The sequence below is a fragment of the Rattus norvegicus genome, chromosome 3, assembly GCF_036323735.1.
Source record: "Rattus norvegicus strain BN/NHsdMcwi chromosome 3, GRCr8, whole genome shotgun sequence".
Classification (NCBI taxonomy): domain Eukaryota; kingdom Metazoa; phylum Chordata; class Mammalia; order Rodentia; family Muridae; genus Rattus; species Rattus norvegicus.
This window is the reverse complement of record NC_086021.1, coordinates 126,189,793-126,250,835: the sequence shown is the minus strand read 5'-3', so window position 1 is coordinate 126,250,835 and position 61,043 is coordinate 126,189,793. Positions and strand designations below refer to the sequence as shown.

General features: G+C 48.5%; 3 protein-coding genes across 10 annotated transcripts; 1 reads left to right on the top strand and 2 right to left on the bottom strand.

The window, feature by feature from the left end:
- Positions 1-19,111: 19,111 nt before the first annotated feature.
- Disp2 (dispatched RND transporter family member 2) lies at positions 19,112-34,642 on the bottom strand. 2 transcript variants are annotated; one of them, XM_006234756.5, is made up of 8 exons: positions 34,408-34,642; positions 27,827-28,156; positions 27,432-27,461; positions 27,168-27,291; positions 26,783-26,898; positions 26,490-26,617; positions 26,055-26,152; positions 19,112-24,608 (listed from the first exon to the last, which is right to left on the bottom strand). In XM_006234756.5, exons 2-8 carry the CDS (start codon positions 28,138-28,140, stop codon positions 21,378-21,380), a joined length of 4,041 nt encoding a protein of 1,346 aa, XP_006234818.1. In that variant the 5' UTR covers positions 28,141-28,156; positions 34,408-34,642; the 3' UTR covers positions 19,112-21,377. The 2 variants fall into 2 exon arrangements, with proteins under 2 accessions (XP_006234818.1, NP_001101229.2); NM_001107759.2 differs by having other exon boundaries at positions 34,393-34,618.
- A 1,444-nt stretch (positions 34,643-36,086) lies between these two features.
- Positions 36,087-39,341, bottom strand: Phgr1 (proline, histidine and glycine rich 1). Its single transcript, NM_001305384.1, has 3 exons — positions 39,294-39,341; positions 38,283-38,290; positions 36,087-36,481 (listed from the first exon to the last, which is right to left on the bottom strand). Exons 1-3 carry the CDS (start codon positions 39,301-39,303, stop codon positions 36,203-36,205), a joined length of 297 nt encoding a protein of 98 aa, NP_001292313.1. The 5' UTR covers positions 39,304-39,341; the 3' UTR covers positions 36,087-36,202.
- A 12,563-nt stretch (positions 39,342-51,904) lies between these two features.
- Ccdc9b (coiled-coil domain containing 9B) lies at positions 51,905-60,797 on the top strand. Of its 7 annotated transcripts, none has more exons than XR_010065344.1 (12): positions 51,908-52,039; positions 52,243-52,368; positions 53,125-53,238; positions 53,508-53,615; positions 54,097-54,249; positions 54,332-54,460; positions 55,093-55,292; positions 55,555-55,610; positions 56,177-56,230; positions 56,317-56,439; positions 56,939-56,978; positions 57,061-57,157. XR_010065344.1 is itself a non-coding variant. In XM_056985387.2 (12 exons), exons 2-12 carry the CDS (start codon positions 52,357-52,359, stop codon positions 57,601-57,603), a joined length of 1,500 nt encoding a protein of 499 aa, XP_056841367.1. In that variant the 5' UTR covers positions 51,908-52,039; positions 52,243-52,356; the 3' UTR covers positions 57,604-60,797. The 7 variants fall into 7 exon arrangements, 5 of the variants coding, with proteins under 5 accessions (XP_063141375.1, XP_056841369.1, XP_056841367.1 ...); XM_056985387.2 differs by having other exon boundaries at positions 56,317-56,407; positions 57,061-60,797; XM_063285305.1 differs by lacking the exons at positions 54,097-54,249; positions 54,332-54,460 and having other exon boundaries at positions 51,905-52,039; positions 56,317-56,407; positions 57,061-60,797.
- Positions 60,798-61,043: the final 246 nt, after the last annotated feature.

Sequence of the window (61,043 nt, the reverse complement as noted above, 5' to 3'; positions counted from 1 at the left end):
TACACTTACAATTTATTATATTTATAATAATCCTCAATCAGCACTAGAGCTGGGCAGATATCTGCCCCCTATGCTATTAGAATCTACTTTCCTATCAATTACCCTGAGTAATCACTCACTATGTTCCATCGGGGCTGCTCTTAACTCCTATAGGCCAGATCTCGTGACCATGATTTTAAGACACTTATTGAAGTGGAACCTTAAGGGTTCTTTGGAAATTCAGTTGCGTTGGATGGTGTTTGCTGAGGCAAACACGTGAAGGAGTATTTTCCTGAAGTGGACACAGGTGAAAGACTGAGGCAGACTCATGAAGGAACATTTCGATGAAGTAGTCATAGGAGGAAGGATGTTCTGCTAATGCAAGCATGTGAAAGGACATGTCATGGAGGATTCTTTGCTAACTACACGCATGTATTGGTCTGCCTTATACTGTGTAGTTGAGCTGCATTTGTTGGGACTCCATAGAGAGAAACACATGAAAAAACTTCTGGTGATGTGCAGCAGTTTCTTGCCACTTCCACGAACTTGGTCTAATTGGCAGAGTGACGTAAGCTGAGACAGGTGCATAAGCTGAGGCAAGACACGTGGGGGGCACGTGATGTTTGAAGGGCATAACTAGGACTCGACAGACAGTGATGGAGGCTGAGCTAGGCTTGCTTATAGAGCCAGCTGTGCAAGCTTGTGGGTCTCACTGCTTTGCTCAGAGAGCTGAGCACTCCTGGTATACCTCCAGATCCCTCCTGCTGACCCGAGCCTAGGCTGAGGCCTGGCTGTCTCTGATAGAGCCACTGCTGCTGATTCCTGTTTGCTCTCCCGACTCTACTGAACTAGACTAGTGGCGTATCTGTGAAGTGTTTGTGAGCGGGCAGAGCTGCCACTGACCTATGGACTGAACTGCCAATTTTCTGAAAACACAGATGTGAGTTGCTCCAAAGAATCTTTCTAAACAGGATACATCCCTGATCTTTTCTTTCCCACTACCTCTAGTGAGTGGTGAGCTATGAGGAAGGTTAAAGCATTACCATCAATAAAAATAGGATTTATAAAAATTAAAGGTACAGCTTACACCGTAGCATCTTCTCCTCTCTCCACCTTCTTCCCTCTCGTCACCTGACCCCAAGCCCAGGAACCTTAATCCCCGCCCATGTCTCTTTGCCCAGTTCTTGGCTATCTGAATCTTTATTTACCAATCAGGGATAACTTGGGGGCAAGGTCATATAGCATCACCTGGATCTATGTGTGGTCTCCAGGAACAACCAGTATAAACGTAGTCGATCAATTAAAACTTATCCCCAACTAGCTTACAAATAAGTGAGACTCAGACTGTGGTTTTGGCTTTGACTCTACTGTTCTAACTCTCAGCCTGGCTATCTCCCCAGCCGTGTACCCCAGATGACCATGTGCTCATGGTTCATCTCCCCTCAAGGTGACTTCCTTCTCTTCTCTCATTCTTCCTTTCCCGTCTCCTCATCTCTCCTCTTTCTTCTCCACCCCCAGCCAGGTAACTCCTAACCCACCTACCTCTAATCCCTCCAGAAATTGATAGCCAATTCTATTTAACCAGTAGGGGTTTTTTTTTGTTTTTTTTTGTTTGTTTGTTTTGTTTTTTTTGGTTCTTTTTTTCGGAGCTGGGGATCGAACCCAGGGCCTTGCGCTTCCTAGGCAAGCGCTCTACCACTGAGCTAAATCCCCAACCCCTAACCAGTAGTTTTAAATCAAGGAAGAAGGTTTGCACAATAAATGCTTGTAAATATGAGAATTTGCTCATATGCCTAGACCTTCTGGTACAGAATTTAGCATTACAATACATAGCAACAGACCAAACCTCAACAAAATCAATGCCAAAGCCTCTTTCCACTGTCTTGGGTCATATTTATATTCTTTCTAACCATCATCTGTCCTCTCATGTGTCTGCTTCAGCAAGACATCCTTTCACCTGTGTCTGCTTCAGCAAAACATCATCTGACATAGATGAGTCTCCAAAGAAACAAGAAATTTCCACTTCAGAAAATGGTATTTAAAGATGTCAATTTAAGTTTCTTTTTGGACAAGGAGACAGGCCTACTCCTAGGAGTGCTTCTATTTCTACTTCAAAGAAGACGATGAGCATCAGAAAACCTCCTTACTTAGTTTGCTTCCAATGCAGTAAGCTTTGTTTATCTGTAGACAGTAGCCAAGATCCTCAGGGGTCTTCCCCTGTCATATGTGATCCATGTCACTCTGGAAGGGGCCCAAGGCCTTTTCTCCTTTCCTGTCAACACAAATACAGAGCCTCTTTCCCAAAACAACATGTCCTTGGCCCAGTAACCAGAAATCATTAAAGGTATAGCTTGACCTCTCTCCCAGAGGAATTTTAATATTGTAAATACCCCCAAATTTACAATCTTCTTTATTTTGTAATTAAAACAACTCAAATCAATTAAAACAATCCAAACAAATATTATTTATTGAGATAGTGGTCTTCTACTATCTCCTATTTTTTTGTTATTGTTGTTGGGATTTTTTTTGTTTTGCTTTGTTTTCTACACAATTAATTTTAATAGTGAGACCAAGGTCTAGATTTCTATTGTCTGAAATAGGTTAGGCTCCCCACCCCCTGTAGGGCCCTTCAGTGTTTGGACACACAGATTTCCAATTTGGGAGGCTGAATTAAAACAAAGCATTAGAAACAATTCCTAACAGGGAGAATGAATAGAAGACAAAATAAGTCTTTGGATATAAATGGTTCACGTGTGAATCTTGTAATTTTTTTCTACCAGAGCCAATTCTCCATCAACATCAGTTAATAATTTTCTTGAACTCTTTAAATCTTTATAAGGTTTGAAATAAATTGCTTAGCTCTTGAGTAGTTGTTCTAATTGTAAGCCTTAGCCAATTAATATCTCCCAACAAGCTTTGAAAAACACTAAGAGTTTGTAATTGGTCTCTCCTGATTTGTATTTTCTGTGGTCAAATCTTTTGTAGAACATTATCTTATATCTTTGACAATTAATAGATATTTGAAGTTTTTTCAGGAACAATTTGTAATCTCCAGCAAGGCAAAATTCTTTTTACTTCATCAAACAATTTTCCTAAGGTATTTGTATCTTAATCAGCCACAAAAATATGATCCCTATGATGGCAAGTTATGGATTGGGGAAACTGCTTAAGAATTATATTTAATGGCAGTTAGGCAAAATATTGACATAAGGTAGAACTGTTTAACATTCCTTGTTGCAAGACCCTCCCATGTTACCTTTTAAACAGGCTTGCAGTTATTATAAATAGGCATTGAGCAAGCAAACCTATCCCTGTCGTGCTCACACAAAGGGATTGTGAAAAAGCAGTCTCTTAAATCAATCATTATAATAGGCCAGGCCATTAGGTAACAAGGAAGGCAATTGGCTTCCATGCTCTAAAGAGACCATTGGCTGAATGTTTTTATTGATTGTTCCAAGATCTGTTAACATCCTCTATTTTCCAACTTTCTTTTTAATTGAAGAATTCCAAGGGCGTGTGGACTCTTCTATGTGTTCAGCCCCCAGCTGCTCTTGGACTAACTTTTCTAGTGTCAGTAACTTTCTGTGCACCATAGGCCATTGTTCTCTCCAAATAGGCTTGTCAGTTTGCCACTTTAGTGTTAGCAGCTGATGGTCTATCATTAGTGGCTTCTCAATGTAAAGCTGAAGAGTCTGCTGTACTCTGCTTATAGATAGCCTTGTCAGTCTGTAACTGTCTTCAATATCATTTAAAAATTAAATTTCCATATTAGGAACCTCTCCTTTTTATACAGCCTGTTTCTTTTTAAAGATTTTTTTTTAATTTTATGTATATGAGTACACCGTAGCTCATCTTCAGATTGTAGCTGTCTTCAGACACCCCGGAAGAGGGCATCAGATCTCATTACAGATGACTGTGAGCCACCATGTGGTTGCTGGGAATTGAAGTCAGCATCTGGAAGAGCAGTCAGTGCTCTTGACTGCTCAGCCTGTTTCTAAAGTTGGAGGAATGACAATCTGTGCCTCCCACTGTTGCAATAGATTTCTTCTTCATAGATTTATGGCTATATTAATCACATATGGCCTTCATTTTCCTAGTTGACCTTTCTGGTCCTATGCATTTAATCTATTTTAGGTTTTGTTTTACCTGAGGCAATGTCCCAATTCCTAGGAACTGTATTGATACCCTTTGAAGTGGCAAAGTTTGACTACAGGAGTCTTGTGAAGTTATTGTTATTTCTCATTTATTCACTAAGCCTTCAACCTCAATTCCATGTAGCTGTAATTGTAACTTTGGTCTCTTATCATTTGTAGTAGTTTGTCAAATTATCTGGGGTTTTTTTGTTTGTTTGTTTGTTTGTTTGTTTGTTTTTGTATCTTTAGAATCTCTTAGCATAGGAGCTGTTCTATCTCTATAAAATGGTTATTTACATTTTGAGCAGTTCTGTTTGTCCTATCCAGCTTTGATTTTTTTTCTAGCTCTTTTTCAGAACAGTCTTTTCTTCGTGGACAGGAAACAGATGACTGGCCCATGGTTGTTTTTTGTTGGGCCTCGAGCAAGTCACCTTAGTCTGTTTTCCAATGTTACAGAATTGCCTCAAATATCTTTGGATGACCTACACTCATGAGCCACATAATAAGGCTCTTCCACGTCTTCTACATTTTACAGGAAGCTTTCTTCCTGAATTATTATTATAGAATTTATCCTTGTGATCTTTTTGTCTACAGTCCTTTAGGGAATGCCCTGATTTTTTACAGCCACAGAAATTGGCATTTTGTGTTTTTATATCTTCTGTAATTATTTGTCCAACCATAACTGAATTGTGAGCATTAGATTCTGTATCCACAGTAGTTTCAATCTATTCATAAAGAGGTGCTGATCTGGCCTTTAAAGGGTCTAATGGCCTTTTTGCATTCAGGATTAGCATTTTCTTTTTCTTTTTCTTTTTTTTTTTTTTTGGTTCTTTTTTTCGGAGCTGGGGACCGAACCCAGGGCCTTGTGCTTCCTAGAGGATTAGCATTTTCTTTTTTTTTTGTTTGGTTCTTTTTTTTTTGGGAGCTGGGGACCGAACCCAGGGCCTTGCGCTTCCTAGGCAAGCGCTCTACCACTGAGCTAAATCCCCAACCCCAGGATTAGCATTTTCAAGAGCTAGAGATTCAATTAAACTTTCTCTAGCAGTGGGATCTGCTATTGCTCTATTTAGAGCTGAAGCCAACTTTGTAAAAAGTCAGTGAAAGATTCATTTGAACCCTGGGTTTTCTTTGTAAATGATTCAGATCATTCCTGTTGTTCAACCTTATCTCAAGCATTTAAAGCTATTACACGACATTGTTCTAGGACCTATGGCATCACGAAGGGTAATCTGTATTCCCAATTCGGAATTCCGACCTTCACCTAGTAATTGATCCTTGACAATATCAATGCCTCTAGTCTAATCTCGTTGCTCCATAACTGAAGTCTCACCTTTCCACCATGTTAGCCATTGTAGTTGAGGGCCAGCCTCTAAGATGGCTGTCATCAAACCTCTCCAATCTTTTGGAATTGTATGATTTTGTGGCCCAGTTATTAAATATCTATTTTAGATACAGAAAATGTAAGCCATGGGTCATTATTCTTCCTTAAATCCCTTAAATTCCTAGGCCTCTATAGGCTGCCACCTGAATTCTTGATAACTTTGTGAATTTATCCCATCACCATCTAATTCCCTTAGCATAGCTGATTTTAGGTTTTGTAACAGATATAGATTGTCTTTTTGCAGTCTTGTCACAAGGTGGTGGTGGAGGCTTTGGAAAGTTCTTCATGATTCAAAGGATTGTCTAAATTTTGTTCTATTGTTTGTAACATAGCAAAGACTTTTCAGTCCTTTCCTTATCAAAGTTTGCTTTCTTCAGATCGCTCTTAAAAAAGAATACATAAACTTGCAATCATTATTGAAAAAATAATTATTTGTATGCTGATAAGTAAATAAAATTAAACTGGATCCAAATATCCTTTGTCCATTTTTTTTTAAGATTTATTCATTTATTATATATAAGTACACTGTAGCTGTCTTCAGATACACCAGAAGAGGGCATCAGGTCTCTTTACAGATGGTTGTGAGCCACCATGTGGTTGCTGGGAATTGAACTCATGACCTCTGGAAGAGCAGTCGGTGCTCTTAACTGCTGAGTCATCTCTCCAGCCCCCTCCTTTGTCCATTTTTAACACAGAAAACATTTTCTTTTTCATTTTATTTTGCTCTCTCTTTTAAGGACTCCCCAAGTCTCCTTGAAAGTCTGGTGGCTTTGTTCAGCTGTCTTTTCATGTTTGTCGCTGGCAACTGTCAAGTCTCTGCACTTCAGCTAGCTCTTTGTGCTGCTGGCTCTGCTTCCTTCGGATTGGTCCCTTTCTCCAACCAACTCTGGGTGTCTGCAGGATTTCACCTACCAGCCCATGGGCTCTGCAACAATGGGCTGGGCCTGGCTCTGACTTCTGCCCACTCTAAGAAGGTGGCTATGGCTGCATCATGTCTGCTAATGCCTGTTCTGGCACCAGTCCTCAGCTCATGGAATAATATGACACCTAAGCCTCTTTGCTCCTTGGGAGCTTTTAGGCAACTACTCCTCTTGGCCATGTAGTGCAGGCTGCCTCAGCTCTGGAACCCTGTGGGCCTCAGCTCTTGAGGGCAGAGAGACCCAGATCAGCATTGCTCAGTCCCTCTGGTTTGCCTGGGAAGTGAACTAAGGCTCTGGTTTGCTCTCTCTTTGAGGACCACTTTCTGTCTGGCAGGAAACTGCTCTGGGAACTGTTTGTTCCCCACCTTTCCACTCTGGGCTTTTCCTAGGCTCTAGGCTTAGATTTTTATGAGCCCTTTTGTTGGTTACCATTTGTAACCATCTGGGCTTTTCTATGCCTAAGCCTTGAGCTAGGCTTGCTTTCCAAGTAGCTCTTAACTTATTTTAACCCATTTATATTAATCTATGTTCTGCCACATAGCTGGTTACTTCTCCTCAGTTGCATATGTCTGACTTCCTCTGAGTCAGGGTGGGGAGATTCCTCACACCTGAGTCTTCCCCAGAGTTCCTCTCTCCTGGAACTCCCACCTTCCATATCCTGCCTTTGATATAGGCCATCAGCTTTATATTTTATCCAATCATAGGGTGTCTTCATACAGTGCATATAAACATTATCCTGACATCTTTTATTTTGTGATGACTGTTTTGTCTGTGTCAGAGGCCAGATGAGAGCATTTGAATCCCTTGAAACTGGGGTTACAGAGAGTTCTCAGCCACCAGGTAGATTCTGGGAATTGAATCCTGGCCCTGTACAAGAGCAGCAACTGTTCTTACCTGCTGGGCCAGCTCTCCAGCCCATTGTTAGCAATTAAACAAGATAATGGCAATAAAACTGGGGATGTGACTCAGTGGAGTGCTTGCCAAGTACACAGGAATACGCAAACCTCAGGTTTGGTCCCCAGAACTGCATAAAGGTAGGTAAGATGCCCACACCTGTCATACCAGCCTCAGGCGATAAAGGAGGGGAAGAGCTCAAGGTAAGTCTCAGTTTCAAGTCAGCTTGAGGCTAGCCTGGGCTATGTAAGACCCTGTTTCACTTTTTTATTTTCACAAAAATATATCAATGATGCATGTATTTTATATTGTATTAGGTATTATAAGCAACCTCAAGAAAATTTAAAGTATAGGAGGATATGTATCAATTATATGCAAATACTCCATCATTTTACACAAGGGATTGAGTATCCTGGGTTTTGGCCCTGTGGAGTTCTGTGACCAGCCAACTGCAGGTACTTTGGGGTGAACTGAAGGGACTCTTGGGAGTTATTGGTATACAAATGTATTAGAGTTATGATACTTGGTGAGATTGTCAGAAGAAGTACATAGAGAACTTTTAAGCCAATGGCAGGAACTCTGGCATTCAGAAGTTGTGGTGATAAGAAGGTCACTGTCATGAAACCTGATAAGGAGGTTCAAGAGAGGCAAGAAGGAAAGGAAAGCAGTGTTGTGCATGTCCCAGGAGTCAAGGAGAAAGTGGTAAGTATTTATGGAGAGGATAATCAATGTTGGGAAATGATGGAAAGAAAAGGGCTTTCAAGCTCAAGGTCTTCAGGGTGAAGGGGTCAAAGCCAGACGGTGCAAGACCCTGTCAAAAGAAGGTGGGGATTTGAGCAGTGGTACTGGACTTGCCCAGTATATGTGAGCCTGTAAATCCAATCCTACTACTGTGACAAAATTAGTGAGATAAAAAGAATAAGCTACGCTGTGTGGTGACAGTAAACACATGTCATCCCAGCACTCAAGAGGGAGAGGCAGGCAGATCTCTAAGAGTTTGAGACCAGCCTGGTCTATCTATAGATCCAAAAATGTTGCTCAGAGAAACACTGTCATGGAAAAAAAAATCAAGCGAGAATCTACTTAACTTAGTAAATACAAGTCATGCTGAGTGTAGCAAGAGAAACTGTGGTAGAGATGTGGTGGGGTGAAAACCACAGTAGAGGCTACCAGTGAAAGAGGAAGAAGTGAGAGTCAGGAAATGGAGACTAGAAATTGAAGACGAGCTGAGATGGTTTTCTCAGAGATGTAGGTACCAGTGCGTGCACATGGTGGTAGCACACCAGTTTAGACAGGAGCAGCATACTTTGAGGGGGAGATCTAGAGTAACATCTGCACACTGTTTTCTTCATGTGTGCCCACAAAATGGCAGTGCTGCTGGCATCTTTTTGTTTGCTTTTGAGGCAGGGCTTCATGTAGCCGAGGCTGGTCTTGAACATATGACCCTCCTGCCTCTATCACCCAAGTACTGGTATAACAGACATGCGCCACTGTGTCTAGCCCAAAATGATAAACTAGCTGCGTGTGGTGACTCACACCTGTAATTCTATCCCTTGAGAGGTGAAAACCAGAGGATGACTTCATGGTCAGGGGTCAATCTTGGCTGCATAGTGATTCTAGGTCAGTGTCAGGTTAGGATTTCTATTGCTGCGATGAAACACCGTGACCAAAAACAACCTGGGTGTGAACATGTTTATTTCAGTTATACTTCCATAATAAATCATCATTGGAGGCAGGGCGGGGTGGGGCGGGTCAGGCCAGGGCAGGGCAGGGACTCAAGGCAGGGTAGGAACCTGGAGACAAAAGCTGATGCAGAGCTCATGGAGGAGCGCTGTTTAGTGGCTTGTTCCTCACTGTTTGCTCAACCTGCTTTCTTGTAGAACCCAGGACCATGTGCCTAGGGTTGGCCCCACCCACAATGGGCTGGGCCCTCCCCCAGTCACGAATCACTAGTTAAGAAAATGTTCTACAGACTGGTTTATAGCCTGATCTTATGGAGGCATTTTCTGAGCTGAGGTGCCCTCCTCTCAGATGACTCTGGCTTGTGTAAGTCTGGCCAGCACAGCCAGACTGAACTGCAGGATGAGTCCATATCTCGAAAAATAGTTGTAAAGGCCAGTGAGATGGCTCAGTGGAAAGACACACTTGCCTGCAAGCCCGACGACCTGACTCTATTGTGGAGAATCATTGTCATCTCCCCTTCCCCAACACAGGTTATGGCACATGTGTTCCCACCAAACAAACCACAGATAAACAAATTAAGAATTATTTTTAGGGGTTGGGGATTTAGCTCAGTGGTAGAGCGCTTGCCTAGGAAGCGCAAGGCCCTGGGTTCGGTCCCCAGCTCCGAAAAAAAGAACCAAAAAAAAAAGAATTATTTTTAAAAGTGCCTTCTTGCTTGTTTTTAGCTGATCACTAGTTTGTTGTTGTTGTTGTCGGTGGTGGTTGGTTGAAGACAAGGTCTCTCACGACTCGGCAACCCTAGCTGGTCTGTAACCTACTATGTAGACCAGACTGGCTCCTGACTTTGTCTCCCAAGAGCTAGAACTAAGGGTGTGTGTGACCAATCCTGTCTCTTGTCTTTGGGCTTTTGTGATGGTTTGTTTGGTTTTGTCTTAGCTCATGACTTTAGATAATTTTAAGGGACATAGTTTCAGTATGCTATATATTGTATATGATTTTATGCATTCATATATTTTTCTTGGTGTTCTGTTTGTATAATTTCTGTTATTATGTCCTCATGGGTGGGGATTGAAATCCAGAATTTTGAGTGTATGAGAAAAGTGTTCTACCTTTAAACTATGTCCTCAGACCCTATTGATATGTCTACACACACACAGACAGATACACACACACACACACACACACACACACACACACACACACACACAACTGCAGTTTTTAAACTGTTGATTCATCCACTAATTTTTTATTTTTTTCTTCTCTCGGACATCTTAGTTTTCACGACCACTAGTTCGAGGTGGATATTTTTACACATCCCTGTAATGGTGAATTAGTTACTGCTTTGGCTCCCCACAGGTTGCATGTCAGTACCTACCCAAGAGCTCTCTAGATTTGAGAATGAAAGGAACACATATGTCAGCTAATTTTGATATGCTCAATGGCTGGGCATTTCTACCCTGCCCCACCCCCATCCCCTGGCATGGCTAGCATACATTCTCCCCTCCAACTTTCCTGAGTTAACTTGCCAAGTCAGCATTTCATCTGTGCTGCCCCAGACCCAGTCTGGGGAGTAGCCGCTAGGGCCATCTTCCCAAATCCTTACACGGTTGGTAGCTTTCTCTCCTGACACTCTTCTCTTTTTTTTTTTTTTTTTTTTTTCTTTTTTTCGGAGCTGGGGACCAAACCCAGGGCCTTGCGCTTGCTAGGCAAGTGCTCTACCACTGAGCTAAATCCCCAACCCCGACACTCTTCTCTCACATTGGATCCTTCTCATGATGATTCTCTGTCTTTCCTCCCTCTCCCAGCCACTCACCTGCTCAATCTAAAAGTCCTGAGCTGACTTTCTGACCAGGCATTGGCTGTATGACAATTCTTTATTATCCATCGAAGCCATCAGGGGGCAGAGACCCCAGGACTGGAAGTGCAGCTTTTTGGGAGCCGAAATAAGACTAAGCATTAGAACGGATCCCCAACACATTCCAAAGCTCCACTTACAGCATATGGAGGAGAGCTGTGACAACCATTTGTCTTTGTCTAATTATCATGTACACATCAATTGGGCTTCATTTCAACTGATTTTCCCCTTATAGTAGGTCATTCTTGTCTTGCTGATATCGTTTTGCTAGAGATTCCTGACATTGTGAATGTTGTGGTTTGTTGGGCTGGCTATTTTTGGATTTATATAAATATTCTTGTGCTTTTCTGGGATGCGTTTAGTTGATTAATGAGAGTTTACTCTTTCCTAATCTGTTTTAAGATTTGATAGTATAGGAGCTGAGGGTGCAGCTCGGTGATAGATTATTTACTTAAAATTTGTGAAGTTGGGGCTGGGGATTTAGCTCAGTGGTAGAGCGCTTACCTAGGAAGCGCAAGGCCCTGGGTTCGGTCCCCAGCTCCGAAAAAAAGAACCAAAAAAAAAAAAAAAATTTGTGAAGTTGAGGGTTGGAGACACAGTTCAGCTGTTGATAAAGCATTTGAGTCTTCTAGAGGACCCAGGCTCCTACCAGCCAGATGGGAAGGCTTACAACTGCCTGTAACTCCAGCTCTAAGAGACCTGACATGCTCTTCTGGACCAGGGGCACTCACACAGATATGTACATATCTATACAAACACAGACACACACAGACATAGGCACAGGCACGCACGCACACACACATACACACACACACAATTTAAATATAATAACAAAACAAAAAATAATGTGTAAAATCTTGTATCCAGCTCAAACACAAAACAGGAAGAAAGGGCCAAGTCAGGTGGGAAGGCAGGAGCAAGTGGATCTCTCATGAATTTGAGGCTAGCCTGTTCTACATAGCAAGTTCCAGGCCAGCTAGGGCTACATAGCAAGACTCTCATGAGATATATAGATGATAGATAGATACATAGATAGGTAGATAGATAGATAGATACATACATACATACACACATACATACATATAGACACATACATAGATACATAGATACATAGATACATAGATACGTAGATATATAGATGTAAGTGGGTAGGTGGAACTGAGCAGTGTTTAAGCTGGGTCTCAGGTCCCTTCTCCACAGCTGAGCGAGTATTCCATCTGGCTGGTGGAAACAGGTATGCATCAGGTCTCATGTGAGTAGTAGCATCTTCATTATTTTTGGTGAATCTTTCCTTGGATTCAAGTAGTTTCTTTACTCATAGATAAGGGTCTGGGGTTGGCTGGGTGGGTGAACACTCCAAAAGATGAGGGATGACATTTTTTTAGAGGCCCCAAAATTCTCTCTTTGAGTGTTCTCCAGGACTATGTCCTGAGTACTACATTCCCCAAACTCTGAACCTCCAAGCTCTGCAGTCCGTGCCCAGGCTCTTGCTGTGCTACGCTCCACAGTAAGCCGCTGCACTCCTGGGCCTGGCCTTATTAGTCTCTTGTCTGTCAGTGGTCACTGGTCTTTGCTGTCTGATGTCCAGGATTGTGAAAGCCACCATTTCCTGGCTTTTGATGTTTGGTTGGTTGTTTCAGACATGGTGGTAAATTTGGTACCTGATTGTAGTGTAAAAATATAAAAAAATTTAAAAAAAAGTATAGCTGTCTTTTATCCCCACTAGGTCCGGCGCCGCAGTGCCCCAAGATATCTGCTGGATATCTTAATTCTCAGTCAGCAAAGCCTCTCACCTGCTTTGCTCCATCCCATATCACACTGCCAAAGGCCTCTTTCTGAGCCATCAGCAATATCTCTGCCTATCTAGTTCCCAAGGCAGGTTTCCATGCCAGAAACACACATCCCAACTCTGTGGCGGCCCAGACCAGCCGCCCCACACTTTCTTACACTTAAATCACTCTATGAAAGAACACACAACACAGTAACCTGAGATCCAATTGGTAAGATATAATTGCCCACCTAAACATACAAAGCCCAGTACCATCCATCCCTTAAGAACATTAATAACAACCTGTAAATACACAGAGAAGAATCTTAATCTTCCATGGTTTCTCATCCTCTCCCTCCTGTCTCTTCCTCCTTTCCGTTCCAGTCTCCTCCTCTTCCTTCAAACTTCTCTCCCACCCATCCTTCCTTCTCATCCAATGACAGCCCTCCTTCTATCCTGTACCTGCCCCTCACCTGTATTTTACAAATTCAATGGGGATAGGTTCTGGTGAAGGCACCTGAGTCCTGAGTATGTGACTAGGCAGCTGTCCTTGGGAGCACCAAAATACAGATAACTCCAGGGCAAACCACAACACCTCATCTCATCTATTTTTGCTGAAAGGAAATTTTTTTTTTTTTTTCCGGAGCTGGGGACCGAACCCAGGGCCTTGCGCTTCCTAGGCAAGCGCTCTAACCACTGAGCTAAATCCCCAACCCCGAAATTTTTCTCAACTTTTATTTGTTTGTGTTTATTGTTGAGACTGGGTTTCAGTATGTAATTCTGGCTGGTCTAAACTTCTCTGTTTACACTAGGCTGACCTTGACTGCATGGGGAGCCTCCTGCCAATCTGCCTTCCTCTGTTTCCCTAGTTCTGAGATTTAAGGGTACAAAAACAACACACCTGGCTCTGTTTTATTCTAATTTTTAAAAATATTTTTTATGTGTATGAGTCTTTGCTGGAATATATGTATGTGCCCTGGTACCCACAGAGGTCAGAAGAAAGCCTTAGATCCCCTGTAACCATAGTTGCAGATGGCTGCAAGATGCCATGCTGGAAACTCAGGTCCTCTGGAAGAGGAAAAAGTGCCTGTAAGCACTGAGCCATCTCTCTAAACTCATTGATTTATTTCCTTACAGCACTGAAGATCAAACTCAGGGCCTTACATGTGCTAGATGTATCAGAATTTTAAATATGTTCTTGCTTAAACCGTGGAACAGATTGAGATTATTCTATCTGGGGGATAAATGATCACCATATGTCTTCTTTACAAGCTGAAGATAGAACCTGAGGCCTTGCAAACACAGATGCGCTGTCGCTAACTCACAGCTCGTTGTTTTGAGACCGTCGCACTCGGTAGCTTAGCCTGGTATCGAACTTGTCCTGTCTTGGATCACAGGCATGAATTACCATGCCTGACCCAATTTTCCTTTTCTAATCTATTAGCCAAATTGAACTAACTTTCTATGAGAAAGATTTTATTTTCCTATTCAGATAAATGTGGCTAGTATATACCTGCCATTAGCCTTTCTTGTTTTTATTATTTTGATTATGTGAGTACATGTGTAACTAGGTGAGTATTTGATAATGCAGGCACCTGAGGAGGCACTGATTCCCCTCGGTTATTGTCAGCGTTCAATTTCTTCATGTCTGACACTCTTAACCGATAAAGCCATCTCGCCAGCCTTCCAACCTGACTTTTAAAATTGAATTATCTTGAAAGTATGCTGAGGAATTGAATCCAGGGCTACACACATGCTAGACAAGTACTTTTCCACCAGAAGCCATCAAGTTGAATGCTTTTGACACAGGTCTCACTATATATATATGCCAAGCTAGTCCAGCACTGAGGCAATCCTCCTGCCTCTGTTTCCTAGTGTTGGGACCACAGATGCTCTCTACCATCCCCAGCAAAACTGATTGTCTTTTTTCACAAAGGGGGGCATTATGGGTGTGCAAACACACTTGCTTCATGGTGTTCATGTAAAGGTCAGACGATGGTTTTGTGAGTCTGTTCTCTTTCTATCTGTACATAGGCTCTAGGAATGGAACTCTGGTTGTCAGTCTTTTTTTTTTTTTTTTGGTTCTTTTTTTTCGGAGCTGGGGACCGAACCCAGGGCCTTGCGCTTCCTAGGTAAGCGCTCTACCACTGAGCTAAATCCCCAGCCCCGGTTGTCAGTCTTTTGCTGAGCTATCTTACCCATCCAAAGCTGAAGGGGTTTTGTTGTTGTTGTTGTTGTTTTCTTAAATTAAAAAACAAATCTCTCTAGCCTCACTTACATGTGTTCATATGTGGGTATGTTCACGTGAGTATAGGCACCAGTGGTGATTTGAAAGAAAATGGATCCCGTAGGCCCTCAGGAAATAGCATTGTTGGAGGCGTAGTCTTGTTGGAGGGGGTGTGGCCTTTTGGAGTGGGTGTGGCCTTTTTGGAGGAAGTTTGTCCTAGGGGGTGGGCTTTGAGGTTTCAGAAGTTTAGGCCAGGCCAGGTGGCTCACTTGCCCTTCCTGCTGCCTGCCAATGCAGATGCAGAACTTGACTTACAGACAATTGTAATTGCTGCCATGGTGATAATGAACTAAACCTCTGAACTGTAAGGCAGCCCCAGTTAAATAATTTCCTTCATAAGAGTTGCTGCGGTCACTAAGTTATATATATATATATATACATATATATGTGTGTGTGTGTGTGTGTGTGTGTGTGTGTGTGTGTGTCTGGGTATTTTGCCTGCACCTATGTCTGTGCACTGATTTTGTGCCTAGTACTTGGAGGTCAGAAAAGGGTGTCATATCTCTTGGAACTGGAATTACAGATGGTTGTGAGCCTCAATATGGGTGCTGGGTCCTCTGGATGACCAGTAAATGTTCTTCTGAGCCATCTCTCCAGTTCAAGCAGTGCATGCTGTTAACTACATCTCTCTAGCCTCCCTGAAACTGTATTTTTTTTTTTTTTGGTTCTTTTTTTTGGGAGCCGGGGACCGAACCCAGGGCCTTGCGCTTCCTAGGTAAGCGCTCTACCACTGAGCTAAATCCCCAGCCCCTGTATTTTTATTTTATGTGTATTTGGAGGTAGGCACCATGTGCGAACAGGAGCCCTTAGCGGTCACAAGAGGTGTCAGATCCCCTGGAACCCGACTTACAGACAACTGTGAGCTGCCATGTTGGTGCCGGGAACTGAACTCATAACCATTTGTACCATCTCTTCAGCCCCTGTCGTCTTAAACAGAATTGCCCTAATGGCCACAGAGCTGCCACTTTGGGAGTTCTTACAGAAGTTCTTCTACACTTTGTTCCTTAATAACCTTGCTCCCAGAGCTCATTCACAGGCAGCCTTTCTGTTGCTATGGTACAAAGTGGCTGTCCAGAGCCACCTGAGTGAGAAGGACAAGGGGAAGTTCTATAAGATAGGAGGGTGAGCAGGGCTGGGGATTTAGCTCAGTGGTAGAGCGCTTACCTAGGAAGCGCAAGGCCCTAGGTTCAGTCCCCAGCCCCGAAAAAAAAAAAAGAACCAAAAAAAAAAAAAAAAAAGATAGGAGGGTGAGCAAGCCATGAGGAGCAAGTCAGTAAGCAGCACCCTCCATGGCCTCTGCAGCAGCTCCTGCGTCCAGGTTCCTGCCCTGCTTGAGTTCTTGTCCTCACTGTTTGTGATGATGAAGACTTGTATAGAACTGTGAGTTAAACCCTTTCCTCCCCAAGTTGCATGCAGTCATGGTGTTTCATCTCAGTCATAGTAACCCTGACTAAGACAAGAGACGATGCTAAAAGTTAAATTCCTGAGAACTCGGTGTCCCCGTCTTCCTAGGAAGTTCTCATACCCGAGAAGAAAAGTATCGGCTCTTGTGTGAAAGGCTGACATGAAAAGTCCAAGAGGATGTTGGTGGACTGTCATGGCCTCCCTTCATCATCACAGATGGGATGGGGGAAGTCCAGGCCAAGGTGGAGACAGGGAAGTCAGGGATTTGATGGCCTATCTGGTATGGGCAGGGTTTTTTTATTTAAGATTTATTTTTATTATTTTTAGTTATGTATATTTGTGTGTCTTTGTGTGAGTCTGCATGTAGGGCAGAGGCACCAGATTCCCCTAAGGCTAGAACTACAGGCTGTTGTGAGCAGCCTGCCATGCTGGGAACCAGTCCTGGGGCCACCGCAGGAGCAGCCTGTGCTCTTAACCACAGAGCCATTTCTCGACAGATGGTTTTTTCAGACAGGTTTTCTCTAAGTAGGTTTTCCTGGTTGGCCTTGAACTCTTGGTTCTGGTGTCTCGGGTGTGTGATGCATTCCCTAATACAATTCCAGTCCTGGGATTGAGCCACCAAGCCTGTAGGACCCTAGTTTTCCTTGGTAAGAATGAGTTCTTCTGTTCTCTGAAGCAGGGGTGGAAGGAGTGGGTCGAGTGGAAAGCACCAGATGTTGGAAGGAGATGGGGGAAATACTTAATAGTCATCTCAAAGATGGAAACTAGTAGTTAGAATAGAACTTCTGGCTAGGCAAGATGACAAATTCAAACCTGGACTCAAAACCTTCATCAGTCTGCCCCAATATATGGCTTTGTTTGTTTGCTTCAGTGATGTAGCCCATATTAGCCAACGATGACATTGATAATCTCTGCTTCCACTTCCCCCATGCTAGGCAGGCACTCCTCCAGCTGAATAAATCCTTAGGCTCTATTGTTTTATTTTAGACTGGTCTCATGTAGCCCAGGCTAGCCCTCAACTTGCCATGTGTCTGAGTCCACTCTTGAAAATTCCTGTCTGCCTGCTTCTACCTATCAAGTGCTGAGATCACAGACCTGTGTCACTTTGCTCAGCACCCAGATGAATGTTAGTACACTGTGGCTTTAAGTGCTCTTTAAAAAAAACTATTTCTTGACTTTTGCAGAGCATACAGAATGATTTGATTGCTTTTTACAAGCCTCAACAGCATGCTGCTCTTAAACTTCACACCAGTGAACATCACATGAACTTTTCAATTGCCCCAAATATAAGGTAAGTAAACAGATATATTAAAATGCAAAACTTGTATTTAGATCTTCGTTCCAGCATTGGGGTCCAAGGATGTGGGCTGCCTACTGTTAGTCTGATCTATTCTAGGCATGATGTTATACTCGTGTTTTTTTCTCTCTTATCGTTTGTGTTTCCAGCACTGTCGACTAAACCAGCATTTGCACACGTCGGCAAGCTATCACTCCACCACTGACCAATTCCCTCAGCCCCAAGGTGACATTTTAGGTTATCACTGGGTTTTTCCAGTCTCCTAGGCCTGGTGTCATGGAGAACAGATATGGTTGATTTGTCAGCTGCTCTTACTCACCTGCCTTCCTGTAGAGTTGTGAAGCAATGACTTACAAGAATGGGACCTAGAAATCCCTTTTAGATTCTTCGGTGTACCTGAACCCCTGATACCAACACATGTACCCCCTCCCACGCTCTGAAGATTGTCAGGGGGGAGAAGGGAGAGGGGAGAGGGGAGGGGGAGAGGGGGATAGAGGGGAAGGGGAGAGGGGAGGAGGGAGAGGGGAGGGGGAGAGGAGGAGAGGGAGAGAGGGGAAGAGGGAAGAGGGAGGTGGGAGAGAGGAGAGCGCGCTTATAGATTCTTTGTGGGGAGGGCTATTAAGACTTGAGGCAGAGTATCATGTAGCTGGCATCAAGCCAGCTCTAAGAGGCTGGCCTTGAACTTTGATGCTTTTGCCTCCCTTTCCTGAGTTCTGGGATCATGGGCATTCACAACCACACCCAGCTGAAGGAGCAACTTTTCAGGGTCCATGAACTGTAGTCTCCCACAACACGCATCGGAAAAGCCAAGGCCAACTGCTGAGAAGTTACTCCCCTTGAGTTAGACCGCAATGTCTCCTGTGTGTTAACCATGGGATGTACACTAAGCTACACCCAGCCTGAGGCAGAACTGCTCATGCTAAGGAACACAAGTCACTTTTTCCTCTCTGTGACCCATCTTCCTAGCCCAGCCCTGTGATGGAGAAGCACACACAGTACCTGGTGCATATAGCCAGGATTCTGTTGAACACACAAGCTGCAAAAGCAGAATGTTATTTGGACATAACCTGAGAAATGTCCCCCTACTCCCCACTCATTAGGTTTAAATTAGGTACTAGTGACTGCTTAGGTTTCCAGATATCAGCAGTTAGCTTCTCTCTCTCTCTCTCTCTCTCTCTCTCTCTCTCTCTCTCTCTCTCTCTCTCTCTCTCTCTCAGACATGGTCTTGCTGTGTTGTCCAAGCTAGGCTCAAGTGATCTTTCAGCTTTAGTCTCCCACGTAGCTGAGACTACAGGTGCACGCATGAAGCCCAGCATGATCAGGTGCCATTTATCTCAAATTAGTGATCTTGCAAGGAGTTGACCTTACTTACACAGCCCGCTCCCTGTGGCCTTACCAACTGCACAGACCCAGAATATTCGGGGTGTGTGTGTGTGTAAACCACACCCAACCTGAACACCTTAAAGTAGAAAAAAAGAAAAGAAAGAAACAAAAAGCCACCACACACACATTATTTTTCTTGTCATTATTACAACAACACTGTGTAAGGGCTGACATAGCGTTTACATCATATTAGGCATTATACGTACTCTAGAGACCATTTAAAGTGTATAGGAGAATATGCATCATTATATGCAAATACTACACCATTCTACACAAGATTTTGGTATGCTGGAGGGTGAGGGGTGGGCTGGAACTAGTTCTCCATGGATACTGTTTTTCACATTCTTATGTTCTCATCTGAGTTTCTGCTCCACTTGTCCTGGGCTACTTGGGGTGGGAGGTAGGTCTTGATAACACGAGAACTCAACAAAATAAAACAAAAATGTCCTCTGGCCTGCCTCTGGCTTTGCCTCAGATTGTTTGGCACTGAAAAATTCCGTTCTGATGCTCATATATAAAATGGCCTAGCTTAGTGGACTCCATGCCACGATCTTGGGACCCGGAGAGCTGCACTAGAAAAGGAAGTTGAGCTGGTGGCCCCCCTCAAGCTCACACCCATTGGAGCAGGAGTTTTAGACACAGGAGTTCTTTGAAAGAGCGGTCCTTAGGGGACCTTTAGAGTCGAGCCTGTGCCCCTCCTGTCTGATATGATTGATCTTCTGAAGCCCAGCTCAAACCATCCCTCTCCAGGGATCTTCCTGGTCACTTCATGCTGGGTACCTGAGCTCAGTAGTGACACTGTCCCACTAATGCCTGCTTCCCAGCAGAAGCAGAGAGGTGTTCTCTTTCACACCTCTCTCTCTTCCTTATAACACCATTCCCAGTGCAGGTGTTCGGTAGGTAAACTTGCTAATGTTGCCTAGTGTCACGTGAGATAAAGCCTCAGGACAGAGTCGTGCTCTGGTGGAAAAAGCCAATGGCCCTGAAGCAGTCAGTCAGTCAGGAGGATTAGGAGGAAGAGGGCAGTTATAGTGGCTGAAGGAGTCAGGAGAGCACTCTGCTGCCAATCAGGAACGCATGCCATCAATCAACCTTACTTACTGGTCTTGAGTCTTCCTGGTACCTTAGAGAGGCCTAGTCTTTAGAAACTGGGGAATTGACCTAGAGAACCTTCAAGATCATGGACAACCAACCCCACAAGAGCAATTCTGTGTTCCTGTCTTAACTAGATTCTGTTTACATTCTTCTCTCCCTCAGTACCCCTTCTGGTGAAGCCTGTCTGTCCTCTCGGCCATGGAAAAGGCATGCCCTTGAAGACCAAGCTTCAGCTGCTTGTGATCTGGTCGGCCCATTGCTAGTAGGCATCGGGAGCTCAAACGAAATGAGGAACTCCAGGGCCTACTCAGATTACAACTCTTTCTGGAGGTGGAGGCCCAGAGGGGAGGGAGGGCTCACCCAGAGATGCTCAATAAAAGAGAGTAGGTGAGTGCCAGAAGCCAAGGATCAAGGCAGCCAGGGGCCAGGGGCCCTGAAGCAGACAGTCAGGAGGAGACAGGGAGCTGTAGTGGCAGCATGAGTCAGGAGCAGACCCTGCTGCTACCCAGTGACATGACTTCGGGTAACAATCAATCCTTTAGTCTGTGTCTGGATCAAATGCTGGCCACTCTGGGGTAAATTTACCAAAGTCCAAGACAGTGGGAAGGGGTGACTACTGTTCACTAGCAGGGGAGCCTTCTTGGAATTTGGGGATGCTCCAAAGCTGACATTAAGGTCTCCTCCTGCTTCTCTCTCGCATCCATCTCCGTTCTGCTTTTGGAGAATGTCTAGTCAAACCAGTGAGTATGAATGGAACAGGACAGTGCAGGACAGAGGCCATGCTCACTTCTGGCCCAGAGAAGCTTCCCAAGAAGTGAAGAGTCCTGATTGAGGGCTGATGAGAAGGGATGAGATTCAGTAGGCAGTGGAGGTTCTTAAGGGTTTTTCTAGTCAGTGAGCTACTCCAACAGGATCCCCAAGATGGAGTACCTTAGCTTCACTAAACTTCTTGCCACCTGGGAGACAGCTGATCAGCCTCCCCAATACCTGGAACTGCAATCTGACCTCCTTTCCAGAGGGGGGGTCCTTGTTGGCACTGTGGGGGCAGATGAGTCCTCAGCTGGTCACAGGGAGAGCCTGGTATTACCTTGCAAGGCTCTCCCACTGAATCCTCCAGATATAGGGGTAAGTAGCAAAGAGATCAAGGCTGGAACATCTGGCAGGGTTTAGAATCCATAGTTGGAGGGTGAGACATCATGTCCATATGGAGAAATACCTTCAGGCTCTAGGCTAGTGTGGCATTTGCCTTATCTTCACCAAAGGGTTCTGGACCCTGGTCTGGCCTTCCTTGGCCTCTCTCAGCTGCTGTAGCCAGAGGCGTAGGTGCTAGGCCTACGGAGCCAAACATCTGGAAGATCTGGCTGACTGTTGGGAAGTACCACGGGGCTTATATCACCTGGCCCTCCACGGCCCTTCCAGGACAAGCTGCTGTGGTGAGAATTGGGCATGTTTGGGTCATAGATGGTCTCCTTCAGTGCCAGCCAGAGGGTGTCACGTTTCCCATTCAGCTGACCCCGCTCAAGCATGGGGTGCCCAGTGCCATTCATGACTTCTGGGGAGGTGCCCACAGAATCTGGCACACGGACACTGGGCTCAGAGGCACAGGTGTCATCTGAGACGCTGAGTCCCTCCAGGGTGCTGGCTGAGGAGCACAGGCCATCAGGGAGCTCTTCCATGACTTTGGGCTTAGGGCAGTGGGCAGGGCCTTCTGGCAGGGCCTGCAAGGGCTCAGTTTTCTGTCCCTGGGAATCTTGCCTGATCCAGGTTTGGGGGTTAGGACCAACCTGCTTATATGGAGAAGAGGTCTGCAGGGCTGGACACTGGCTGAAGACTGTCTGGTGGTCCAGGAGCAGATCCCTTGGGGAGACAGGGACTTGGGCGTGCTGGAGGCAGCAGCTGCCATCGTGTATCTGCAGGTCTTCAGAGAGTATGGAAGGCCGATGGGAAAGCTTGCTGGTGGCTGTGCTGGTGTCGAAGCTGGGACTCCGGCGCCGCGCCAGGGGCTGCAACTCATAGTGTTCAGAGAACCCTGGTGGCCCTGTTCGCCCCTTCTCATCGGGATCCTCAGTCCCAGCATCCCACGGCAGATGGGCACAGGGCCATAGGATCTGCCCACAATTCTTCTCTGGCCCGAAGAAACAGCACAGGGACTGGAAGAAGAAGCTGGCAAAGCCACAGCCAAGAAACTTGACCATCATGACGATGATGCCCAGCTTTCGATAGAGCAGTATGGTGGAAGGCAGCATGATCACGCCAGAGGCAAACAACACTCCAGTCCCCATTGCTGTGGCCCGACTGGTCTGACGTAAGGAGAAGGCCACACGGCTCAGGCGGTCTGGGTGGGGGCACAAGTGATAGGAGATACAGTAGTTAACAGTTAAGTCTACAGAGAGGCCCACAGAGGCAGAGAGAAAGAGGGCCTCGGCAGTGTTGAGTTGCCACTCAAGAAGAACCAGCAAGCCCACAGTGAGCAGCACAGTGCCAGCCACGGCTGCCACAGAGAACAGGCTGAGGGGAACGTTCCAAGTGCCCAGCAACAGTGTGGCAAAGGCTAGTGCCAGAGCCAGACCGAGCACCACGGCAGGCTCTGTGCTTAGACTATGCTGTAAGCTGTACAGCTCCAAGGTGCTGGTGAACCAACCCTTGTTGAGCCCAGGAGGTGCCTTGCTCATCTCTGTTGACAGCCAGCGGCTGACTTCAGTGTAGAAATGGTGGACTGGGCCATACTCCGTACTGTATGGTAAGTTGGTCTGGAACTTCAGAACTAGAGCTGCTAGGTTGCCGTGAGAATCGAAGCGGAGTCCCAGGTCACGTGTGCCATCAGGACTTTGCTCCAGAGCCATCATCTTCAGACAGTGCAGGTAAAGCTGGGGGGCCCAGGGGAATTCTGACTGGCCACAGCATAGATCGGCACCCAGGCGGCCACAGCTGGGGCTTTCCATCCACTGCTGCAGGGCTTCCACTAAACACAGCGTAGGCCAACCCTCTGGCTGGTCTCCAAAGAAGCTCTGGTTCTGGGCTCCCTGACAGAGAGCCTGGAGCCACTCCTGGGCCTCGGGGCTGCTGGGCGAGAAGTCAGGATCGCTTACCACTGAGCTGTTGGTGCGAGGGTCCAGGGGATCACTAGTGTCCACTGGCAGGATTCCCCACACCAGAACCACTGGCAAGTTGCCGCCCTCATTTGGAGGTAGGTCTTCGAACAGGAACTGCTGGCGGTACTCTGCATCAAAGCGCTCAAAGGGATGGCTAGACCGGAAGAACTGGCCGCCAAGTGGCAGTAGAATGGGCAGTCGCAGGCGAGGGCTGACGCCGCCGATGTAGGCGCCCCCTGCCGCCAACGCCGCGAACCAGCAGATCCAGATGTATCGAAACTTAATGACACCACAGGGCAGCAGGCGTTGAAAGAGCAGGCGTGAGAGGATGGAAAAAATCTTGCGAAGAATGCGAATCCGCCTGTGCAACGCCAGCAACAGCCGCAGGGGGTCGCTGCCACCCCTCTGGCCCTGCGCTTGGGCCACACAGCCGTGTGCCAGGTAGCGCTCGTGGAGCACCACGGTGGCAGGAAGCCAGAGCAGTGTGAGTCCCATATGCACTAGAACAGCGGTGCCCATGAAAAGAGCAAAACAACGCACTGTGGGCAGGCGGCTCAGGTAGCTGCCGTAGAAGGCCGCGCTGGTGGTGAGGCCTGAGACCAGGAGCAGGTAGCCAAAGTGGTGCATGGTACGGCCCACACGGTGTGCTAGGCCCCCGGAGGGCACCTGGCCCCTGCTGAGGCGCCACAAATCGAAGAAGATGAGTGTGTAATTGACACAGACGCCACTAAGCAGAAGGAGAGACGCTAGATTGACAAAGGGGAAGTAGGCCATGCGGAATGCCACATGGTAAAGAAAGAAAGCCACCATTAGGGAGCCCAGCACCCCTAGAAGTGACATGAATGTGATGAAGAGTGAACGCAGGTAGAGGGACATGCCAAAGAAGATGATAACCAGGGATAGCAAGGGGTACATGGTATCTTCTGCTAGGTAGTACTTCAATAGTCTGGGCTTGAGGCCCAAGTCCATGCCACTGATAGATGTGTAGTTATCAGAAACTTTAATCGGGTCACCTAGGCCGTCCAGGTAGATGTCTAGAAGAGAGGAGGTCTTTATAATGGGCAGGAAGAGCAGGGCGAACTTGAGGGAGGGCACCTGGTAATCCGCAGTCTGGGGACTCAGAAAGTCTCTGTCTAGCAGGAAGTGCAGGAGTTGATAGACAGCGCTGCTTCCGGTACACTTGGCGGGAACTTGGGCACAAAATGGGGGTTTGTCCTGCCCAGATCCCACACAAGCAGGCACCAGGACACCACGGTGGTAGAAGGTGGCACAGAACCGTAGCAGGGCCAGTGTGCGGTCTGTATCAGCTTGGGTGGTGTCTTGGCAGGAGGAGCGGTTAGACAGCACGGCCAGATAGTTTCCCAGGGACCAGCTGGGGCAGCACTCATTGGCTGCTGATCGCTGGCACAGAGCCCCAAAGCTGATGTGAGAGCGGATCTGTAGGGCACACAGGAGTGGGGGTGAAGCTCAGAGAAAAGTCCAGGGGCTCAGGTTACCTTAATTCTGTCCAGGGATGGGTGGCCCTCTTGCCTCTCATCATACTGAAGGGCAGAGAACAAGTATCTTGATAGCCCAAAAGAAACGCTTTGTCTAAAACTGTCTTTGCCCCTGGCCTAGCTTCTAGTAACTCTGTCTTGGCTTTATTAAAGTCGAGCCTGGGGAAGTTTCCCCAGACCTTTTCCAGAGGCTTCCAGAAGGGCTCCTATAGCCCCTCCCACCAGCTTTACAACTTCCTAAGTCAGGAACTGGAGTGGATAGGTCAAGCATTATATGGAACAAGGCCAAGAGACCAGAGAACTGGAAGCAAGCAGCAGAAGGCATTCCAGGGTCAGGGTCACTGAGAACTCCCAGCCCTTCTATCCCTGGGTTGCTTAAAGCCTCTTAAGGCCGGAACTTCCTTTTCCCACCTTGACTTCCTTTCCTTTCAACCCTGCTGTTCACATCACAGCAGCTGGTGTGGTACAAAGCTCCCACCTGGAGTCAGAGGACTCCCCCACCCCCACCTGCCACTAACTACATGCACATCCTTGGGGACTAGTTCACAGTGATGCTGCTGCTGTACATTATCAAGTCATTCCCAGTGCCAGCATTATGTCAGATTTTTCCAAACTCTATCTCACTTTACTGTCACCATCCCTATAAAGGACATACTATTATTGTCCCTATTTCCTGTACACAGGGCTGAGGATGTAGCTCAGTAACAGAGCATATACTCAGTACATATAGGTATCTACGCTTGATCCTTAGCACTACAAAAGAACAAGCCACCAACCCACTAAACAAACACCCAGCACATGTGAGGCAGTGAGAGATTAAGAAGTTACATACCAAAGGAACCCTGGAGCTGGCCTTAAACTCGGGCATTTGAGGGCAGAGCACATATTGTTAACCAGTGTCCTCTGATACTCTGGACATCATGGTGTGACACAAGGGACTTGGGGCTTAGAGCTACAGAGTGGTTTGCATACAGTTTTAACAGCAAACATGTCCATGGATACCACTGCATATGGTTCTCTGTTGGCGCAACTGGATTGGCACTGCTTGGGTTGACAAGGCTGCAGCCTTGAGGCCTAGAGTCTCAACTTCCCGGGGCCAGCGTCTCCTCAACGTATGTTTGAGATCTCTTTTCAAACCTTTTTAAACTCCTTATGCCGGGCTTGAGTTCTCTCTGTGACAGAAGGTTGGAGCTCCTCCAATCAGCCTACTTTTCTTTGTCTGGGCCCAACCTGGAGCCTCCAGTAGAATTGGAACAGTTTTCTAAGCAGGAAGAGCTCTAATCCCCAGTCTACCCGGGCAGTCCTGGCTAAGCAGTATCAGACAGGGACTAGGTACTTAGTGTCCTTGGTTCCCACCCACACCTTGGCATGTCCCCAGCCAGCTCACCTGCTCCTGTTCTATGCGACACATGGAATGGATGGCTTGCAGGTTCCACAGGCTTCCCCCAGAGGTGGACACGAACACCAGTTTTGCAAGTTTTTTCTCTGTAACACAATCCCACACAGCTCAGCCCTCTGACCCCAGAACCAGGGCAGGGCCCTCTAACAGAGAATATTCTCATGCTGGGCTCCCTGAAGCCTCGATTCCCAGCAGCCTGAAGCCTAAGCCCGATGCCTACTTCTTGCCTATGTTCATTCAGCTTGACTGCACCTAGCTGGAGCACTTGAGACTGATTTTATTACTCCATCTTCCTTGGCTTGGACGTGGCTGGTGGCCATTTTTTTCTTTCTATCTGCCCATTATTTTCTCTGGACTTGTTCATTCTACTCTGTGGGGGTAGAGACCCCCACTGACGTCAGGACTGGCCACGATGCAGCTTACCAGGGGGACCACAAAAGAAGTTCTCCTCTTCTTTGACTTCCACAGGCCCCACCATCCTCTTGGTCCGGACCACACTTTCCTCGGCCCTGCCCCAGGCTGCAGGGCTCAGGGTGCTGAGGAGGGTTGAGCTGAATAGAGAGAAAAGTTTTTCCTGGGTACTGTTCGGGATAGGAGACTCACAGGAAATGGAAGGAGCAGCCGCTTCCTCTCACGTGTCTTTGAAGAGGTCACCTGGTGTCCCTCCCTTTGCTACTCTCAGTGGGAAGATGGGCGGGGGGGGGGGGGAAGGTTACCTGTTCACCTCAGGATCTGGGGAAAGAGAAAACAGATTCTTGGGGCCAGTGAGGGCCTGCATGGCTTTCCAAACTTCTAGCTTTCGGTTGATCTCTGTGTCTCGAGGCTCAAAACCCTGCAGGAAGAAGAGCAGAAAGGAACAAGTGTTCAGGAAGGGTGGGGGCAAAGGAAGAGTACCCTCCCTCTGGGCACTTCTCAGCTGTGACCCTTTGGTTCCCTCCTACCTGGATTGTAGGCATATAATTGCTGTACAGTCTCTATAGTTCTTTGGTGATCCAGAACTCACCATCACCACCTTATCCCCCAACATAGTCAACTGTCTGCCCCAGACTGAGCTGTACTGTTCAGTGTAGGGGTTTCTCTCTCCCACCCGTGGCCTCTCACCAGTAAAGGCTCAGAAAAGTCAAGCGGTGGGCTTCCCAACAACCCAGCTAGGGTACAGAGGAAGATGAAGGCCAGACATCCCAGGAGCACAGCCATTGGCCACTCAGCAATCATATGAGAATAGCTGGAAAAGAGGGAGAAAGCCTGCATGAGTCGGTGTTGGGTGTGGTGGTAAGGCTGTGAGCTGGAGTAGTACAGAAGAGAATCCATGGAGTGGGTACCAGCCTAGCCACTCCGGGGAGCACAGAGGAGGACTGGCCCTACCTCTTCGGCATCCGGAAAGTGCGTTCCTGCCTGTGGAAGACAAAAAGAGAAATTTACCATAGTCTTCTGGTGTGTGTGCGCACATGTGTGTGTGTGTGTGTGTGTGTGTGTGTGTGTGTGTGTGTGTGGCTGGTTGGGGGTTGGATTAAGTACACATTGGGTTGGGAAGGGAGGGGGTGTAAGACAGAGGCCAAAGCATAGAGGAAATTGGTATTAATGTTTAGAGTTGCCCACACCCGAGCTCCAGTTTTTGTTGCTTGTTTGTTTGTTTCCTGCTCCATCCAAGCTGCCTCCTCCATCAGAGGCAGGAGACATCCAAGTCACCTACTAAGAAAGGAATTGGAGGCTTCAGAGTCTGATGTACCTTTTAATGATCTTTTCAGCCCCCTTCTTACCTGACACTGACCACATGGCGCTGCACAGAAGGTGGCTTCCAGACCCCATCATGCTGAGAGGGGTCTATGGAAGTGTTGAGGTTGGAGACATGGGCACATAGAGATGCTTGGTCTCCAAATCCTAGTAACGAACTGCCTTCTTGATAGTCTTGAGGCGCTCGAGGAAAGGCAAAATGGCCAGCTGTTAACGGACTGGTTGGGTCTACAGCCTGGAGCGTGGAAACTGTTGGTGGTGGTACCGGAGCCCCGGTTGGGTCTTCCAGGGGACAGGTGTGGAGGGAGCAGCTTCTCTCTGGGCTTGCCTCGGGAGCCATGGCTTTGGTCTAGGACCTGGAAGAAGGTAGGAAGGAAAGATAGGGGTAGTGGGTTATCTGTGTCCCAGAATCATTCAGTAAGTGAGACAAGAAATAGGAGTCTATGGGGTGGGCTGAAAAATAAATAAATAAATAAATAAATAAATAAATAAATAAATAAATAAATAAAATAATAATAATAATAATAAAGAAATAGGAGCCTAGGGTTGGTGTTTTTTCTTTTTTTCTTTTCTAGTTCTGTAGATGGATAAGGAGGGTGAAAGCTCAAATCATGGATGCCAGGGTCCACACTCTCATCCAAAACATCATGCATTCTTTTTTAAAAAAAGAATTATTTATTTATTTTATGTACAGGAGTACACTGTTGCTCTCTTCAGACATACAGAAAGGGGCATCGGATTTCTTTACAGATGGTTGTGAGCCACCACGTGGTTGCTGGGAATTGAACTCAGGACCTCTGGAAGAGCAGTCAATGCTCTTAACCTTCGAGCCATCTCTCCAACCCATCATGCATTCTTAAAGTATCACTGGCAAACCTGCCATATGCCAGACACTGCTTGATATGAAATATGTTTCTATGTACATAACCTTATTACTGCCTACAAAACCAAGAAGAATTTTCTTGCTTTACAGGTTTGAAAACAGATTCAAAGAGAGGTAAAGATTTGAACAAAGTTCAAGGTCTTCTGAATGTGTAGACTGTGTACTTGCCTGTTTATAGTCTCTCTCTCTCTCTCTCTCTCTCTCTCTCTCTCTCTCTCTCTCTCTCCTCCCCATGTATGTATGTATGTATGTATGTATGTATGTATGTATGTATGTATATAACTCTGGCTTTCCTGAAACTCATTACGCAGACCATGTTGTCCTTGAACTCCGCCTGCCTCTGCCTCCCCAGCGCAGGGATTACGGGTGTGCACCGCTATGTTCAGCTTGTCTATACTCTTGACAGACATCCTTTGAGTATCTGCGAGTCACTCATTATTCTTTCTAAATGAGTCACCTGCACCCTCTCTATTCCATTGCCCTACTGGATACTTCTTCATGGATTTGCTGCAACTAGCTATCAGATCGGAGACATGTCCCACATTTCAGGTGCACTGTGGAGGCTGGAAAGCCAGATACTGATGCATAGAAGGTTCCTCTCCATATCCGCAGTGCCTTGAACAGCTCACTGACACAGAAGGTGGCCAGGGGATGACCATTAAGTAAACGCAGTGCTTGACTGGCTGTTAAGAGTGGCATTATGGGGGCTGGGGATTTAGCTCAGTGGTAGAGCACTTACCTAGGAAGCGCAAGGCCCTGGGTTCGGTCCCCAGCTCCGAAAAAAAAAGAACCAAAAAAAAAAAAAAAAAAAAAAGAGTGGCATTATGATAAATAAGACCCAAGACTTGGCCCTGGGAATTCATGGTAGTTGGAAGATGTAGACAGCCCAACATGTTGGTTTCTATGAGCAAGAAATTCACATGGCCCAATTTTAGTGGAGGCAAGGGAAGATGGAAAGGTCAGCAAACAGGACTGCTGCTTCTTCAACAGTCCTGACACAGGTCATGAACGAAGCACAGGTTTGCTTTGTCAGGATGTGCACAGTTCACAGAGGGAGCTGGAACCTCCAAGGAATATAGCAGGAAGGAGTCAGTGAGGGTCCCCAAATTAGTCATCAAGACAACACTGCATGCACATCTAGTTGCCATGGGAAGGGAGAGCCCTACTCCTGGGTCAGAATTGCCAGTCTTAAGACAGAAACAAAATGGCTACAGAGCAGATTGCCTAGAGATGGGGCTTCTCAGAGAAGTTCAGGGCCGAATGACTTGGCAGAGTCTTCTTTACTTTTCCTTGTTTGGCTTACCCAGCCCAGCAGAATTTGCCTAATTCCATGGGAGATCCAGTTCTGTGCTACACTAACTCTGATGTCCAGGCCTACCTAGTCCCCTGACAGATGTGTCATGAACCACAGCTCTGGCCACAGTGGCCGGTGGACATTGTCTGTGGTGAGTGAATGGCTAAGTTCTGCCCAGAAACCATGACAAGAAAGTGGAAATGATGGGTAGACTCTGCCTATTTCCTGCCCTGTCAGAAGAATGGCTGTATCAACAGTTTAAGAGAGAACATGCCTCAGTTGAAGATAAATGGGGACAACGGGCAACAGCGGTGGGTTTAGGCTCTCCCAGCTTTTGGCCCTGGCCCTCAGAAAAGACAATGGTTGGAGCATTTTCTTTTGAGCTCTCGGTTTTGATATAGCACACACGACGTTCCTGACTTGGCTCGTGGAGGACACATTTGCTTTCTTACTCTTTCCCAAGTTCAGGACCACAGGGAGCATGTTCTCTTGAGAAGTATATTTTGCACGGATAACGTGACTCTCTTAGGCACTCAGGTAATACCCCCATTTCATAATGTCTGCATTAGAAATCTGACATCATGACTGAGATCACTGATGTTTATTTGTACTGATTCGACATTTAGAAATATATTGGTTTGACCAAAGACATTCTAAAGCAAGACCTCAGATGACTCCATAAAGCTAATAACATTAGCAGCCAGGGTGCCAGCCCTTGGAGGCCAATCCCTTTGGGCCAAAGAGAAACTGGATAAATGCCCTGGGTCATGTGTATGCATGAGATCATTTGTTAATTAATTTACTTATGGAGACAGATGCCCACTGTGTAACCAAGGCTGGCCTTGAATCCGTAGCTCTCCTGCCTTAGCCTCCTGAGTGCTCGGTGTACAGGTGCAGGATGTTATACCAGAGTAGAGAATCTGAAATTCTGTAGCCTGGCTATGGTAGGGTTGAGCCTTTGTCTCTGTCTTCCCAAGGAAATGAGCCAGGTCTTTAATTAGAAGTCAGCCATCATGCCTGAGCGCTCGGTGTACAGGTGCACACCACCATGCCTGTGCTGACACTTACTAGAGTTTTTGAACCTAGAGTTTTTTCCTATTTTACTTGTTCATTTATTTATTTGTATATTCTATGTACTCGATACAGTACTCAGTCTACATTGTGTCCTGAGACTTGAATATAGCCAGCATCAGCAACGGTTTCTTTGAGAAAAAAGCTGGCTTCCTGTGTATTACCCTCTTGAAGAAGGCTTTCTACCTACCAGACTGATGAATTACTAAAAGAGGGGAAAAATATTTGCTTCCACGTCTGGGGCTTTCTCTTCCCTTTGAGGAACCCAACACACGTTTCAAATCAGTTAATCTAGAGACAGTTGTATCAGTCTCTGCTTTTTACCTCTGAAGGTCTTTAACTTCACCGTTGCCTGCTTGCTTCCCTGCCTGTCACGCGGTTCCCTCTGCTTGGTTTAGATGATGCCACTGTTCATAATCTCGCCCCTCTGCACCATGCTAGTCAGTATACCACTGTGAAGAGCCTGGAAGCCTCTAGTCTTGTTGCCGTAGAGTTTGGTCTTCGTTTCAATCTCCCCAGTTTGTTTATTTGTTTGTTTAATTTTTAGCCCTGTGCCTGACCTGAGTTGGGTCCCAACATGACCAGCATCAGCTGTGCTCTCCCTCTTAGAGGAGGGCCTGCCTCCTAGAGCTTAAGACAGTCCAGTAGCCAGGGTAGAGGGGAAGAGCCTGTCCTAGCAGCCGACGACCTGAGAGCATTGAACAGAGGAATTATGCTAGGAACCAGTCCCCAACTTGGTGTGTCAGTCTCATTTGTAATAGAAACCAGCCACAGAGAATACTGCTGAAAAATGGAGTACTCTCTTTCCCTAACTTTCTGTTGAAGGGGATCTAGTCTCCATCTTTGGTTTGCTTCCACTCAGGTCTGTAAGGCTCCAGCTCCCTCTCTCTAACCGGTTCAGTTCCTCTACAGGAATCAAGGATCAACTGCACCTAATCCTACCCTTCTTCACTGTGCAGGATGTTATACCGGTGTAGAAAATCTGAAATTCTCTAGCCTGGCTATGGTAGGGTTGAGCCATTGTCTCCGTCTTCTCAAGGAAATGAGCCAGGTCTTTAATGAGGATGAGTAACTTCCTGGACTTCCTGCCTGCACCCGTCAAGTGTGTGTGTGTGGGGGGGGGGTGGAAAGTGCTGAATCTGGCCCCAGGCACACAGCCCCAACCTGGGAACTCCAGAAGGGGTAAACCTGTATAAATTAATCGTTCCCTGAACCACAGACTAATCATCTGGATGTCACTGCGATCCCACAGAGTGACCAGGACAGATGAGGGGAGCCATTCATTAAAAATTAAAAATACAAATAATTATCTGTTCAAATATCTCTGCAGTCAATGAATTATAAAATACTGTAGGACTGAAAGCTGTGCCTGTAGTTTGGATACTTGGAGGCCAGCCTAGGCAAACATGATCTCTCTCTCTCTCTCTCTCCCCCACTCCCCTCTCTGCTTTTGACACATAGCCCAGGCTGGCCTCAAAGTCATAGAAATCCCCTTCTCAGCCTCCCAAACTGAGATTACAGATAGTCCATGCAGGCCTTGAACTTAATATACAAGTGAGAATGGCCTTGAACTCTATGCTTCTGCCTGCTAAGTGAGTGCTGGGGTTAATTTGCTACCATGCTTGACTTTTTTTTTTTTATTTAAGATAGATACTTTCTCTGTAGGCTACATGAAGATGCAGAAGCAGGGCCTAGAGGAAGGGTCTTGGGAGACCAAGAAAAGGGAGGAGGCCAAGGTCTATGTAGTTCAGTGTAGCCTTGAACTTGTGATTTTCCTGTTCCAGACACCTAAGGGCTAGCACACTGTTGCATATTATTTGACATATACGCATATGTTCTTTGCACATATAAGGCTCAGGTTTAATCTCCAGATTTCTCCTGGGAGGAAAGGACTGTAGTGTGTGTGTGTGTGTGTGTGTGTGTGTGTGTGTGTGTGTATTTCCTCTCTTGAGTTAAACAAAATTGTTATGTCTATGTAGTATGCACGGTCTCTGGAGAGCTCCAGAGATCAGAGGACTGCTGGAACAGAACAAGTAGTTCTCATGCTTGGGAGAAATGAGGAGACCAGACAGGGCTGATCCTTGGCAAGATTTGTCAGACAGCTAATGATGCTGTAGCCCCTTGTACAGATGCTCCTGGTCCTTGGCCCTGCCCTGATTTGTCACTGTTCCCTCCCTCCTCTCCCCCCTTTTTTCTGCAGTGTTTGGGGATGGAGCCTAAGGCTTTGCCAATGCTAGAAAAAATGCTTTATCACTGAGCTGCAACCCCCAGCCCCAGCACCATCTTCTTTTGGTCAAGTTGTGGCTCCAAGCAGAGTTCCTGGTCTGTGCTCTGGTCTGGGGAATATGCCCATATTGTGATTTGCCCTCTTGAAGAATATTTTATATCTTCCAGTCTAATAACTTAATAAAAGAGGAGAGAAAACATTTGCTTCCACCTGTGGGGCTTTCTCCTGCTTCTGAGAAACAGAATGTACATTTAAAAATCAGATAATTTGGAGATAATGGATCTGCATCTGCTTTTTGCCTCCTAAAAAAGCCTTTTATTTCAGTCCAGGCAGGAGAGAGATGTAGTTCATGTCTGAAGAGAGATTCTGTGGGCGGCAGAGTCAGGCAGGACACAGAAATGGCGCCATATTGCTACCTGGCCAGACTGTTCCACCACACGTCTGATGAAGTCAGAAAAATGAAGGGCACCCACATCTGGGAATGGGTGCTCAGCGGGAAGGTGTTTTTTTCTCTTCCACCCCCAGGGAGGCTCCTTCAGGGGTCACAGCTTCAGTCTAGTTTTTGCCATACACAGGGACTAAGATCAGTATGTACACAAGCAGGAGGCCATGCAAGGAAAACAAACAACGATCTGGGCAGCCGAGCAACCGATGGCAGTGGGCAGACAAGCAGCTGATGGTGCTGGACAAAGACAGCCAGCCCCTGATGTAGATCTCAAATATCGCCTTCCCTCCCTAGGACATCTGCTTTGGTCAGCCTTTTTTTTTTTTTTTCCGTTGTACATGCACACCCCTTTGCTCACTGACATGCAGACTGACGTAGCTGTGGTCCTGAGGCCTTTTGAGAAAATACGGAGGCAAGGCCTCAGGGAGTTAGGGGAGCTCTAGAGGCTAAGGAAATGGACATCTGCGACCTTAGGGAAAAGGAGAGAACAGTGGGTGGGGCAGGTCCCCCAGAAGGTAAAAGCAACGAGAGCTGGCATTATCGAGTGTCGATGAGAGAGGATGAACTGACCAGGCAAGATGAAGGTGTACAAACACACTCGCCTCGGGAAAAGGCTTTCAGAAGAGCTGAGGAATGGATGAGGTGATATGTGGCGACGGCTATTTAGGATACCTGATGCAGGCTTACTGAGAAGATCTTCCAGCAGGATCTACGGAGGGGTTCTTCCTACTTGTTCCGGCAGCTGCCTTCTGGGGCTAATGTATTCCCTTCAGGCCGCTGCTTGCGGTTCAGAAACTGGCAAAGAGAAGATCGCTGCAGCAGCTGGGGCTGCTACCACCGTCCATGCCCGTGGGCGGCGCCGCTGTCCGGGCTCTGGTGCTGAAGCAGCGGCAGCGGTGGGCTCCTGCGCATGCGTCACTCCAGAGGCCAGTCGCTGGGCGGGGCCGAAGAGAAATCCGCCAATGGACGCAGGATAGGAAGGAGGGAGGGGAGACAGGGACACAAGTTGCTGCAGCGCCGCAGCATAGGGGGTTGGGGGGTTCTTGTCACTAAGGTTGTAGGCTGCAGTACAGGCCTCTCTACCCTGGCTGGGACTCATCGTTGTCCTTAGTAATGTGCCAAACCGCCTCTCCTGGACGCCTTGTTCTTTTTACGAGAAACCAGAAAGAACGACCCGGGTAAAATCCTCACAACATCAACCGCAGGCTTCCACACTCCATAGCGCAGGGAAGCAGAGGTTGGATCTCATGAACACCCCTATTTCTCTAGGCTTCTCTCAGTGTTCTGTCCTCCCGAGGGGGGGCTGGGTATCTGCTCGAGTTAGGTCATTCTTCCCATTTAGGACCTGGCCTTGAGTCTGCGGCCTCTTTCTATGTTAAAGCCTCTTCTCGAATTTTTTAAGTACGCAACAAGAGGAAAAGGGAGTGAGAGGAGGAGAGATGCCCAGCCCCTTTCCACCACTCCCCACCTCAGCCTTACGGAGAGACCTGATAGCCACCCACTCCTGAGCACTTGCCAGCCCCGACCAGGGAATAGCTGTGAAGGAATTGAGGTGTTGGTCGAAGGGCAGGCCTGGCTAGAGGCCTGTGGCTGAATTATAACGAATACAAGAAGTAGGGGAAGCCTCGGTGCAGAGGAGTGAATGAGTCCTTGATAGATTTGGATAGGCAAAAAAAAAAAAAAAAAGAATTTCACAGCAAGCAGGTTCTGGCTGTGTTGTGCATGGAGGTGACAAGGGGCTGAGGAGAGTCAGACTAAAGAGGGTTTGGTTTGAAGATATCTCTTAATTGTGTCCAAGTGCTGATCTAGGCAAGGTACAGGCTCTAGGACATAGGCTGAGTGGATCTAAAGCTTTAAAAGTGCCTTTAGTGACTTTCAGTTGGCTGGAGAGATAAAGGCAGCCTTAAATTGGTGCCAGGTGTCCAGGGTGTGGCTAGGCCTATGAGATGGTTGATGCCATCTCTGATCTACAGTTTGTGGCAGAGAAAGGGCAGGGTACAAAGAGAGCTGTTTCTTTCTAATAGCTCTAAGGAAAACTGCCTGGAGACAGTGGAGCTGCGACTGGCTGGGAAGGTTTTGAACATGTGAAGGTATGAGAGACAGACAGACCATGCCTCAAGACTGTAACAAAAGAAGGTCAGGAGTTCGGTGTGTTTTCAGGAAATGGTGAGAATGTATTCCGACAATAGAAAGCAGTGGAAGCCCCATCAGATCAGTGATCTTAAGTAGCTCTATACTGTGGGCACCGCTTAGCCAAGCTTCTCAGAATGCCAAACTGGATATCTGGTTTTCACAGTAAGGAAATAGATAGAACTGGGCTCTGAGCCCCAGCTGGATATGAAGAAAGACAGTCTCTAACAAGAACATATATGGCCTCCAGGAGGCTATTTATTTGCAAGGGAAAATTCTAGTTTAGGCCCAGTGCCAGGACAGCAAATTCCATGCAGACTTCTCATCTTGTGTCTTCATTTCTTCTGATTTCTCAGTGATGTGGACCAGGGTGAGACCCACAGTGCCCTGAGCCATGGCCATGGGGTGGGCCACCAGGTCCTGGAGGGTGATGTTGTCCCCCAGGACAGTGTCCTGGACCATGGCCATGGGATGGGCCACCAGGTCCTGGAGGGTGATTTCCCCCAGGACAGTGTCCTGGACTATGGCTATGGGATGGGCCACCAGGTCCTGGAGGGTGATTTCCCCCAGGACAGTGTCCTGGACCATGGGCAGGAGGTGGCCCACAGTGAGAATGACCCTGGCAGTGTCCCTGTTGAAAGCCAAAAGAGAAATGCTAGAACCAATGTCAATGGCTGCAGTCAATTCCTCTTTACCTCCCCTCCCCAAGGGACTCAGGATTCCTGGGCATCTGCAAGGGGGTGTAGTGGGAAGTTGGGTGATAGGAGTATCAAGGAACTGCTCCTAGCCCTGCTTCTTTTGCAGTGAAGTTATTTAACTACTGGGCAAGGAAAAGGGGAAGAGTCTAGATGCTTTACGTTTGTTCCCTTTGCGGAGCTGTGACCTCTTCTTCTAGATCTTGAGTTATTTATTTGTAAGAAGCAAGAGTATCTTATAGGTCACTTACCCGACCTGGGGGCTCTAGCAGAATGGCTAATGAGTTCTGTCTTGCTAGAAATGGCAGCTCACTACATTTGGGAGCAAAGGCGAAGCTAGGGAGGCTGGAGAAGAATTCCCTGAAAGCCAGGTGGGGAGAAAGCCAGGCTCTGAGAAGAGGTAGAGAGGGTGTGTTGTGTGTAGAGAGAAGTGTGTTAAATGTATATACAATAGCTATGGTTGTAGAGTGGGTGGCACGTGCGTGCCCTTAACCTTTTAAAGGGGTATAGGCAGGTGGATCTTTGTGGGTTTGAGACTAGCCTTATCTAAATAGTAGTTTCACGCCAGTCAGGGAAGCCCCCTTTAAATTTTTTGGCTAGGTATAGTGGTAGATGCTTTTAACTCTAGCAACATAAGAGACAGAGACAGGCAGATCTCTGTGAGTTCAAGGCTAGTCTGATCTAAATAGTGAGCTTCAGGCCAAATGATGCGATCTTGTCTCAAAAATAAAAGTAAATAAATAAAATTTTAAAAGTGTGTCTAGGTACGGAGTTCAATGGTAGAGAATTTATCCAGACACTGTAAACCCAGTACTGTAAAAATTAAACCACAACAAAATAGCTATGTCTGGATATGTGCCTGTAAGTGGGTGCACAAGCATGTACACACATGTACACACATGTACACAGATGTGTGCTCAGGGTGACAAGGTATGGGCTTATAATGCCCCTGTACTACTGCCAGACCCAGTCAAGAAGAAGGGAAAGTACAGTTAAACTTCCACTTCTCAGATCTAAAAGGCCTGGGAAAGTATTGCTTCACCTTCCTTGGCTGAGACCAGGAGTGATTATCTCTTGCTATAGGCCTAAGGAAATCATAGGGCACTGGCGTCTGGAGCCCAGTGTTGCAGAAATAGGGTTATGCCCCTCTTTCCTGGGAGTGGGATGGTTCCCTACTCTGCTTTGGCTATCCAAGGGGTTGATAGGGCAGAATACCTACAGGGAAGGCAGTCTCCATAACGGGGGGGTTATCCTCTTCCAACGGTCCCTGCCCCATCTGGGCTCAGCCATTCTAGGGAACAACCACTTCTCACCCTTCTATGGCAGGGTCACAGACCCAGGTCAGGAAGTCTGTCTGCTGCTGGCTGGGAGGTAGAAGGGGTGAGCAGGCAGCCTTCCCTTCCTTCCCTAGCAGAAGACAGCCAGCTAGGGAAGCACAGAACAGGCTGGGGACCAGCAGGAGAAAGGACGGGCTGCTGGGCCAAGGGAGGGAAGTAAGGAAAGGAGAGAGACAGATGGGAAAACAGAGGAGAGATTGCCAAGGAGAAGGTTGCAGTTGGCAGGGGTGGGCGGATGCCGCAGCACTCCGCCCTTCCCAGGCTGCTGCCTGAGTTTTCCTGACTTCATTTGGCAAAGTCCTGGTCCAAGAATGAGGTGAGAGGTCTGAAAGAAGCCGCCAAGGTGGGAAGGGTAGGGGCAGGGGGATGGGGAGGAAAGAAGGATAGAGAATGTTCCTACCTTGCCACCTGTTAGAGAGAAAGGGGGAAAGAAACAGGGCTTCAGTCCTTTGGGTCCAAAGGGGACAACTTGCTCCTGCCTCCTCCCTGATGTCTTCACCCCTGCCCCACCCAGGCTCCTCAGGCTTGGCCACTTGCCTGACAGTCACTCCTTCATTCATCCACTAACAGTAGATTCATATTGAAAGTCAATACAAACTTACTCGTGTATCCCTGTGGGTTCAAGAGCTGGCCAAGTCCCCTGGTGGCACAGGGCCAGGTAGGAGGTTAAGGTTTTGTCCACACTGCCAGTGGTCTGCCCTCCTAACCTTGGTCAAATTTCAGGGCCCTAGGGAGGCATGCTATTGTGGTAAGCCCTCTTCTGCCTTGTCTGGGGCCCAGCCAGCCTCCCTGACTCATCCCTGAACATCAACCCATAGCCCCTCAGAGCTCTGTGCTGGTTTCTCCTCATATCCTGGTTACAACCTTCCGGTCTTTGTAAAGACTCTAGGCCTTTGTTCACGATGTCTGCTGCTTGGAAATCTCTCTAACTTCGCTCTGCCTTACTGTCCAGCAGGAATTCCACATCACTGGGATGTCAAGATACCCACTGTGGACAAAACAGCTCATTCTGCAGAAGCCTGTGTGGTGGGCTTTGGTGGGAGTTCTAGTTCTTTTGTGTCTTTTGAGGGGAGGCAACAGTATGGCCGTCAAGAACTCCAGACCTGGCAGTGCTTTCACGGTCTCATCTCAAGCACATCTAACATCCCTGGGCCTCGTGGGTACTGTGGAAGAGGGACCTGGCCTGCCTGTTTTCTCCTGCGGTTGAAGGGCTAATGAGATGGAGGATGTATAGACTTGTTTCTTAAATATAAAGTGCTCTTTGGAATACAAAGGTTTGTTTACATTTGAAACTCTGTGCACACCCACCTATACACACACGCGCGCAAGCACACTTGGCATCCAATACATATGGCTGGTTGACTGCCTCTGCACACCCTCTTCTGTCTCCTAGCCACCCAGTCATGCTTACCTGGATGCATCTTTACAGGGCAAGAGCAGGAAGCGACACACAGAACACCTGTGGTTAACGGATAACATTTTTATTTGCGGTGATCTAACCTCCAATCTAATCTCTTTCCTTTCTAAGTCTGTATACACATAGTCCCTTCAAAAGAAGAAAGGGGTGCCGGCCAAGTGCCCTGGTCAGGATACCATCCCCCACCCCCATAGGTCTCTGTATAAACACCTGCTACAGAGCTGGGATGGGAAGGCTTGGCTCCTTCCTGTATGCAGAGTAGGGAGGGGCAGAACAGATGGGTGGGTGTGGGCTTCTGGGGAGGAGGGGGAACCTAAGGACTTTGTCCTTGCCGCACAAATGAATGGATAGCCTTCCCCAGTCCTTACTGCTTATTACTGTCTCCTCTCACAAAGATTGGAAGAGGGTGAGGAGTTTAAGGTCTGAGTCAATTTGTCATCCACTGACAAGCTGTCATCGCGTGGAGATGTTGGGTGGTCTGTCGAGGCTGGAGCCTCATCTTTTGGGGCCTGACACGCAAGGCGCAATTTTTTTTAAAGATGTATTTACTTCACGTATGTGAGTACACTGTCCCTGTCTTCAGACACACTAGAAGAAGACATCAGATCCCATTACAGATGGTTGTAAACCACCATGTAGTTGTTGGGAATCGAACTCAGGATCTTTGGAGGAACAGTGCTCTTACCCGCTGAGCCATCTTTCCAGCCCCAAAGTGCAATTGACAGTCCTAGATCTGACAACCCTATAACACAGTACACTTGAAGACTAAAGGTATCAGGACCCTCTGAACTCACATAGTCACTGAGCAAATGAGCACAGACACACACACACACACACACACACACACACACACACACACACACACACCCCAATACAAAGGCACAGAGTCGCAGATCAAATCTTGAGCCTTGTACTTGGAAAGCAGGCTTTCTACCATGAGGTCTTTTTTTTTTTTTTTTTTTTTTTTTTGCTTCTGCATGTTCAACTGAAATCAGTCCCAAATTATGCCCATAGTCTTTCTGACTCTCTACTTATTTTTAATTTTTTAAAAAAAATTTACATATATGGGTATTTTGCCTCAACTTATGTCTGGGCACCATATCCATGCAGTGCACACAGAGGCCAAAGTAGGAACCAGATACTCAAAAACTGGAGTTACACATGGCTGTGAGGCACCTAGTGGGTGCTGAGAATTGGGCCCAGGTTCTCTAGAGAGGCAGCCTGAGCTCTCAACTGCTGAGCTGGCTCTCCAGCCTCAACTGCTCCCAACTCTTCACCCTTGACTAATGATGAGCTTGGAAGAGTCTCTCGAGGCTGGGCTTAAGTGTGTGAAGCGATGTTAACTGAAATCTTTGGGCCAATCAAGACCAGGATTAAAAGCAAGAGAAAAGACAGTCCTTGGAATGTCTTTTCCATTTAGGCCTAGCTATCCGAAAAACAGGAATTGTTGGTTCTAGAAGGGACTTTGCGAGCCTATAATTCTCAAGTGACCTCTCTACCTGGTGTGTCAGTTCTAACTCTTGCAGAGTGGAGGTCCAGGGGCTAGCCTGGAAGCTGAGGAGGACAGAAATGCATACAATTGCACAACTATCTGGCATAGACACAGGCAATCCTTTAGAAACCGATCAACATGTGCAGACATATGTTATCCTCAGAAAGATCTAGAGGCACAGGAACCATTTCAATGAACTGACACATACCTAGGATCACACAGGCACCCATCCATTTACACAGAGCCCTCTCCCTTCACCACCCTCAGCAAGCAGGCCCAGGTCCTTACCTAGGAATGTAGAGAAGGGACAGGAAGACTGAGACTGTCTCCCCTCCAGGGAGTATTTGTACAGGACAGGGTGGGGCTGGGTCAGGCCATATGCTTTCAGGAGAGTTCAGGGCTGAGCGTTCAGGGAATGAAGAGGGACGGGCTAATCTCTACCTGGGCAAAGAGCACTAGAGGGAGAAGGTGGGTGGGGCAGAGAGGAGAGAGGGGAACCTTCCCAGAGCCAGGTTCGAGGTCGCAGGGCTAGCATACTGATTTCCGCCAGCCAACAAGACAGGACTGCATCTCCTCCCAACACGTGGAAGAGGGAAAGTGACCCCTCGGTACATTCCTCCTACCTTGAGGTCCATGGCCCAGAGTTCTTAAATTGTTATCCAATTCAGGGAGCTGTCTGGAAACAAATCACACACAGAAAGGGGGACAACGGGGATGGGATCTGGATGAGGCAGAGAGGATGAAAACTTTCAGAACTCAAGCTGCCAAGTTGCGCTACCTTTGAAAGCCCTTTGTAAACTGCGGTGCAGACGCCCGGGCACCTGCTCTGTGCCAGATACTTTGTTCCTGTGCTCCCTCGGGCAGAAGGGGCCCTGGCTGTGAGCTTCCTGTCTCTGAGATCCTTTCTTCCAGTGCCACTGATCTCCCCACACCTCAGACTCAGCGACACAGTGGCTCCTTCAGTTACCTGGCCATTGACCTCTCTTCTGGTGTTAGTAAGTGCCCAATAAGTTTGATGGATGATTTTCTTTTCATTTTTAAAAAGTTTATGTGTTATAGGTGCACGCCATACATACAGTGCCTGTGAAGGTCAACCAGAATCCCCTGGATTCTGAAAAGGGCGTCAGAGCCCCTAGAATTGGAGTTACTTGTGACCTGTCATATAGAAGCTGGGAATCGAGCCCAGGTGCTCTTAGCTGTGGAGCCCTCTCTCTAGCCCCTCGGTGAATGAATTTTGATAAATTTGCTGAAGTTAGCTGTTGTTGGGTAATGACTGGCTTCTTTTTTTTTTTTTGTGGTTTATATTTGTGTGGATTTTTTCCTTCTGTGTTTATGTGTTTTTAAAAATTATTTTCTGGAAGATGGCTGTGCTCTGCCCTAATATTACAATGCTGCTCCAAACAAGATCCTTACAAGGTAGGCTACAGAATGAGAACCTGTCAAAATAAAAATAAAACTGAGATTAGCAATGGCTCAGTCGGTGAAGGCACTTGCTGCTGTCCACCCTGACAACCTGAGCTTGATCATCTGAGCCCACATGGTCCTAAAGCTATACTCCGACTTCCATACTCAGTTCATGGCATGCTCATGTACACACACACACACACACACACACACACACACAGACATACACACACAAACACACACACACATAGAGACACATACACACAGAGACAGAGACACACACAAACACACACAGATAGAGAGACACACACAGTCACAGAGAGAGACATACACATATACACAAAGACAGACAGACAGACACACACACACAGAGAGACACACATAGTCACAGAGAGAGACATACACATATACACAAAGACAGACAGACAGACAGACAGACACACACACACACACACACAGGTAGAGAGACACACAGACTCAGACACACACAGACACTGAAACACAGACACACACTCACAGAGAGAGAGAGACACAGACACATACATAGACACACACAGACACACATAGATAGACCAGACACACACAGAGACACATACACACAGAGACAGAGATACAGACACACACAAACATACACAGATGAGAGACACACACAGACACACACACAGAGACATACACAAACACACAAAGACACAGACACACACACAGAGAGACACAGACACACACATAGACACACACAGACACAGATGCACAGAGAGACACAGAGACACACAAACACAGAGATGGAGAGACACACACAGAGACACAGACATACACACAGAGACACAGACACACACATAGACACACACAGACACAGATGCACAGAGAGACACAGAGACACACAAACAGAGATGGAGAGACACACACAGAGACACAGACATACACAGGTAGAGAGACACACAGACTCAGATCACATGGACACACACAGACACACACACAGACACACACACACAGACACACACAGACAGAGAGAGGAAGGAAAGAAAGATGTATGTGTGCGTGTGTATACACATAAAAAAGATGTTAAAAAAATGACAGGGCTGGGGTATAGCTCAGCAATCATGCCTAATATGTCCAGGTCTTAGGTCTGATACCTAGAATTTATGAGTGTCATGGTTTGTATATGCTTGGGAGTGGCACTATTAGGATGTGTGGCCCTGTTCAAGTAGATGTGTCACTGTGTGTGTGAGAGCTATAAGAGCCTCACCCTATCTGCCTGGAAGTCAGTCTTCCACTAGCAGCCTTCAGATGAAGATATAGAACTCTCAGTTCAGCCTGCACCATGCCTGCCTGGACACTGCCATGCTCCCACCTAGAGAATAATGGGCTGAACCTCTGAACCTGTGAGCCAGCCCAGTGTTGTTCTTTGTAAGACTTGCCTTGGTCATGGCGTCTGCTCACAGCAGTAAAACCCTAACTAAGACAAAGAGGAAAGAAAAAAAAAAAAGGTAAAACATGCTTAAGGTGAATAGAAACCCAGGTTGTCAGCTTTGTGCTAACTTCTCCTAGCAGTCTGGGGAACAGCTAAGATAGTCTCTATCTTGTCCCACAATGTGAGCTAATAAACCAAATGTGGTACATACATCAATTAATATGAAGGAGTAAACACTATACAAACCACACTGTGGCAGGGGGTCAGGATAATTATGTGGAGTGAAAGAGGCCGCACGCAGAAAAGGCTTACTGTATGTTTTTGTCTAGAATAAAAAAGCCTAGACGGGGGTTGGGGATTTAGCTTGCCTAGGAAGCGCAAGGCCCTGGGTTCGGTCCCCAGCTCCGAAAAAAAGAACCAAAAAAAAAAAAAAAAAAAAAGCCAGACAGTTGATAAGGACAGCAGACCCATGGGCAGTGGAGAAGGGCAGAGGGAATAAGCAATGAGGCAGGTGTCATGGTTGCTCTCTCAGCCATGATCGTGGCTTCATGAAATATACATATACCAAAACAATGTGCACAATTCAAATATGCGTGGTTTATGACATGTTAATTTGACCTCAGTTAGAATTGTAAAATAAAAACCACTGTGGCCACCATCAGAAAACAAGAAGAAAGCTTTGAGGAACAAGGTAAGTCTTCCCTATCTCAGTGCTGGGGAGGAAGAAACCTGCCAACCAGGGTCTTCTATAGTGTCAGTGAACTTGGGTAAGCTCTAGATGGTGTTGTGAATACATATATACATCATACATACATACACACACATACATACATGCACACATGCACACATCATACATACATGTATCATACATACACAAACCATACATACATATATACGTCATACATAGACACATCATACATACATCATACATACACACATGCACATATATGATTCATATATACATCATACACATATACATACATCATGCATGTATACATGCATGTATACATGCATTCATACATACATACATACATACATACATACATACTTGCGTCATTATGGGTATTTTGCCTGCATTTGTACCTGTGCACCACATGAATGCCTGGTACCATTGGAGGCCAGGAGAGGGCATTGGATTCCCTGGAACTGAAGTTACAGCTGGTTATCAGCTGCCATGTGGGTGCTGGGAATTGAACCCTGGTCATTTGGAAAAGCAGCCAGTGCTCTTAACTTCTAAGCCTTGTCTCCAGACCTGCAATTTAGGAGGTATTACCCTTACCTCTCTTTTTTATATTTTAAACCTTTGTCTAGATGTATTTATCTTGCCTTATGTCTATAAGTGTTTTGCATACATGCATATAGGATCTCCCACACGTGACTTTTGGACCTTCTGGAACTGGGGTTACTCATGGTCATGAGTCACAGGTGGTTGCTGGGAGTGGAACCTGGGTTCTCTGCAAGAACACACGCTCCTAATCACTAAGTCATCTCTCCAGACCCATCCTCACTTCTTTTAGAGGTGGGGCTTCAGTTTTTGAGACAGGGTCTCAATTCTCCCAGGCGGCCTCAAACTAGAGCAGCGGCTAAACTGGAGCTCTTGATCCTTCTGTCTCCATCTCCTCAGCGCTGGGATTGCGGATGTACAGAACCACACCCAACCAGTTATGGGTTTGTTTTGTGCATGTGTGCATGAGTGCACACATGGGCACATGTGTGTGTGTTGAGACTTAGTCTCTCATAGCTGAGACGGACACTGGCTTTCTGATGCTCTGCCTCCGCCTCTGGAGAGCTGGGATTATAGGCGCGCACCGCCACTGTAGTTTTATCTTCTTTTCTTTGACAGACTTTAAAGGGAACATGGTTCAGAGATATTAAGAGGTTGCCAGTACACAGTGGTTCTAATCAGGGACTGCCTGAATGTGGGTCCTGGGCTTTTCTTCCTTTCAGGAAAGCAGTTCTTTAAAAGAGGGGAGGGGTACCCAGGGAGACAGTTCAATGGTTAAGAGCACTGGCTGCTCTTTCAGAGATCCTGAGTTCAATTCCCAGCAAGGAATAACACGGTAGCTTACAACCGTTTATAGTGAGATCTGATGCCCTCTTCTGGCAAGCAGGTGTAGATGCAGATAGAGCACTCAGAGACACAAAATAAATAAATCTTTTAAATTTTTTTTTTTTAAATGGGGCTGGAGAAATGGCTCAGCTCAGCTGTTAAGAGCGGTTAAGAGCACTGACTGTTCTTCCAGAGGTCCTGAGTTCAATTCCCAGCAACCACGTGGTGGCTCACAACCTTCTATACTGTCTTCTTCTGGTGTGTCTGAAGACAGCTTCAGTGCAATCACATACATAAAATAAATAAACCTTAAAAAAAAAACCCAAAAACAAACAAGCAAAACCATTCACTCTGCTTTGGAAATGCCTTTGGAAGTCTGCACAGAGGACTTTGGTTTGTAAGTAGGCAGGGCACTAACGACTGCTCTGTTTACAGTCATTGCCATTCTGAGGAGAGTGAGCCGGGCAGAGGCAGCAGACAGGCAGAGCCCCAGAGGAGGTCTGCAGTGTGGGGCCTGCGGAGCTCCTACATGGCAGTTCGGGCAGATGGCACTTCCTGTACCCATCACCACCTGTGTTACCAGCCCTCCTCTTTCAGAAACCGTCCTGTATCTTTAAGGGATACTGACAATACATCTTCCTCACTGCCAGCCTTGGGCAGGAAACTGAGAAAAGAGCCGTGTCCTCATAGACCCTCTCAGGAGGGAGGTGGGACAGTGCTCTGGGCTCCAGATTGGAGGCCCCAGTTCTTTCCTTCTCTGGAGTCAAGCTCTGAGACCCTAGCCTAGGGCAAGGAAGGCCAAAGTAGAGGTGCTGAGGGCTTTGGAAGATGGGGTAGACAAAGATAAGACATTGTGGGTAGTCTGAGCAGAGACCTTGAGGGGACAAGGCAGCTGCCAGAGCAGTGATGGGCACACTGGGGCCAATCCACAGCAGCGCTTCTGACTGTGGCCGCAGTCCTAAGATTTGAAGGCCTCAGGGCTTCAGCCAAATGTGCATCCCCTCCCCCCCCCCATCTTCAGCCCTGTGCCTCACAGAGAATAAATGGTCCCAAAATGCTTGATTTAATGACAGAGGGGACCTTCCTGACGGTAATTCCTGGGAGGTGAGGAGGGCATTTTTGTGGTGAAATGCAGGGATTAGGCTCATCAGGAGGAAGAGCTGTAAGGGAGTCTCCTAGGGCAATGAGGGAGAACACACGGGCTCTTTGGGTTGATGAAGACACGCAATAGTCCCCCAACGCAGGACACTCACTCTCTTTGGAACCTCCCAATACTTGTCTGTAGAGTCAGCCAGTCCACCCTGCTCCCTTGGCTGCATGGCTGTGCTGACAAAGGTAGCCCAGTCTGGACATGGGTTGGAGAAAGTTCTATAGGGCTATTAGTGCCAGGAAGGAGGGAGAAGGCCTCACCCACAGAGACGTTTAAGCAGGCCACTGACCTTGATCTCCCCAGAGATGCCAATAGCACCAGCTCAGACTTATTCACAGATTTTGGGACTTGAAGAGATCAAATGACATCAGAGGTATGAGACTCAGCAATCTAGGCTGTGAGTGCAATGTGGTGCTGTGGTGAGTGTAAGCATCCTGGCCCGTTTGACCCTCTAACCCATCATGCCTTGCTTCACAGTGGGTATCTGGCTGCTGGACACATCACCACCACCTCTTTGGCTTTCGCATAATTGTACCTGGCTAGCTCCCACCTACACTTCAGCCTGCTCATGGCCTCTGTCTTTGTCACCCTTAAAAACTGTGCCAGGTCCCTCTATTTCGACAGGATGTGGCCTCACCCACACCCTAACCTGAGGTGGTAAGCTTCATGGTAGTTAGAGCCTGTGTAGTTCCTGCCCCTGGGCCTCTGCGCCTTTCTCCAGGCCTACATGAGGATTGTCCGAGGGAGACACAGACTAGCTCTTTCTGCTAGGACTCCTGGCTTGAGACTTGGAGACTGTCCTGGCTGGCTCTGTGTCCATGGTAGTTCTTGTTTTCCCTGAAGATTTCCATGCTCTCTCTTTCCCCAGATCCCCCAGGGCTCTCCCAGGCCCAGGCGCCACTCTCTGGTGTCTGGACACTGCCTTGGAGTGTCTATCCCAGTTCCCTCAACTGATTCATCTCAGAATTTCTGGCTTCTACTTCCTTGTCTGACACAGGGTCTCATCAGCCCTGCCTTGGAATCTTCAATGAAGCTCCTCGACTTTGTCACCGCTGAGGCTGCCCTCTAGTGACCTCCCCAGTCTGGCTGCTATTTTCCTAACCTGACATCCTCTTGCTGGTAAAGGCCACCATCCACACTCGATCCCAGCACTGGGGAGGCAGAGATGGTAAATATCTTAGTTCTGGAGCAGCCTGGTCCACAGAGTGAGTTCCAGGAAAGTCGGGGCTACACAGAGAAACCCTGTCTTTTTTTTTTTTTTTTTTTGGTTCTTTTTTTTTCCGGAGCTGGGGACCGAACCCAGGGCCTTGCGCTTCCTAGGCAAGCGCTCTAGCACTGAGCTAAATCCCCAACCCCGAGAAACCCTGTCTTAAAACACACACACACACACACACACACACACACACAGAGAGAGAGAGAGAGAGAGAGAGAGAGAGAGAGACAGAGACAGAGAGGGACAGAGACAGAGACAGAGACAGCGAGACAGAGTCAGAGAGAGGGAGAGAGAAAGGGGCACAGAGACAGAGAGAAACAAAGACAGAGACAGAGAGGGGTGTGTAACGATTGTTCCTCTGCCTCTTCCCACATAGGTCTTGAAGCCCACAGTCAAGGTTCTGCCAATGGCACCTGACGGAGGGTTCTGGGAGAACTCTGTGAGTCTCTGTGTCCACCATGAAGAACAGAGGCCCAACCTAAGGAGCCTCAGGGGCAGAGGGGGTCAGTCCCACACCAGGGTTCACCTCCCACTGCTAGGACTGGGGTGTAGAACACGTAGATTGGGTGTGTCTTCAGAATGGGCCTTGCAGCCTGGGAGGTTGGGGATGGAGTGAGGGCGCAGGCTGCAACACCCAGTCTGAGGACAGGTAGGTCACCAGCTCTGTCCAGAAGCCACCCTGCTGTGGCATGCATGCTTTTGGTAAGGTGGGGCGTAGACTTTGCAGCCTGCTCAGGTCCGGTCCCTCCAGCTCTACTTCATGTTCTAGCTTCTGCTTCGAGGTCTGTATTCCAGGCCTAGGAATCAGGACATGTCATGAGACAGGAGTGTCCGCAGCAGGGGCAGGTGGTGTTGGGGCCAAGCAGAAAAGAACATGCTTTGAGCTGCCTCTCCTCCCATCTGGAGGGTATCCTACCTAGGCAGGGCCTTCTTCAACCTAGCCTTGTCTCTCTTCTTCAACATTTCCCCACCAGTGGCCTCTAAGGACTCAGCGCCAACAAAGAGCCGTTCCTGAGCACTGGGGTGGGAGCTGAGAGCAGCCTGCTGGGATCCGCAGGCAGGTAAAGGCCAGCATCTGTTTCCAGAAGTACAGAGTGCTGGGGTGGAGAGAAGGGGCCTGGAAAGGGAGCAGACACTGGGGATTGCCTGGAGTGGGTGGTGCGGGAACCTGGCTTGGATATGTTGGGTGGAAGACAGGAAAAGAGGTCTGGAAAAGATGCTAAAGAGGCACCTTAGGACATCCCCAGTACAAATGACCCCTATTCACTAGATGACTTCGACTGCTCAGAGCCCCAGAACGAAGGGAGGCAGGCAGCCTTAGGCACTCCTTAAACTGAGGAGATGACCACCGTGAAGTTACCTGAGGCAAGAAGAAAACTGCTTGACCCTTCCTCTGGCTACACACTATTCCAAATATGGATGTTGCTAGGTATTTGAATGCTGTCATCATATGACTCACTGAGGGATAGCCACCTGGTTTTTATACAGAGATAAGGGACATTGCCTGTAAGGAGGAAGGAGACTGGAATCCACCATCCCACCTACCTCTGCCTAGACTGAGCCTGAGAGGAGTAGGACAAAGGCTAAACACTATACTCCATCAGCCAGCCGCCCACAGCAGCAGTGGGGGCAGCGGGGATGTCCACGGTGACAGAAATGGGGAAGAGGGCCTGAGCAGTGCTACCCCTATGGACTTCTTAAGCTTTTCCTCCTGGGCAGATCTCCTGTTTCTCCCCAGAGAAAGGCGTGGCCTTACAGCTCTCCTGTTCTTGAAGTTGGCTCCAACTGTATTTTTTCCAGATGCCACCAATAAAGTACATCTGATATAGGCCCTAAAAGGTGTGGTGGCCACCTGAGTTGGCAGGTGACCTGGGAAGGTGTGGAGAGCCACTTGGGAAGGGCAGAGATCCAAGCCCAGGCTAGGTCATCCAGCCCAACCCTAGTAGAAGAAAGAGAGGGCAGAGAGAGAGAAGTCTCAATCAAACTCGTTTTGGTGGAGCAGCTGTAATAAGAGGCCTTGAGACAGCAAGGCCACTGCCCAGGCCTTTGTGTTGTCTGCAGCACAAACAGGTGAGGCAGCCCAAGAGGAGGCAACACCTATCTGGGCTCATCAATAGAACAGAGCTTTTACCTCCGTGTAGTTTGACTGTTCTGTCAGAGTTGGAAGGTGGCATTGAGCTAGACTTGGAAGATGACAGTGACACAGAAGGGGTGAAGAAAACCCCGCCCCCTCTCCAATCAATAGCCGAGCTTTTTAAATGCTTCTGCCCCCTAGTGGTGACTCAGAGTAAAAGACTCCTGGTTTGGAAATTCTCACCAACCCCCCCCCCACCCTCACCCCCATGGAATTCTTTGCTACTCACCTGCCCCTCTTCAGTTTGTGTGCATCTGAGTGGTCAGAAAGGCAGTCACAGCCCGTGCACAGGTACCCACAGTGACAGATTGGCTAACTTCATACTCACGCTGCAGGCAATGATGCTCTGCAGCACGGGGGGGGGGGGGGGGGGGAGGCTCAGGGCACTTAGCTACCAACCTCTGCCCAGCGGGAGAGCAGACCCGTAAACAGTGTTTTGGGGAGAAAGTGGTAAAAGACCATGGGGGCTGTCGAGGGTGTGAGAAGCTGTGTGAGTGACACTTGGGGTTCAGTCTTGACATGACTGGGAAATGTTTGCTTCTGCGTTCAGGATATGTTCCTGTGGCCCTTCCGGAGGGCTGGGTTTCTGCCTGTGACTCCTGACCCCTCTGCTCTGACCGTGCTGGGAGCTGAGAAGCACAAAAACCTTGCATTATCTCTGTCGTCTGTCTATGTCCCTCTGTCCCTCCTCCCTAAACTTGATCAAGGGCTGAAATAACAAAGAGGGGGACAGCATTAGGTCTCTGTCCTCTAGGACTGGGATCTGTGGACATCCTAGGTGAACGGAGCATAGAGGGTGCAAGTAGAGTGGGAAGCTAGGGACTTCTGGGATAGGGCTGACCTCAGCAGTATTTGTGAGTCAGGGTGCAGAGAAGATGGGGGAAGTGTGTGCATGAGCATGTGCATGTGTGTACGTGTGTGTGTGTGTGTGTGTGTGTGTGTGTGTGTGTGCAGACAGAAATGGGGAGGGAGACAGAGAGAGATCTAGGAGCTTGGGTGCGTCACTGTCACTGTTGCTGGGAAAGTCGACAAGAGTCTGACTCAGTGGGAACATCCGGCAGGAAGGGAGGAGGGTACACAGTGGCATTTGCAAGCAGGATGGGAACTCTGGAGCTGCAGAGATGGGGTGCGGGGCCAGGGGCAAAAGCCTAGACAGCAATGGGGCTGAGAATAGTAGCTGGAGAAAAGGGAGTGGGGGGTGGGGGGTGGGGGGTGGCTAGTTTATGGTGAGGGAAAACATCTGCAACCTGGTCAGTCTGGGATATGGGGAATGTCAGGGTTTATGACGATCATGTCAGGGCCTGGAAGTCAGGGCCACATAAGCACTGAAGGTGACCTAGACAACCCTGGGCAGAGACTGGCCTCTGCTGTGAACTGGGAAAGGGGGCTGTGTCCTTTCTTGGGATCAGAGAGTCTGCACAGGTTATCCTGGGAGTGCAAGGCATGAAAGGGCCCTGTGCAAGGATCCCGAGGGAGGAAGGCAGTTGATTGTTCCCAGAGGAAATGATAAGGACCCCAGAGAAAGGCTTCTTTCGGCATGGAAGGGGGCTGGAGACACAGGGAGTTAGGCCTCCAGGAGTGGCCATGCTTGGAGTACAGAGAAAACCACATTCCACTTCAGGAACCAAATGGGGGAGAGTGGCATTTTAGGTCTGTGGTAGTGTGGGGTAGTAGGCCTTGGGAAGGAGGCTTCTCACTCTTATCTAATGACTTAAACACACTGACTGGACAACCAGCAGGAAAGCAGAGAAACGCTTGAGGGAGGGCTGTTAGAGGGTGGAACCTCTTGCCTTTTTCTACTAGTGGGAGGGATGAAGACCGGTGTGTGCTGGCCAGCTATCCCATTTGCAGGCAAACACGGACAGGAGACTTACTGGGACTCAGGACCAGTAAGTGGGCCCTGCGTGCCTAGATCTCGTGTGTGGGGACACTGAGGCAGGGCAGGGAGAGGTGTTAGACAAGACCGGCCGGCTGCTGGTGCCCTGGTCCTCGCCCTCTGAGAGTGGAAGGGTGGGGGTGGCGGCTAGGCGTTCCTGGCTGGGAGCCCAGAGCACTCTTTTGTAATCACAACATGATCTCTTGTGCTGAGCAGCAAAGCTGAAGCCGGCAGGGAGAGGCCAACAGGCCCGGCTCTGGTGGCTCCAGCTTACCTCCAGCTCTGGCTCCCGGGAGCTGCTTTGGAATTCTCTCAGCGCCTGGCATTTCCATGCGTTTGGCTGTGAGTGGTACCTCCTCTTTGGCGGGGGTCTTCTAAGGATGGGAGGGAGCCAAACTACTAAGCAGCCACATTCTGGGGACAGCTGGTGGCAGCTGGGCCTGGGAAGAAGAGGGCCATGATGAGGCAGGTGGTGGGCTGGGCAGGGACCGAGGAAAGCACAGACCCCACAGCCCGACAGAATAGAACCTCGGCCCTTGATCCGGAGGCATAGCTTGCCCAGAGTAGCTCCCAGCCGGGGCTGCTATGGACCTGCTGCTCTACTGCTCCAGCAGCTCAGACCTGGAGGGCTGGCTGGGCCTGTGAGAGAAGCTCTCTTCTTCCGACCGCGCACAGGCTTAGGGAGTGGGGTTCAGTGCCTGGGAGGGCAGAACCAAACCTGTCTGTGTGTGCCGGTTCTAGACTTGGGAGGCAAAGAGTCGTCCCCCCGCCCCGGCCCCCCTCGACCTCCTGAATCCCCTGGCAGCTTCCCAGTCACGGCAGGTTCGGCTGCCAGAGCCATTTTTAACTCTCATTCCAGGCTGTGCTCACAGCAGAACCCCCTGGGGAGTTAGGGGGAGGGGCAGCCTGCTGCTGGGAGCAGAGGCCCTGGGTCTGTATCCCTGACCTGAGCCCCTCAGGAGGCAGATTGGCAGACAGGCATCCCTGGGATGGGGCTTGACCCTCTGTAGACTATCTTCCTAAGGACCTCTGTCACCCTGTGTGCTGTAGCTTAGGACTATAACCTGTTTCTTTTATTGGGTTCCTTGCCTTCCATAGGGGCCTCCCAACGCTGAGCCCACAATGCGCAGGCACGAGGAGAAGGATGCCGAGCTGGACCGTAGGATAGTTGCCCTGCGCAAGAAGAACCAGGCTTTACTCAGAAGGTACCAGGTGAGTGAACTGAGAGAACCCCGGTGACTGGCTACCTTCAAAAGGCTGTTTACACAGCGGGTTCTCTCTGAGGGCTCTAGACCATGTCCCCAGGCTCTGGCTCAGAGTTTGAGTCTCTCACAGAGGCGCGGTCAGAGTCTTGGGCACTGGTGATGTGGTGCCTCTGCCCCCTGGTGTCCCATTGGTGTTTCTCTGTGTAGGCCTGTCAGCGTCTGTGTGTCTGTGAGCCTGGGGGTCCATGGCCTTGCTGACCTCAGGCCCTCCCACAGGAGATCGAGGAGGATCGTCGGCAGGCAGAGCAGGGAGGCATGGCTGTGACCACTCCAGGGTTCCTCCAACCTGACAGCCTCACGGTCACCATCAGCCAGGTTCCCGGTGTAAGTGTCACCTTGGAGACTGGCAGGGTTGAGGCCTGGTCCATGCCTGGAGTGTTACAGCTATCCCATTTTCTCCTATCTGCCTTTCTGGGTGCACATATGCCCTATGTGCTCCTTACCTTTATCGCAGAACCTGAGACGGAAGCCTTGCAGGGAGCGGAGGTTGGAGAAGTCTGGGCTGAAAGCAAAAGAAACTGTTTTAGAGATAAGGCCATCTTGTCTGCATTCTCTGGATTTCTTGACTCAGGGATGACAAGCCCTTGTGGCATCTTGGGCCGCTCTGTTGGCTCTGAGCTCTGAATAACTAATATCATTGGCATGTGGACTCCTGAAGGGCTAAGCTTTGCCATGGGCATTCCTGGGAGGCCTAGGGCTGGAACCCAAACCTAGGGAGCCCCTCCCCCCAGCACCCAGCACCCAGCACCCAGGTTCTGCTAGGATCACCCATATGTCCTGAGGATGCAGGCGTCTCACTCTGCAGGAGAAGAGGGTGGTCAGCAGAAACTGGGCGAGGGCACCCCTTTCCCCTGGAGTGACGGCCACACAGACAGATGGAGATGCTGCAGACTCACTTGGTACTTTCAGCATGGGGGACCGGGTGGAGCTCGCTGTCACCATGGAAAACAAAGCCAAGGTGAGCAGTTGAGGCTTCAGACCTCAGGTGGGCAGTCTCCCTCCCTTGGCTCAGCCATGATGCCTATTCATACCCTCTCCAGGCCAAACGGATAGTAAGTGAGAAACCCATGAGCCAAGCAAGGAGCCCAAGGGCAAAGGGGACATCTGGAGGAGGCCGGGGCCAGAGTTCTCCCTTGCAGACGACCTTCAGCCCAGATTCCGCAGGGAAGGTACATCTTAAAAATGGGCTAGGGACACAATCCCCATCTGGGGAAGGACGAGAAACTATGTCAGATATGTTCCTTGCCCAGGCGAACCTGGCCTAGGCACCGCCTGGGAGAATTCTGACTTTCTTCCCCTTCTCTGGCTAATATCCACTTTGGGTATGCCTTGTGGTGAGAAGTGATAAAGTCAGATACATCATCCAGCCATAATATGACCTATGACTCGCCTGTTAAGGTGTCAGAGGGATGTGTAGGGGACTGGCTATGTGCCAGCTCTGACCTCTAGGTGGCAGCAGCCCCTTGTAATTGTTCTCGATTTTGCTCACCGTCTGTGGGGGCCCCTCCTATCTAGGGCTGGTCTACCCACACTAACAACTCTAAGAAAAGAGACGGCTCCTTTTACAGAGATAAGGACCTAATATACGGAGAGGTTAAATTACCTGTCTCAAACTGGCAGCGACCAAGTGGATTCCTGCAAACAGTTCATAGCAAACACAGCATGCTAGAGTTGAGATAGACCTAATTATGAACTGGGAAGCAGAGACCTTGAGAGAGGAAGGGGCTCAGCTGACTCTGGAGCTCTACTTAAATCTTCTCCCTACTTCTCCCCCATAACACTAAGTATCATCCCCTTGCAGGGTGCTCTGGAGCCCCGGAGTCCAGGCCTGGTCCCAGGCCCACCTTCCCAACAGCCCTTGGGGATGCCTCCTGAGGCCACCTGGGACTACACGCAGTGGAAACAGGAGAGAGAGCAGATTGACCTGGCCCGCCTTGCCCGGCATAGAAACCCACAGGGTGACTGGAGCCGCCCATGGGACCTGGACAAAGCCAAGCCCATGTGGGTGGCATGGCTGAGCAGCTTGCTGTGAATGTGGGACAGGGGTAGGGCTAACTATGGATGCCTCTTAGAGGGAAAAGACTTACCTGGGACTTCTAGTCAGACCCTGGTTCCAATGTTCTGTATGCCCTCTCTTTCTTGGAACCACCAACTCTGTGCTGCCCGGAGGTCTGGGGTTGGGAAGACAGTGTCTGCGTGGAGCCTGTCGCAGCCTCTGTCCATATTGCCACTAATGACTAACTGCCCTCCTCTGTCTACACAGGCCACAGAACTGCAACAAGCCTAGGGACAAGGACCTGGCCATGGGCAGCAGAAAGGGTGAGCCAATACCCACCTTATGTTCTTGTGCCTTGTTTGTTTTTTGAAAGTCTTAACCAGGGCTGGCCCAGAACTCATGATCCTCCTAGCTTGTCTAGGATCCTACTCTCCTCTCTATTCATCAAAGATGAAAAGGAACACAGAAAAAGTCTGTCCTTCCTCCCCTCCACACTACTTGACCTCTCTTGTGTTTTCTGAGCTACAGCTCAGAGTAGATTCAGGGAGCCTAACTACACTTTCCAGATGCTGTTCCTTGTGGGGTAAAAGTCCTGTTGACCTTCCCTAGCTTGCTGTGGGAGGAGTCCCCTGGATTTCTGGTGATTTCCTTCTCCATACACAGAGCCTTGGGGCCAATGAGCTGGCCAAATCACTTAGATGGGCAGTGTAAACACAGTCCAGGACCCCAGGCCAGGGGAGGCTTTTCTGGGGAGGTAGCTTGGGCTTCGGGAAGGTAAAACTCCTAAGGGAATGAATGACCATTGTAAGCTTCCTGTTACTAGAGAGTTCCGGTTTCTGTTTTAGATCCTTTGACACGTCCGGTCCCCATTTGCTTTGTTTCCCTTTAGGTCCTAGGACCCACCAAAAGCCTCAGCATCCACCGTCATTCCTGGATGGAAAATGTGAGTTGGGGATGGAAAAGGAGCAGAATCGCTTCGGCTGTTGAAGGCAGTTGTCAGAGCCCTCTGCCCTCTTCAATGTCTTGCAGGTCGGGGTGGACAATCTGGAAGACCCTCTGTGACATCCACCATAGGCAGCAAACCCCAGGGGAAGGAGAGGCTAACTGGCAGGGCCCGAAGGTAACAGGTGACAGGGGACAAAATCAAGGCAGGTATGTAGGTGTCCTAATTTCCTGGACTGGCCCAGGTCCCTCTGCTCCATCCCCAGGGCCCCTGATTCCTGGCTGCTTGTTGCCTGCCACAGGTTAATGAGATACCAAGAAAGGCCACCAGCAGAGGTGGTAGCGGTTAGAGCCTGGTGCCCAGAGGCTGTGGTAATTACAACAGCTCACTTCCCCTGGGATGTGAGGTGTGCCTTTCCCAGGCAGAGCATGCAGGGACATGCCTGGAGTCCCCATGGATCTCAAGGTGCATCAGGCTTGGTCATAAACAGCAACTGGGAACCTGGGATGGATGCTCAGAGGGAACGGCTAGGTTTGAGAAGTAAGGTCAGGCTGGGAAGGAAGCATCCAGGAGCCTCTCTGACTCTCCTCTGAAATCACTGGGCTTTAGCTTCTTACTGGGGTATGCAGGCCACTAGCTATAAAGAGGGGTTACTGGAAGCAAGGTAGAGCCCGGAACAGGACCTGCTGCTTGCTTGTGTTTCTACAGGTGTGATGTCAAAGAAGACCAGAAACTGCAGAGCCAGGAGGTGGGTCCTTTGGCATAGGATAGGACAGGCTGGGGACAGAAGCCCCAAACGTACTAGCAGATGCACTATTCTTTTGCTTCAGGGAAGCCAGAGCACCATGAAGACTCCCAGTGCAGAGGAAGAGTGCATACAGAAGCGGACTGAAAGAGAGCCAGACAGACAAGAGACCAAGTCTGCAACCAGCCCAATTCTAGCCTCCCCAGAGGGGCTAAGAGAAGAGTTGGGAACCTCTACAGCCAGTTTGGCCCCAGACTCTCCACAACATTCTGACTTGGCTCCCCTTGACCTCTCTGTGGGAGGAGCTAGCAGCCCCAGGCCTGGAGAAAGTACACATATACCCAGTCCAAAGGCTGGGGCTCAGGAAAGTCCAGAGTCATGGCCAAATGGTTCTGAGCAGCAGACCTTGGAGGGCAGTGACCACCAGCCGGGGCTGGAAGTCCACAGTTGCACTGAGTCACTGAGAGAAGCAGAGACCCCAGAGCCCAAAGAGGACAGGGTTGCTAGGGCTGGGGCCCAGCAGAACCTGACACCAAGAAGCAGGCCCCCCAGAGGAATTGGCCCAAGGGCAAGAGGCATGAGTAAAAGAAGCAGGGCAGGGGGTCCTGGCCCTGCAGGAAGGTGCTGAGTGAAGCTCAGGGGATTTGGGGAGCTAGGCTGGGGGGAGGGAGGCTCAGTCAAGAGTCTTCTGTGAGGTGGGAGTATGGTTGCTGGTGGGAGTCTTGTACTTTTCTGGTTGAGCAATGTGGCAAAACTCCACAGGGACACCAAGTGAGGGCCTCTTCTGCATGCCTCTCTACACCAGTGGGTTGTTACACACAGGCAAGGGCCCTGGTGTACTTGCCAGGCTGGGGTCTCCTGTTCAGGGCTGGTACCCCTGGCCTGGGCTTACTGTTACCTAGGCCATAAGCCTTTCCCACAGAGATTTGGTAGGACCCCAATACATAGGTCTCCTGGCTCCTTGTAATTCGTCATTGCCTGGTCTCCCTCCCCAGTCACAAGCCTCCAGGCTCCTCAGCTCCAGGCCGTCTCAAAGCTGGTATGGTCAGCTTAGGCTCTTTCTGATAACCATGCCCTTCATCCAGGTGACTCTCAGTCCCACAGTTCCACAGTCTTCTAAGATGGCCAAACCTGGATTTCAACAGTTGATGGAGGCCCCGAGAAAGTGGTTTGGGGCTCACAGCTGTCAGGAACACACTTGGAGAGGAAGAGTAAAACCTAAGGCTTCTTGGGGGAAAGGAGGCATTCAGAGGGCCTCTTTGAACTGGGCTAGGATTCCCCTGTTGCTGCAGGAGAGTGGGAGAGCTCACTAGCAGGTGCTGAGCCTCCCTCCTCACATCCAGATCTGACATAATGGGTGCCCTGAGTAGACCTTGCAGCCGGGAGCCATTTCCTGCCCTCTCTTCCTTCTCCACTTCCCCTCACTAAGGCCATGCAAAAGCAAGCACACAGTCAGAGACAGAGGGATAGCAACCTCAGCTGAGTGCGACATTGGGATGTGTCTTTCTCACTCCATCCAGGCCCCTCCCATGAGGCCCACGTCTGGTGAATTATCCAGACTCTGCACAAGCTGTGGCTTCCTTTCAATACAACAAACATTTCCTGAGCATCCTCTCCCAGTAATCCAGCCAGTGGGCGAGGGTGACTCTGCCAACAGGAGGGAGGGAAGAAACCCAGTCATCCAACAGCTCGAGGCTGAATGGCAAGTGTTCTCATCTGTTGACGCCTGGCAACACTGGGTATCATGAGGGTAGGAGCCCCACCTCTACTCCCCTCTTGATATAGCATGTGCCCTCTGCGCCCAAGCCCTTGGTGGCACCATGTAGCCCCCCTTCCTCCCCTCCTCTCTACAAGGGTAAGTGGGTCTTCCATAACCCTCTGAAGCTCTAGGAAAAGTGCTTGTCTTCTCATCTTTACGCAGGAGGCCTGTGACTTGGGTTCCTGCCTTGTTCTTCCTGCCTCTTGGTCCCATCTCTATTCCCTCTACTCAGGCAGGGGTGAACCTTCAGCAGGTCAAGCTGTTTAGACAACTCTTCTCACACTTGTGTGTGACGTGTGGTGCAGTTGAACTCAGTGGGGCTGGGGAAGGTCCAAATGCTTACATTTCTAATATGCCCCAGGCGAGGGGGACATGGCTGCTCCGTTTTGGCCTGAAGAACCCTTTGAGGAGTAAGAGTCTGGACTTGAGTGTGCAAAGAAGCCAGTTTAGAGCAGACTCTAGATCTAAAGCGAGTTGCAGGCCCTTAAGAACCAGGAGAGTGCTACCCTACCAAGTGGAGGAGGCTTCCTGGCTTAGAGGTGCCTGCAGAGGATTATTCGGGCAGTGGGTATTGGAGTCAACTCTGCAGTGCATCAAAAGGAAGCTGACTGGGGTGTGGCAGGATGAAGGGGTGGAAGAGTCAGTGTGGTGGCTCAGAGGAAATCCAGAAATGGGAAAAAAAAATTCCTGTACATATGAGACATGCCTGGGCCAGAGGGAAGAATCCAAACTCATGTTTCCATTTTGCCTTCCAGTCTCAAGTATATTTTGATTTGGAGTGTGACACAGGCCCTGGAGCTCATGACTCCTAAAGATGGGACTGGAATAGAGCAGGTTCGAGCAGAAAGAGTTCTTGAATTCTGATGTTGCAAAGACATGGCTGTGATCAAGAATGTGAAGTCTTGGCTGGGGGCGTAGGTTGGTAGAGTTCGTTCTCAGCATACCTGAACTCACAGGTTCAATCTCTAAGACTCCTCAAGACAGAGACAGACGGTGAATGAGTGACTGAGTCGGTCAGTCAGACAGACAGACAGATACAGAAAGAGAGAGGAGATGAGGAGAAAGGAAGAGAGGAGAAAAGGGGTAGGGAAAAGGGAGAGAGGAAAAAGAAAAGTCACATTTACCTCCCGCTTGATGCTGCCCACTGTGCAATGTGATCCATCGAACAACACAGGGCAAGGCATGTCTGACCACAGGTTGAGGATGTAAAGATATGGCGGGGATCTGGTTCGGTCTTTACAAATGAACCTAAGCAGGAAGTGGCAAAGAGGACTGAGAGGACATGGGGGCTTCTCTTCATGGGCAACAGCCTTTAGAGGGAAGCCGTCCTGGCAATTGGTGAGACAGGAAGCTGACACAGGACATCTTCATTATAGAAGTCTGCAGTGCCTGTCACAACAGCAAGCTTTTCCTGGGAGAGGGGAGCTCTTCTCCAGGACAAGACACAGGTGACACCTCCCAGCTGTCTGTCCAGGTTGTACCATCCTGCTGTTAGTGTCAACTATGGAACAGGAGAAACCCGTGTCAGTCGTTCCTCTTGAGGCCTCAAGGGCCAGCCATGACTGTTCCTGGTTGCTTTGTTGAAAGGTCTGACCCAGAGTTTTCCCTTAGGAAACCCTCCTCCCTCCAACAAGCAGACGCAACTACTCTTTAAAAGTCCGGAGTCTTCTTTAAACGCAACTCTGGGGAACCAGCTGCATGGTTGGAAGAAGCCAGGCAAGGAGGGCACCCGGAGGGCCTGGCAGGGAGAGCACGAGGTTAGCCGGGGTGGGAGTTGGGGGGCAATCCTGTCAGAAAGGTGTGCATTTAGATCCCAGGCCCCAGGCGAAGCCCACTTTGGAGTCTGAGAGAATAAATCCCAACCCCATACCTCTCATCTACTTGTTCAACATTAACCTCTAAAAGCCTCAGTCTCCTTACCTGTAGAATGAGGCTTGCTGTGCTGACCTTGAAGGGTTGTTGAGAAAGCTAGAGTGTGCAAGACATGCCTACACTCAGTAGACACTCGGAACAGTAGCCTGGTGCTCTGAAAATACGTTGAATTAAATGAAGTGGGCGTTTGACATGTGGTCTTTATCTGCTTCTTTTTTTTTTTTAACTTTTCTTTTTATTGGGAATCAGTACTCTGTCAGGGAAAGGAGGAATGGCTCAAGCCATTCTGACAGCTCTTTAGGACAGATGGCTTCTTTTACTTCCCTGGAGGTAAGGCAAGGCACGTCTGACCACAGGTTGAGGGTGTCTGGTGGGGTAGGTACCCTTGCTTTTATATGGAGTACACTTCTCTGACTCCATCATAGCCCTCTGAACTC

Coding starts and splice junctions, on each gene's coding strand:
- Ccdc9b (XM_056985387.2), top strand. Junction 56,231..56,316: donor GTCATTCCTGGATGGAAAAT/GTGAGTTGGGGA, acceptor AATGTCTTGCAG/GTCGGGGTGGACAATCTGGA. Junction 56,979..57,060: donor AGAAACTGCAGAGCCAGGAG/GTGGGTCCTTTG, acceptor CTTTTGCTTCAG/GGAAGCCAGAGCACCATGAA.
- Disp2 (XM_006234756.5), bottom strand. CDS start 28,140: ATGGCTCCCGAGGCAAGCCCAGAGAGAAGCTGCTCCCTCCACACCTGT. Junction 27,292..27,431: donor ACTTTCCGGATGCCGAAGAG/GTAGGGCCAGTC, acceptor CCTCTTTTCCAG/CTATTCTCATATGATTGCTG. Junction 26,153..26,489: donor CTTCTTTTGTGGTCCCCCTG/GTAAGCTGCATC, acceptor ATTGTGTTACAG/AGAAAAAACTTGCAAAACTG.